Source organism: Calonectris borealis, chromosome W (assembly GCF_964195595.1).
Source record: "Calonectris borealis chromosome W, bCalBor7.hap1.2, whole genome shotgun sequence".
Lineage (NCBI taxonomy): Eukaryota > Metazoa > Chordata > Aves > Procellariiformes > Procellariidae > Calonectris > Calonectris borealis.
This window is the reverse complement of record NC_134351.1, coordinates 51,231,158-51,303,246: the sequence shown is the minus strand read 5'-3', so window position 1 is coordinate 51,303,246 and position 72,089 is coordinate 51,231,158.

Below are 72,089 nucleotides of genomic sequence, written 5' to 3'. Positions count from 1 at the left end.
TGAGCAACCTGATCTAGTGAATGATGTCCCTGCCCATGGCAGGGGGGATGGACTAGATGATCCTTGAAGGTCCCTTCCAACCCAAATCATTTAATGAATTTAAACAAAGACAAGTCATCTATAGTTACTGCAAAACTGACACTGAGTTGGTCATCTTCCCTTTGAAATAAATCAGATCTTGGGGATGGAAACATTTAATAACTTACCTTTACTTAATTTCCTTTTGCAATATGGATGAGAGAACATAAACAAGGCACTTGTCAGCCTTCCAAGCTAAGCCCCAAGCTCCTCTTTTTTCTCAGGTATTTGTGTTAGAAGTAGAGAAGGAAACCAACTGTGAGGCAAATTCATTATTAAGTCTATATTTCAAAGACATGACATGTCTGAGTTTGTGGGTGTTCACCACATTCAGGACAAGTGATCTGAAGAGTATGTAGAATACAGTTCATAAAAATAGTAAGTTCTGTAAGAAGCAAGGGTAATGAAATCCAATTTTTTTTTTTTTTTTTTTTTAAAGGAACTTATGTCTCATGACCAAACTGTCTAATAACCTCAAAGTAACAACAGAAAAGTTTCCTGTGGTTGGGACAGTCATAACATCTTCCCCCTCCTATTAGTGGATCTTTAATTTCCTATTAGGATTCCCAGATATGATGGGGCTCACACTTCTGCCTTGCCTTCAATGGAGCTGTCCCCATAGGATCTCTCACAGGAACACAGCAGATTTAGAACACTAACAAATTTGACAGAAAATGTCCAGTGGATGCCTAAATTAAAGGGAGAAAAGGAAGAAAGACACATACAGAACAACATAATTGCCAAGGCTTCTTTTCCATCAATAATTTTTTTTTATAAAAATAAAAGCTTTTCTTGAGAATTGATTATTTAATAGAACACAATTACAGTAGAGGAGGAAAACAACTGTTTTTACACCTGCTTTATTAAATAAATTGTCACTGGAAATCATTTGTGAATCAAAATTATGGAGAATTACAATAACAATATCCTATGCTTCAAGAACACTTTTCAGATATGGAGACTGCTTGGGCAGAGCTCACTGTAGGATACGAACTTAGCTTGAAAGTAAAAAGAGAGAAGGAAAATATTTTATTTGCACTCGGCCACAATAAAACTGCAGTCCCAATAAAATAGTAGACAGACATTCGACAGCTCATCAGAATCAGAAGTCTTTCTATAGACCTACAAATTTCCATGATAATGTTGAGATACTGTTGTCTAGCTTTAAATGCTGGTACAGGTCTCAAAACCTGTGAGCAAAGCATCTGAAGACAGAAACTAGACAACTGTGAGTAGTCACTCAGTCCATGCCCACAAGAAAAGTATATGCCACATAGAGCAAATGAGCATAGTACAACTTAAACATCTTTAAGAATTCAATCCTGTCTGTTTAATTAAAGCAACAAAGAACGTATTTGCTTTTACTGTGAGCTCCTTTTGTGCTCTAAAAGGGGGGGGTTGGGAGTGATGATGAAGGAATGCAGTATTATGAGTGGCATCAGTGCCTACTTTTAGGACTACAGCCATCAAAAAATAGATTAAGAACTTCCAGAATCTTTTAAATCACTTCTGTAAAAGCTCTGGTCTTTGCCTTCCATGCTCATGTATTTCTTTAAAGGACAATATCCATTCTTATGAACTCGTATACATGTGCTTTTACAGTACAGCATCTAAACATAAACTAAAAATTGTTAAGCCTATTTCTGACAATGTGTATTAAATGTAACAGTGAAACAAAGCACACGTTTGAATCAGCAGACCTTTAAGATTTCTTCAGAGTCATTACAGTCAGTCACATCAAGAATAAGTTGGGGACATTTATATCAAGTGGATTATTTAACTGCCATGCATGAGTGTAGATTCTCAAGTAATTAAAAAAAAATCCATAGGAAGTTTTTGTAGAAGAAAAATTATGGAGTACTTGAATGCAGTGCACAGCTTTTTCCCAACGTAGTAAGATGCTCTGCTTTCCAAATGCTCTGAAAGTGACAACTTTCTGCTCCCAAAACTCACTACATTACTGCTCAGAATTAATTAGGTAAACACTGGTAGGGGAGTGTCCTGGTTTCGGCTGGGATAGAGTTAAATTTCTTCCTAGTGCTGTGCTTTGGATTTAGTATGAGAAGAATGTTGATAACACACTGATGTTTTCAGTTGTTGCTAAGTACCTTGTCAAGGACAGCTTCCATACTACCAAGCTAGACTGGGAGGAGAGAACACAGCCAGGACAGCCAGCCCAGCTGGCCAACGGGGTATTCCATACTATGTGACATCATGCTCAGTATATGAATGGTAGGCGTGATCCAGGAAGTAGCAATTGCTACTTGGTTATCGGTCAGCGTGGGTGGTGAGCAATTGCATTGTGCATCACTCATTTTGTATATTCTATCATTATCATTATTATTTTCCCTTTTCTGTTCTATTAAACTGTCTTTATCTAAACCCACGAGTTTTTCCTCACTCCTACCCTTCCGATTCTCTCCCCCATCCCACTGTGGGGGGTTGGGGGAGTGAGCGAGCGGCTGCGTGGTATTTGGCTGCCTGCCAGGTTAAACCACGACAGGGAGTCATTTGATAAGTATTAAAAACAATTAAATGCTTTTTCTTTATTTTGGAAAGAACAAAATTGAACTTACATTTTCCATTTTCTGCTGTATTATAGACAAAAAAATACTTGTAAGCTAAGGTGTAATGGAACACATTTCAACCACCAAATAAAGAGCTTTATATCTAGAAACAATAGACCCAAACTTTAGTGGCATTAGTAGATCCCAGTAATGTAATTTATTTTGTTAGTATCATGTGATAACATGCACAAACACTACCTCATTAAAATGCCTCCAGTGAGACTTACTGCCAAATAAAGTGTTCTATCTGAAGAGTGTAATTCTTCCTACAAATCAAAAGGAACACCCCCCTCCCCACACCGCTCCTGCTAAAACTGCCTTTTTTCTTTCCTGCACAAACCCTGTGTTTTACATTACATTAAGGTGACCTTAATCTTTCACTACACAGGAAGGGGGGGGATGGCTGCTGGCTTGAACTGCTGTAATTAACAGTGATGTAATTATCTGTAAACTTTACACTATTTCAACACATGGCCATGCTGGCCTGAGTTCTCCTAATTTAGAAATTAAAGGGAGTGAAAGGGAGCAAGCGCATTATCATATGCGGGGTGATAAGTTGCTTTCATTGACCTAAAAATGTGGCCACTCAGATTTTTACATATTTACACATAGACATAGTATTTCCTGTTCTATTAAGTGTTTCTTTAGTCAATTTTGAGGCAGAGTTATCCTAAAAAATAAAGTTCTTCAGAGCTGTACAATTAAAGTTTCCAAACAATACATAAATATGGATATTTTTATGGGGATAGAAAGTTAAATTCTAAAAACATTTAGTTTTAATGGCCTGAAGTTATATTCATATGTATTTGGGGGAAAGTTTTTAAAACTACAAGCTCTATTTCTAAGATGACTTAACGACATTTACTGCAATCCAGCTCTTGTGCATGAGGTGGATACAGTATTTGCCAAATAAATTGTTATCTATAACCAAGGAAAGCCAACTAACACACTTATAGGGATCCTAGGAAGTTCTGCAAGATTAACAAAATTTGGAAAGATAAGGTATCACAAATGACTCCACTGAATACTCTCTGAAGAACTCTTTAGAATTTCTTACCATGTTTCTTTTAGCTGTTAAATGCTATACAGTGTGCAAGTTCAAGAAACATATTTCAGCTTTGGTCCTTGCTTTAATTCTCAGTTTGGTGGACTCGAGTAAAAACATTTATTTTGAAAAAACAAACAATATGTAATAATGAAGGTTTTTAAAGCAACTTTAATGCAATATATGTTCCTATTCCTCTACCTGAATTAGCAAAAGCACACATTGGTGATTCTCTTCTGAGGGAGATGGAGGGCCCAATTTGTCGGCCAGACCCATCCCACAGGGAAGTCTGCTGCCTCCCTGGGGCCCGGGTGAAGGACATTACTAGGAAGCTCCCCAGTCTCGTGCAGGCCTCCGATTACTACCCGCTACTGGTTATACAGGCTGGCAGTGAGGAGGTTGCAGAGAGAAGCCCCGAAGGGATCAAAAGGGACTTCAGGGCCCTGGGGCGACTGGTGGGAGGATCGGGAGCACAGGTAGTGTTTTCCTCGATCCCTTTAGTGGCAGGGCGGAACACTGAAAGGAACAGGACAACTCATCGGATCAACACGTGGCTCAGGGGCTGGTGCCATCGGCAGAATTTTGGCTTCTTTGACCACAGGGAGGTTTACACAGCACCGGGCCTGCTGGCGACGGACGGAGTTCAGCTGTCTCACAGGGGGAAAAGGATTCTCGCATATGAGTTGGCTGGGCTCATCGAGAGGGCTTTAAACTAGGTTCGAAGGGGGAAGGGGATAAAACCAGGCTCACTAGAGAAGAGCCTAGGGACCGCACGCCAATGTCGGGGAAGAAATCGGCAGCCCAGCTCAAGTGCATCTACACCAATGCACGCAGCATGGGCGGCAAACAGGAGGAGCTGGAAGCCATTGTGCAGTGGGGTAGCTATGACTTAGTCGCCATCACGGAAACGTGGTGGGATGAGTCTTACAACTGGAGTGCTGCAATGGATGGCTATAAGCTCTTCAGAAGGGACAGGCGAAGAAGGAGAGGCGGTGGGGTAGCCCTGTATGTTAGGGAGTGCTTCGACTGTCTAGAGCTCAATGGTAGTGATGACGAGGTCGAGTGCTTGTGGGTGAGGATGAGGGGGAAGGCCAACAAGGCAGATATCCTGCTGGGAGTCTGTTATAGACCACCTAGCCAGGATGAGGAGGCAGACAAAATATTCTACCAGAGGCTGGCAGAAATCTCCCAGTCGCTAGCCCTTGTTCTCATGGGGGACTTCAACTTTCCGGACGTCTGCTGGAAATACCACACGGCAGAGAGGAAACAGTCGAGGAGGTTCCTGGAGTGTGTGGAGGATAACTTCCTGACGCAGCTGGTAAGCGAGCCCACCAGGGGAGATGCCTCGCTTGACCTGCTGTTCACGAACAGAGAAGGACTGGTGGGAGATGTGGTGGTCGGAGGCCGGCTTGGGCTCAGCGACCATGAAATGATAGAATTCTCAAGTAAGGAGTGGGGCCAGCAAAACCGCTACCTTGGACTTCTGGAGGGCGGACTTTGGCCTGCTCAGGACACTGGTCGAGAGGGTCCCTTGGGAGACAGTCCTGAAGGGCAAAGGGGTCCAGGAAGGCTGGACGTTCTTCAAGAAGGAAGTCTTAAAGGCGCAGGAGCGGGCTGTCCCCACGTGCCGCAAGAAGAACGGGTGGGGAAGGCGACCGGCCTGGCTGAACGGGGAGCTCTGGCTGGGACTCAGGAAAAAAAGGAGAGTTTATCACTTGTGGAAGAAGGGGCAGGCAACTCAAGAAGAGTACAGGGATCGCGTTAGGTCGTGCAGAGAGGAAATTAGAAAGGCAAAAGCCCGGCTAGAACTCAACCTGGCCACTGTCGTGAGAGACAACAAAAAATGCTTTTATAAGTATGTTAATGACAAAAGGAGAGCCAAGGAGAATCTCCATCCTCTATTGGATGCAGGGGGGTACGTTGCCACCAAGGACGAGGAAAAGGCTGAGGTACTCAATGCCTTCTTTGCCTCAGTCTTTAGTAGTCAGAGTGGTTATCCTCAGGGTACTCAGCCCCCTGAGCTGGAAGACAAGGACGATGAGCAGGATAAACTCCCCATAATTCAAGAGGATGAAGTTAATGACCTGCTACGCCACCTGGACGCTCACAAGTCTATGGGGCCGGATGGGATCCACCCGAGGGTACTGAGGGAGCTGGCGGAGGAGCTTGCCGAGCCGCTCTCCATCATTTACCAGCAGTCCTGGTTAACTGGGGAAGTCCCGGACGACTGGAGGCTCGCCAATGTGACGCCCATCTACAAGAAGGGCCGGAAGGAGGATCCGGGGAACTACAGACCGGTCAGCCTGACCTCGGTGCCGGGGAAGATCATGGAGCGGTTGGTTTTGAGGGTGCTCACGAGCCATGTGCGGGACAACCAGGGGATCAGGCCCAGCCAGCACGGCTTCATGGAAGGCAGGTCCTGCTTGACCAACCTGATCTCCTTCTATGACCAGGTGACCCGCCTAGTGGATGAGGGAAAGGCAGTGGATGTGGTCTACTTGGACTTCAGTAAGGCCTTTGACACTGTCTCCCACAGCATTCTCCTAGAGAAGCTGGCGGCTCACGGCCTAGACAGGTACACTCTTCGCTGGGTAAAAAACTGGCTGGACGGCCGAGCCCAGAGAGTTGTGGTGAACGGAGTTAAATCCAGTTGGCGGCCGGTCACGAGCGGTGTTCCGCAGGGCTCAGTACTGGGGCCGGTCCTGTTCAATATCTTTATCAATGATCTGGACGAGGGGATCGAGTGCTCCCTCAGTAAGTTTGCAGATGACACCAAGTTGGGTGGGAGTGTTGATCTGCTGGAGCGTAGGAAGGCTCTGCACAGGGACCTGGACAGGCTGGATCGATGGGCTGAGGCCAACTGTATGAGGTTCAACAAGGCCAAGCGCCAGGTCCTGCACTTCGACCACAACAACCCCAGGCAACGCTACAGGCTTGGGGAGGAGTGGCTGGAAAGCTGCCCATAGGAAAAGGACCTGGGGGTGCTGGTTGACAGCCGGCTGAACATGAGCCGGCAGTGTGCCCAGGTGGCCAAGAAGGCCAACGGCATCCTGGCCTGTATCAGAAATAGTGTGGCCAGCAGGAGTAGGGAGGTGATCGTGCCCCTGTACTCGGCACTGGTGAGGCCGCACCTCGAATCCTGTGTTCAGTTCTGGGCCCCTCACTACAAGAAGGACATGGAGGTGCTGGAGCGTGTCCAGAGGAGGGCAACGAAGCTGGTGAAGGGCCTGGAGCACAAGCCTTATGAGGAGCGGCTGAGGGAATTGGGACTGTTTAGTCTGGAGAAGAGGAGGCTGAGGGGAGACCTCATCGCGCTCTACAACTACCTGAAGGGAGGTTGTAGCGAGGTGGGTGTTGGTCTCTTCTCCCAAGTAACTAGCGATAGGACGAGAGGAAATGGCCTCAAATTGCACCAAGGGAGGTTTAGATTGGATATTAGGAGAAATTTCTTTACTGAAAAAGTGGTCAGGCCTTGGAACAGGCTGCCCAGGGAAGTGGTAGAGTCACCATCCCTGGAAGTATTTAAAAGATGTGTAGATGAGGCGCTTAGGGACATGGTGTAGTGGGCATGGTGTGTTGGGTTGACGGTTGGACACGATGATCTTAGAGGTCTTTTCCAACCTTAATGATTCTATGATTCTATGATCATTGTGAATAAAAACCCCAGTTAAATGGACCACATCATATTTTCTTTTCCCTACCTTTTTTTGATGAGACTTCAAGAAGTTTTCTACTTAAAATATAACACCACAACTCATTTTAATGAATTACAAGATCCACTTCTTGTCTTTCAGTTACACTGTTCAATTTGTTGTTAAAGGACAGAAGAGCTATAGCATTGAGCATTAGCCATACATATTAGAACTAGGGTGGGTTTTTTGCCCCACCTTTTGTTATTAGGAAATTAACAGCTATTTCAACGAAGTTATTTTTTGCTCAGATTATTATGAGAGCTTAAGTACTGCTGGACAATTGTAACACTCTGGAGAGAGAAGAAAGCAAACAACCACTAGGGAAGAAAAAAAATAATTAAAAAAAATAATCAGACAACCACATTTTTAGTAAACTAGCAGATAAATACATAAAAACAGTATTTCCAAGAAAGCAGCAGAAATTATTCTGGAAAAATTGACTTATTCCTCAAAGTTTCAGTATAGAAACAAACTAAAACTGAAAGCAAACTCACTCGATTTTGATAATTTGCAACAACTGATCTTCCTTACCTATTGTACATATACACATATTTCAGTGCTCTCCCTAATTACTGCACTTTTTCTACTATTCAAATAGTTTCAAAGCAGCTTTCGTGTTTTTTTAACACTGAACTCCAGTCACAGGTGATATAGATGCCAGTATTTGGAATCAATCTGCATGTAAAAAATGAACTAGTCTCCTCATAAAAAGAAATGTTTATCCTCAAATTCTACAGTAGATACAGATGTCACACTACAGTTCCACTAGTCTGATTAAAAGGTTTTCTCCTGCCTAACACTCAGAATTGGGAAGGGTAATGGAATCTTCCCCCCCCCCCCAACAGGCACAGTCCAGTAGAACAACAAAAATAATACTTAGCACTTCTATCATACTCTTCATAATAAAACAACACTACTAATATTAGCCAACTCTTTCTAAGCTTTGTTCTACCCTCTCTATTTTTCTTCACATAAACATTCTGCTGTGCATTTCTGTATTGATACACATATTGATCACTAGATGCGCTGACCAACTAAATGACAAGATGAAGAGACGGCATAAGATTAAATGAGGAATAAAGAAAGCATGAGAATAAGGATGATAAAAGCAGATGCGCAAGGGGTAAGTGCGTATAACACTTGCTTATGTGCACGCACACATATGGGGAGGGGTTCCTAAACAGAGTATCTACAGAGTACTATAAAAAGAAAATAAGGTGAGCAAAAGTGAAGAACGTATAGAATCATAGAATCATACAGGTTGGAAAAGACCTCTAAGATCATCGTGTCCAACCATCAACCCAACACCACCATGCCCACTACACCATGTCCCTAAGCGCCTCATCTACACGTCTTTTAAATACCTCCAGGGATGGTGACTCCACCACTTCCCTGGGCAGCCTGTTCCAAGGCCTGACCACTCTTTCAGTAAAGAAATTTCTCCTAATGTTCAATCTAAACCTCCCTTGGTGCAACTTGAGGCCATTTCCTCTTGTCCTATCACTTGTTACTTGGCAGAAGAGACCAACACCCACCTCGCTACAACCTCCTTTCAGGTAGTTGTAGAGCGCGATGAGGTCTCCCCTCAGCCTCCTCTTCTCCAGGCTAAACAGTCCCAGTTCCCTCAGCCGCTCCTCATAAGGCTTGTGCTCTAGGCCCTTCACCAGCTTCGTTGCCCTCCTCTGGACACGCTCCAGCACCTCCATGTCCTTCTTGTAGTGAGGGGCCCAAAACTGAACACAGTATTCGAGGTGCGGCCTCACCAGTGCCGAGTACAGGGGCACGATCACCTCCCTACTCCTGCTGGCCACACTATTCCTGATACAGGCCAGGATGCCGTTGGCCTTCTTGGCCACCTGAGCACACTGCCGGCTCATGTTCAGCCGGCTGTCAATCAGCACCCCCAGGTCCTTTTCCGCCAGGCAGCTTTCCAGCCACTCTTCCCCAAGCCTGTAGCGTTGCCTGGGGTTGTTGTGGCCGAAGTGCAGGACCCGGCACTTGGCCTTGTTAAACCTCATACAGTTGGCCTCGGCCCATCGATCCAGCCTGTCCAGGTCCCTCTGCAGAGCCTTCCTACCCTCCAGCAGATCAACACTCCCGCCCAACTTGGTGTCGTCTGCAAACTTACTGAGGGAGCACTCGATCCCCTCGTCCAGATCGTTGATAAAGATATTGAACAGGACCGGCCCCAGTACTGAGCCCTGCGGAACACCGCTCGTGACCGGCCGCCAACTGGATTTAATTCCGTTCACCACAACTCTCTGGGCTCGGCCGTCCAGCCAGTTTTTTACCCAGCGAAGAGTGTACCTGTCTAGGCCGTGAGCCGCCAGCTTCTCTAGGAGAATGCTGTGGGAGACAGTGTCAAAGGCTTTACTGAAGTCCAAGTAGACCACATCCACTGCCTTTCCCTCATCCACTAGGCGGGTCACCTGGTCATAGAAGGAGATCAGGTTGGTCAAGCAGGACCTGCCTTCCATGAAGCCGTGCTGGCTGGGCCTGATCCCCTGGTTGTCCCGCACATGGCTCGTGAGCACCCTCAAAACCAACCGCTCCATGATCTTCCCCGGCACCGAGGTCAGGCTGACCGGTCTGTAGTTCCCCGGATCCTCCCTCCGGCCCTTCTTGTAGATGGGAGTCACATTGGCGAGCCTCCGGTCGTCTGGGACCTCCCCAGTTAACCAGGACTGCTGGTAAATGATGGAGAGCGGCTCGGCAAGCTCCTCCGCCAGCTCCCTCAGTACCCTTGGGTGGATCCCATCCGGCCCCATAGACTTGTGAATGTCCAGGTGGCATAGCAGGTCATTAACTTCATCCTCTTGAATTATGGGGGGTTTATCCTGCTCATCGTCCTTGTCTTCCAGCTCAGGGGGCTGAGTACCCTGAGGATAACCACTCTGACTACTAAAGACTGAGGCAAAGAAGGCGTTGAGTACCTCAGCCTTTTCCTCATCCCTGGTGGCAACGTTCCCCCCCGCATCCAATAGAGGATGGAGATTCTCCTTGGCTCTCCTTTTGTCATTAACATACTTATAAAAGCATTTTTTGTTGTCTCTCACGACAGTGGGCAGGTTGAGTTCTAGCCGGGCTTTTGCCTTTCTAATTTCCTCTCTGGATGAAGCAGAAGAGGGGATTGAAAGTAAACAGAAAACAATGAATGGTATTGAAGGTGACTGAAGGAGACAAGGGAAGAGAAAGAAATAAAAAAGGGGGGGAGCAGGGAAGGAGAGACAATACAAGAGTTACTAAGAAAAAATAAAATACTTGAGCAACAAAAAGGTTTGAAAGGGGAAAAAATAAAGCTTAAAAAAAAAAAAGAGAAAAAAAGCAAAAGAAAAAGAACTCTTAGTTACTCATGTAGAAAGTCTCTCACACCTGTGGAATTCGTTACACTGCCGTAATCCATTCTGTGCAGGTCCACAGTGGAGAGCAGCACCACACAAGTGTCGTGGTTTAACCTGGCAAGCAGCCAAATACCACGCAGCCGCTCACTCACTCCCCCCGCCCCCCCAGTGGGACGGGGAGAGAATCGGAAGGGTAAGAGTGAGAAAAACTCGTGGGTTGAGATAAAGACAGTTTAATAGAACAGAAGAGGGAGAATAATAATAATAATTAATGATAGAATATACAAAATGAGTGATACACAATGCAGTTGCTCACCACCCGCGCTGACCGATAACCAAGTAGCGATCGGTACTTCCTGAATCACGCCTACCGTTCATATACTGAGCATGACGTCACATGGTATGGAATACCCCATTAGCTGGCTGGGCTGGCTGTCCTGATTATGTTCCCTCCCATCTTGTGTACCTAGCTCAGTCAGTAGGCACGGAAGCTGTCCTTGGACTAGGAGGGCACTTAGCAACAACTGAAAACATCAGTGTGTTATCAACATTCTCCTCATACTAAATCCAAAACACAGCACTAGGAAGAAATTTAACCCTATCCCAGCCGAAACCGGGACAGTATCCACCCCTTATTCCATACCATTTACGTTATGCTTAGGTCTCACATTTTTCGATACATTTCAATTAATCACCACTATCTTTTATATATATATACATATATAATACATACATATATACATATAATACATATACATACATATATATACATAAATATATATAAATGTCCATTGAGTTCATTTAGTCCACAACTTTGGGCTCCATCTGTCATAACAGTCTTTCAGGGCCAGAAGGATGGTGTGTGGTGTTGGGCTGTTGCATCGTGAAGCCAGTTCTCATTTCGGTACTGCTGCGCTCGTCCAGTTCTATCATCGTTGCACTTTGCTCGGTTTCATCGGAGTCAGCTCATTCTTCATTAATCTGGGTGATTTTCACTGCTACACCATTGATAGCAACCATAGAAATAATGATATAAAATATCATATAACAATTGACGTCATACAATTCAGTTCATTGGCTATTTTCACCCAAAATCAAATCCCCTTGAGGTACACACCGGACTTGCCCATCCTTTCGCATCACCCACCAGGTGCACCCAGGTCCTTGAGCAAAAGCAATCCCACGGATGGGTTTTCCCTTGCCAGAGGCAGGAGTAACCCAGACTGTCTTCCCCAGCATATTTCTTATGTGCACGACAGGGACTTTATCTCCATCTACAGTACGTAAAAGTCTTGATTGGGCAGGGCCAGCTCGATTAACAGACCCCCTAGTGTTGACTAACCAGGTGGCTTTTGCTAAATGTGTATCCCAATGCTTGAATGTCCCACCACCCATTGCCCTCAGTGTTGTCTTTAGCAGCCCGTTGTATCGTTCAATTTTCCCGGAGGCTGGTGCATGGTAGGGGATGTGATAGACCCACTCAATGCCGTGCTCTTTGGCCCAGGTTTCTATGAGGGTGTTTCGGAAATGAGTCCCGTTGTCTGACTCAATTCTTTCTGGGGTGCCATGTCGCCATAGGACTTGCTTTTCAAGGCCCAGGATGGTGTTCCTGGCGGTGGCATGGGGCACAGGGTATGTTTCCAGCCATCCGGTGGTTGCTTCCACCATGGTGAGCACATAGCGCTTGCCGTGCCGGGTTTGTGGGAGTGTGATATAATCAATCTGCCAGGCCTCCCCATATTTGTATTTCAACCATCGTCCTCCATACCAGAGAGGCTTTACTCACTTGGCTTGTTTGATTGCAGCGCACGTTTCACATTCATGGATATCCTGTGCAATAGCGTCCATGGTTAAGTCCACCCCTCGATCACGAGCCCATCTATATGTTGCATCTCTTCCTTGATGGCCTGAGGCATCATGGGCCCACCGAGCTATAAATAATACACCCTTATGTTGCCAGTCCAAATCCACCTGGGCCACTTCAATCTTAGCAGCCTGGTCCACCTGCTGGTTGTTTTGATGTTCCTCAGTGGCCCGACTCTTGGGTACGTGAGCATCTACGTGACGTACTTTGACAACCAGGTTCTCTACTCGGGCAGCAATATCTTGCCACAATGCGGCAGCCCAGATGGGTTTACCTCTGCACTGCCAGTTGTTCTGCTTCCACTGCTGCAACCACCCCCACAGGGCATTTGCCACCATCCATGAGTCAGTATAGAGAGAAAGTACTGGCCATTTTTCTCGTTCAGCAATGTCCAAGGCCAGCTGGATGGCTTTCACCTCTGCAAACTGGCTCGATTCACCTTCTCCTTCAGCAGTTTCTGCAACTTGGCGTATAGGACTCCATACAGCAGCTTTCCACCTCCGATGCTTTCCCACAAGGCGACAGGACCCATCAGTGAACAGGGCATATTGCTTCTCGTTTTCTGGTAGTTTATTATACAGTGGAGCTTCTTCAGCACGTGTCACCTCCTCCTCTGGGGATATTCCAAAATCTTTGCCTTCTGGCCAGTTCGTGATCACCTCCAAGATTCCTGGGCGACTGGGGTTTCCTATTCGGGCCCGTTGTGTGATCAGTGCGACCCACTTACCCCACGTAGCATCGGTTGCATGATGTGTAGAGGGGACCCTCCCTTTGAACATCCAGCCCAGCACCGGCAGTCGGGGTGCCAGGAGGAGCTGTGCTTCAGTGCCAACCACTTCCGAAGCAGCTCGAACCCCTTCATATGCTGCCAATATCTCCTTCTCAGTTGGAGTGTAGCGGGCCTCGGATCCTCTGTATCCCCGACTCCAGAACCCTAAGGGTCGACCTCGAGTCTCCCCTGGTGCTTTCTGCCAGAGGCTCCAGGTAGGGCCATTCTCCCCGGCTGCGGTGTAGAGCACATTCTTTACATCTTGTCCTGCCCGGACTGGCCCAAGGGCTACTGCCTGAACTATCTCCTGTTTAATTTGTTCAAAGGCTTGTTGTTGCTCAGGGCCCCATTTGAAGTCGTTCTTCTTCCGGGTCACATGATAGAGAGGGCTTACGATCTGACTGTAATCTGGAATATGCATTCTCCAAAAGCCCACAACGCCTAAGAAGGCTTGTGTTTCCCTTTTGCTAGTTGGTGGGGACATGGCTGTTATTTTGTTGATCACATCCATTGGGATCTGACGACGTCCGTCTTGCCATTTTATTCCTAAAAACTGGATCTCCTGGGCAGGTCCCTTGACCTTACTTTGTTTTATGGCAAAACCGGCTTTCAGAAGGATTTGAATTATTCTCTCCCCTTTCTCAAAAACTTCTTCTGCTGTGTTGCCCCACACGATGATGTCATCAATGTATTGCAGGTGTTCTGGAGCCTCACCCTGTTCCAGTGCGGTGTGAATTAGTCCATGGCAAATGGTAGGGCTGTGTTTCCACCCCTGGGGCAGTCGGTTCCAGGTGTACTGGACGCCCCTCCAAGTGAAAGCAAACTGTGGCCTGCACTCTGCTGCCAAAGGGATGGAGAAGAAGGCATTAGCAATGTCATTTGTGGCGTACCACTTGGCTGCCTTTGACTCCAGTTCGTATTGAAGTTCTAGCATGTCCGGCACGGCAGCACTCAGTGGCGGCGTGACTTCGTTCAGGCCACGGTAGTCTACTGTTAGTCTCCACTCTCCATTAGACTTTCGCACTGGCCATATGGGACTGTTGAAGGGTGAGCGAGTCTTGCTGATCACTCCTTGGCTCTCCAGTCGACGAATCAGCTCATGGATAGGGATCAGGGAATCTCAGTTGGTGCGGTATTGTCGCCGATGCACTGTTGTGGTAGCGATTGGTACTTGTTGTTCTTGGACCTTCAACAACCCCACAACAGAAGGATCCTCCGAGAGACAGGGCAAGGTGGACAGCTGTTTAATTTCCTCCGTCTCCAGGGCAGCTATACCAAAAGCCCACCGGTACCCTTTTGGGTCCTTGAAATACCCTCTCCTGAGGTAGTCTATGCCAAGGATGCACGGAGCCTCTGGGCCAGTCACAATGGGGTGCTTCTGCCACTCGTTCCCGGTTAGGCTCACTTTGGCCTCCAATACAGTTAACTCTTGGGATCCCCCTGTCACTCCAGAAATACAGATGGGTTCTGCCCCTTTATAGTTTGATGGCATTAGGGTGCACTGTGCACCAGTGTCTACGAGAGCCTTATACTCCTGTGGGTCTGATGTGCCAGGCCATCAAATCCACACAGTCCAGTAAACCCGGTTGTCCCTTTCCTCCACCTGGCCGGAGGCAGGGCCCCTCTAGTTCTGGTCATAGTATCCGCTTCTCACTTCTTGCAAACATGAGTCACGAATTCCTTCATTACAATCCAAAGTAAGATCAGCCCTTCTACTCTGTCTGGGGAACTGTTCACTGGAAACTGGACCGTCGTGAGACAGGGTTTTCCTGAAAACTGGAGCAGCATTTTTCCTGGGAGAACCCCCTTGTGTGATTGTTTTTCCTTGCAACTCACGTACACGTGCCTCTAGGGTCAAGGTAGGTTTTCCATCCCACTGCCTCATGTCCTCTCCGTGGTCACGCAGGTAAAACCACAGGGTGCCCCGTGGTGTGTACTTTCGATATCCTCTCTCTTGAGGAGAAAAACGCTGACTCCTAATGGCTGAGATACTGGTCCGTACAGGTGGAGAATAGGACCTATCGTCTTTGAGTTGCTGGACCTCTCGGGATAGTTTCTCTACAGCCGAGACAAGGGAGGAGGAGATAGTTTCTTCGAAATCCCGAAGTCTGCTAACTAAGACATCCACCGTTGGTGCTTCTTCCTCTTTCCAGCACAGTACTGCCAACGAACTGGCATACAATGCTGGTGCGCTCCGTACCAACTTCCGCCACATGGGTCGGGTGCACTGGACGTCATCTGGATCTTTGGGTGTTCGGATGTCGTCCAGGTCACTATAAACCACCTCCAGCACGCCTAGTTCTCTCAGGTACTGGATACCTCTCTCCATAGTGGTCCATTTGCCTAGGCGATATATAACATCTTCCTTGAAGGGATACCTTTCCTTCACGCCTGACAACAGTCGCCTCCAGAGGCTGAGGACCTGTGTCCCTTTTCCAATTGCTTTGTCAGTGCCTCCTTCCCTAGCAAGGGATCCCAGCTGTTTGGCCTCCTTCCCCTCTAATTCCAGGCTACTGGCCCCATTATCCCAGCATCGGAGCAGCCAGGTAACAATATGCTCGCCTGGACGACGGCTGAAACCTTTCCGCATATCTCGCAGCTCACTCAGGGATAGGGATCGGGTGGTTTCCGTCTCGTTTATGAGTTCTTCCTCTTCCTCCTCCTCTCCTCGTGAGGTCCCTGCTCTTTCATCATGTCTTTCTAAACGACCTGATCTCCGCTTCCAAGATTTCCTCTTCTGTACAGGGGCAACGGATACCAGCAAGGGTTGGTCCTCTGGTTCAGCTGTAGTGCCTGTTGCTGGGGTTTGGGTAGCTGCAGTGCTTGTCATGGGGGTTGGAGTAATTGTAGTGCCTGTTGCCGGAGTTTGAGTGGCTGCAGTGCTTGTCGCAGGGGTTGGAGAAGCTACGGTGACTGTTGCCGGGGTTTGAGTAGCCACAGGGGTTGTCATGGGGGTTGGAGTAGCCGCAGTGCCTGTCGTGGGGTTTTGAGTAGCCACCGTGTCTGTAGCCGCCCCCGAGACTCGCCGCTCCGCCCGCCCCGATGAGGCACCGCTGCTTGCCCTCCCTCTTTTCTTGTTCCTGAGGGTTGATCTCTGGACAGTATTCCTGAATAGTTGTTTAACCCTAAACAAGGCCTGAACCACATTCAGGAGACATAGCAATATGAACATGCTTGTTTGAACATCCCAAGGATATTCAAAATTCTCAGGGAATATTGTGCACATCTTTGTGAAGAGGATAGAAGAAAAAGGAGTTTCTGACGATATGGAAGGGAAGATGAACAAGTGGGAGAGAGTGTCCCATCCCGTCTCCCCCTTAAATTCATTCTCCGAGGAGAAGCAAGTGCAATTACCAATAATTTCTAAGAGGTGGTTCCCGAGGTACAGAAATGACGGCAGTGCCGAGTACAGATACCAGATTAGACTTACGACCAATGATTTTATCACCTCATAAAACAGCAACAAAATGATAATCTTGGCCCAGTTCCGACTGATGATAAACAGCACAAAAGGGAACACATACTGCAAGCAAGGTATTACATGACCCAACATTGAGAGCCAGCCCCACAACTTTGACAGCCAATACATCAACATTGTGACCAATCAATATAATGGATGCTTATAACAATTTTGCCTTAACACACTTTGGTCAGATCTATCGTTATCTCAACCCTTCGAGCCCCACGTTGGGCGCCAAAAAGGACTGTCGTGGTTTAACCTGGCAGGCAGCCAAATACCACGCAGCCGCTCGCTCACTCCCCCCGCCCCCCAGTGGGACGGGGAGAGAATCGGAAGGGTAAGAGTGAGAAAAACTCGTGGGTTGAGATAAAGACAGTTTAATAGAACAGAAGAGGGAGAATAATGATAATAAATAATGATAGAATATACAAAATGAGTGATGCACAATGCAATTGCTCACCACCCACGCTGACCGATAACCAAGTAGCGATCGGTACTTCCTGGATCACGCCTACCGTTCATATACTGAGCATGACATCACATGGTATGGAATACCGCATTAGCCGGCTGGGCTGGCTGTCCTGATTATGTTCCCTCCCATCTTGTGTACCTAGCTCAGTCAGTAGGCACAGGAGCTGTCCTTGGACTAGGAGGGCACTTAGCAACAACTGAAAACATCAGTGTGTTATCAACATTCTCCTCATACTAAATCCAAAACACAGCACTAGGAAGAAATTTAACCCTATCCCTGCCGAAACTAGGACACTTCCCCACTGGTTCACATGCCCTTTGACAACAGTTAACGCTACGAGTTACACAGTTCTTAGCCAGCACACGGTATCATCAAATGTTCTTTAAATACATATGTGCATATGTAAAGCCAGCTCCTAAAAGCTTAACTGTTCAGAATGCAACTTTTTTCAAGAAGCAATTCCCCAGCAGTTGTCAGCAACCTTTCCTCCACAATTCTGTTTCACTTATTCCATATAGAAATAATCTGTCCTAGATTTCATACTTGGATACAGAAGCAGTTGCTTTGATTTGGTAGTGTCTCAGTATAGCAAAGTCATCCATCTTGTATTAGGAATAGGATTTCCTAACATAAACAAAAAATGATAGAGGAAAATCAGACAGCACAGGAACAGAAAAGCTGAGAAGCTACATTTAATAAGTTAGTGCATGTTCTGGAAGGATAAGCAAGATCAACACACAGTTCAGTTTTCTAGTTGTGACAAAATGCATCAGTAGCCATATTTTAATTACTTTTGTGGTATGACCTGGTACCAACTCCCCGACTTTTCCATTTACTTATTGCTCTACTTCTTATGTCCCTCTTCTCACTCCATGATTTTATCTGTACCTCTGCTACCTTTTTCAAGGGCATCTTCCTTTTTCATTATGTAGCGTGGGGTTTTGTTTTGTCTTTTTTTTTTTCCCCCCTTTCTTTTTTATCCCAGAAGTACTTAAACTGTACGATGCCATTCTTGCTACAAGCCAATATGGACACAGCTAAAAATCTGTATGCTAGAGTTCTATTTCATAAACCTTGGAACAGTAGGAGCAGAACAACTTCCCTAATGCAAATGGAATTTTATCAGCACAAAGGGGTTCACGCTAGGGAATTTTTCTCCTATAGAAAGAGATGAAGAAGGTATAACAGTATAAAGTACCTTTAAGCCTACTGTTGAAGATGTAGCAGTGGACCTACTTTGCACAATTTAAAAATACTTCAAACTGTAAGCAAACTAACTTACATGAGGGCTATTTGTACCTTAAATGCATTTTGCTCAAGCAAATTCCCATGATGATACTTTTTTTTCCAAATTAAAAAAATTCTTCATCATCTTAGCATAAAACAATCCTAAAAACAAATGCTAAACATACATGTTTTATATTCACATACAGAAATATAAACAGAAAATGAATTATTTTGGTGCAACAGCTTATTGCTATTTCTGTTTAGATCACATCTTTCTAAAACTATGACAATACAGAACATCTTTTATTTTATAACCAGGATACATCATTTAGGTAAAGAAGTAGTGATTTGCAATTTGGGTTTTGTTTTGATTTTTTTTTTTTTTTTAAACTCACCATGGAGCTGGTAAACCACCCACACACAACAATGCACATTGTAGACATTTGTCAAATACTGCAATTCCCCGTACTAAGGCAACACATCCCAGGAATTGGCAGCCACAGTATCAGCAAGAATTTGGCTACAGAAACAGCAATGATTCATCATACATTCTAGAAGCACTGTCAAAACAGCAAAAGTGCTATTTTGAGCCTTTAAAGGTAAAAATTATTTAAAGAAAAATAAAAACACCTGTTTGTAAAACCAAATGAAGCCAAAAAATAAATTAAAAAAAGAAAAAAAAAAAATCATAGTTCTGGTAATGCATCTTTATTTATTTTTAACAGATGTTAGAGACAATTTTTTTCTTCAGAAGACAGAAAACAGCTATTTAATACAAGTGTCAGTTAGTTACTTAGCTTGCCACATTGTGATTTAAATGGCCAACATTATAGAATGCATGTTTAAGAACAGCTAAATCTAAAATCACTAGTTTGAAAATATTTTGAGTTAATTTAAATTGTATTTAATTTTTAAAATCCTGTTGTCATTTTTAATGGTTTTTAAATGGTTCATCAAGACATATTTTCATGAATTGCCTTACACAGCAAATGGAAGACTTTCACCCTCTGAAGAGTGTTAACAGTATATAGTCAGAACATTTGTTTCTATGTACGTACCTATTGTCGTCCCAACACCCACAAAAAAAATGTTTCTCAATTAACAGTATCTGAAAGATTGCCAATAACGGTGCAGATGTTGTCAAAAGCTCTCAAGTACTACTGCTTTTTCTGATGAAATCACTCTCATCTTTCTTCCTCAGAATGTTCATGTTAAACACAAATGTAGAGAATTTTTCTTTCCTAAGTTACAGGCATCTTAAAAGATTATTTAGTTCTTTCCATAGCAAATATATGGCACATTGAAACTTTATCAGTAACTTTTACTATCACCTTATCAAAGAAGCTAAAAAACATCTTTAGCATTTAAAAGGGCATCATCTAAAAGCATTTAGATTGTGCTGCCCTCTGTTACACAAATGCATATTATCAACCCTTACCTTTCAGAAACCGACTTCATCCCACTTTCTTTTTGCCACTTTTTCTGATCCTCTGGATTGTTGCGACCTGGAGTTCAAAACCATAGCACGCTTTTTTTTTTTTTAAAGGAAGATGATGTGACTTGAGTGCAGCTATTCTGCATTAGTAAAAAGCTATAAACAGACTCAAGACATATTTTTCCATTACTTCATTGGAAATAGGAAAACACTTTTCCTGTCCAGATTGACATGGTCTTCAGTAATCTGGTTAGTCATTTGTGCATGATCAGTGTGAGGTGGTGTTGTTCATTTTATGCAGCATTATTTTCCTTTCTCTTCTTTAGTAAGGCAAGCTTACAAGCTCCCAGCTTAAGATTTTTTTTTTAGCATAAAGAAAACATGTTTGATGTCAGACCACTTTGCTAAATAGAAAGTAGTTTGCAAAAATCCTGGAGAAAAATCTCTGCACTCTATCCCTTACACCTTCTATTTCAAGAAAAAAGTTTATTCCCAGCCACTCACTCAGTTGTTCTTCTTGACTACCAATATCAATTTTAGATAATGGGATAGTTATTATGTAATAAGGTAATAACATTTGGTTGTTTCCCACAAAAAAAATTTATATTCCTAAAATAAAAGCAATTATTATGTTTAAAGCAAAAGCAGGTGAGTCAAATGGAAAACTCAAAGAGAAGATCTGCAAGGGAGGAAGGACAGAAGGATGTGGGGAGAGGGGAATAAACAGTGGGGAGAAAGCATATAACAACTATGAAAAAAAGGTTTTCTCCTCACCTCGCTGCTCACTTGCTGGATGAGCTGACACACCTTCCAAGACTCACCCTCCTGCAGCAAAGGCTACACGAGGAAGAAAGCGCACGTTAAGGCAGGCTCGACCGCAGAGTCACTTCACTTGGTGAGGCAGGACACACTGCGGAGACCCCAACCCAACTGTGCCCCAGCATCACCCAGAAATAAAACCGCACCACACCAAACCCCAACCCACCACAGCCCTCAGTAAGAAACGAAACATTTCCACAAAATCTCCCACACCCATGCTCCGACCCCCTAGCGGAGAGGAGCCTGTCTTAAAGATGTAGGAGCCAGCCCGCCCCCCGTCCTTCTCACACGCAAGTCCCGGGACTGCCTCGCCGGGGTTTCTGCGCTCCTCCCCTCCGCCTTGCGTAAAATAGTGCCAGCGAGGCAACTGCTTGCAACCCTCAGCGGCAAGCCTAGGCCATAAGTACAGTGGAGCACATGGGGCTGTGCCCGGGTTTCCGAGCCCGAACCATGGGGGAACTTCCCTTCCCCGGTGCTGCCCGATGGGAGCTTTCCCCGCAGCTGCTTCCTGTACTGCCGCTGAGCCGAGTTCCTTCCATCCCTGCTAGTCTAAGGGACAGCCCTTTTAATCTCCCCACACAAACAATCGTCACAGGTTTGTAGTCTAATTTTTAGAGATGTACTTTCCTGTGTCTAGTATTAAAGTTCTCACTCACTGCTCTTTATATACAGAGAAATGGCCTAATGAGGTTAGTTCAAAAGAGAAAATAACATCATTGTTAAGTGCTTAAAGATTTTCCCCGGTATGTACTTAACACCCAAGGAATCCAACTGTCAAATCAATTATCTTGGAAATTTTGAAATGCATTTTAAAAGCAAGAACCAAACCAGCTTTTTATTCATATTATCGCACAGCAAGGTCATTACCCAGGCCTCAATTTAAACACTTTATTCAGAGTTTGCAAGCAGGTGATTAAATTTAGGAATGGGATTTCAACAGATGCTTCTCTTTGAACAAGTTATTAAAACTCCGCTATGATGGGAGAGATGCAAGTAATATCAACCATGGAAAATTTGAATACTAGAAATTCTTAAGTTAGGTTTTTATTAAGTGCTTTTACAGTGTTTAGCATTTAATAAAAGACACAATTAAAAAAGCAGATTGCATCCCATCTGGCCTAATTAAAATGATGCTGGTAAGGTATTTTTCAGTTTTTTAAACATAATTTCTGCTCTGTGCTATATATGAAAATTCCCTGAAAGCTTCAAAAGAAAATCTCTGCTCTTGTAAAAGAAAAAGGCTCATCAAAGCATGTGTCTGAGCAAAGCCTCCCCCATATAGAATTAGATGTACTTTGCAAACAGATATAAGTAAATAAAGGTAGGTCCAATTAGTGCCTACTAAATCTTGGTGGTATCCCTTTAACGTTATCACTTAAAAAAAACCTCTCCTAACCTTTTTGTTTTACTGCCACAATATCTTTCTTTCAAGATCAAAAGCTTTAGATCAAAGCCAAGATCAAACTCAATGCTTTAAATAGAAGCAACTTCACTTCTCTTAATAGAGATATCACAATAGAAAATCTTATTAGAGGCCTTTATTTCACACTCACAACAGATCTACTTAAAACAGGTATCAACAATGTATTTTTATTTTGTAAAACTACAACAGATCTCCTGCTAAATGGTAGTTTTGAAAGCTGCTATAAATTGACTCTTGAAACTCTTGAACTCTGTGTGTGTTTGAATGAAGAAAGAATAACAGAGCATAGTTCAAAGAGAATGAACAAGAATATGACCAAAAATTATGTTAATGGCAAACACAAATTAACACAACTACCTAAAAAAAACATGTTCCCTTGAATCAGTTAACAGATTAGAACATGCATTCCCACAGAAGTAGTTATGGGAAGGACTGGGTCATAGAAACAATGAAAGAGATTTTTCCCCAAATACTTCAAAGAATTATGCTTCCTCCCTATCAAATGTTTGGAGAAAACTAGGCAGGGAAAAAGTTATAGGAGACATTGATTTTCAGACCTGCAGACCCTAAGGCTGATTTGGGATGAAAATCCCTGAATAAACAAACACAATGTGTGTTAAAACTCAGAGCTAGCTCCTGTTTTCATATTAATAGCTGCACAGCTGCTAAGGAAACTCAACTGGAATTGTTATCAAATTTTATAATGATAATATACCTCATGGAGCCAACACCTGGTGTTCCCTAGTGCTGGGTATTGTGCACATCATAGAATCATAGAATCATTTAGGTTGGAAAAGACCCTTAAGATCATTGATTCCAACCATAGACCTAACACTGCCAAGTCCACCACTAAACCATGTCCCTAAGTGCCACATCTACACTTCTTTTAAATACCTCCAGGGATGGTGACTCAACCATACTTCCATCCCATAACTTCAACAGTTCTCTACTGCAAGATGATTGCAATGTAACATAAGAGAAGAGCCAACATGTAGATACAGACTGCAGAAGAAAAAAAGCACTGAGAGAAAAAGGGTGGACCTAACAAGCTGTGGTCACAGCACATGGGCTGTGCAGTCAGCCATTAACTCTACTTATTGATGCTTCAATAAGATTTAACTCATGACCAAACTAGGAAAATTCGCTTGGAAATTGAGAGAGACAGAGAAAGAGAAAGAAAAAAAGATTATGTTATTATGAACAGCTGGTCTCCTACTGTATTCTTTCATACCCTGAAAGGAAAGACCTTACATTAGATACAAGGAAGATAGAACAATATTCTCCTGACTTAAAGGGAGAATGACTGCATAACCCTCCATCAACAGTCCTGTTTACTATGCCACATGGCACTGACCTGTCAGACTACTATCCCCTACTTCTTTTCCATGTGGGCACCAATGACACGGTAAAGCATAAGCTGGGCAAGATCAGGCAGGACTTCAGAGCCCTAGGGGCCCAAGTGAAAGGGACAGGTGCCCAAGTGATCTTCTCCTCTGTCTTGTCAGTCAGGGATAGGGGTGCAGGCAGAAGTCGACACATCATGCAGATCAATACCTGGCTTCGTGGCTGGAGTCATCACCAGGGCTTTGGTTTATATGATCATGGGACATTCTTTGATGAATACAGACTATTAGGGAGAGATGGGATCCACCTATCTAGAAGAGGCAGAAGAATCTTCGCTAGCAGATTGGCTGACTTAGTGAATCGTGCTTTAAACTAAGGAACTTGGGGGGTGGGGTCCACAGCTGTGACACCTGTATATCCATAAGCAACAGGTTGGATGAGCGCACCTACCAGAGTAGTGAGGAATGCTCCCCAACCCTCTCCAAAGGCAAGAACCCTACGTCCATCCACCTCAAGTGAATGTATACCAATGTACGTAGTTTGGGCAACAAACAGGAGGAACTGGAGCTCCGTGCCCAGTCTGAGAGTTATGATGTCATAGGAATCACAGAAACTTGGTGGGAAAACTCACACAACGGGAAGACTGCAATGGATGGCTACAAGCTCTTTTGGAAAGATAGGAAGGAAAGAAGAGGAAGTGGAGTTGCACTTTATGTAAAAGAGAAATTTGAGTGTATGGAGGTAAGCTATGGAGACCACAAAAGTTCTATCAAATGCCTTTGGATCAAGATCGGAGGGATCGTCACCAAGGGAGATCTTATAGAATCATCGAATCATAGAGTCATTAAGGTTGGAAAAGACCTCTAAGATCATCGTGTCCAACCGTCAACCCAACACCACCATGCCCACTACACCATGTCCCTAAGCGCCTCATCTACACGTCTTTTAAATACTTCCAGGGATGGTGACTCAACCACTCCCCTGGGCAGCCTGTTCCAAGGCCTGACCACTTTTTCAGTAAAGAAATTTCTCCTAATGTCCAATCTAAACCTCCCTTGGCGCAACTTGAGGCCATTTCCTCTCGTCCTATCGCTAGTTACTTGGGAGAAGAGACCAACCCCCACCTCGCTACAACCTCCTTTCAGGTAGTTGTAGAGGGCGATGAGGTCTCCCCTCAGCCGCCTCTTCTCCAGACTAAACAACCCCAGTTCCCTCAGCCGCTCCTCATAAGACTTGTGCTCCAGGCCCTTCACCAGCTTCGTTGCCCTCCTCTGGACACGCTCCAGCACCTCAATGTCCTTCTTGTAGTGAGGGGCCCAAAACTGAACACAGTATTTGAGGTGCGGCCTCACTAGTGCCGAGTACAGGGGCACGATCACCTCCCTAGTCCTGCTGGCCACACTATTTCTGATACAGGCCAGGATGCCGTTGGCCTTCTTGGCTACCTGGGCACACTGCTAGCTCATGTTCAGCTGGCTGTCAACCAGCACCCCCAGGTCCTTTTCCTCCGGGCAGCTTTCCAGCCACTCTTCCCCAAGCCTGTAGCGTTGCATGGGGTTGTTGTGACCCAAGTGCAGGACCCGGCACTTGGCCTTGTTAAACCTCATACAGTTGGCCTCGGCCCATCGATCCAGCCTGTCCAGGTCCCTCTGCAGAGCCTTCCTACCCTCCAGCAGATCAACACTCCCACCCAACTTGGTGTCGTCTGCAAACTTACTGAGGGAGCACTCGATCCCCTCGTCCAGATCATTGATAAAGATATTGAACAGGACCGGCCCCAGTACTGAGCCCTGGGGAACACCGCTCGTGACCGGCCGCCAACTGGATTGAACTCCATTCACCACAACTCTCTGGGCTCGGCTGTCCAGCCAGTTTTTTACCCAGCGAAGAGTGTACCTGTCTAAGCCGTGAGCCGCCAGCTTCTCTAGGAGAATGCTGTGGGAGACAGTGTCAAAGGCTTTACTGAAGTCCAGATAGACCACATGCACAGCCTTTCCCTCATCCACTAGGCGGGTCACCTGGTCATAGAAGGAGATCAGGTTGGTCAAGCAGGACCTGCCTTTCATGAACCCGTGCTGACTGGTCCTGATCCCCTGGTTGTCCTGCACATGCCTTGTGAGCACGCTCGAGATGAACCACTCCATAATCTTCCTATGGTAGGTATCTGTTACCAACCTCCCAATCAGGGTGATAAGGCCAACAAAACCTTACTTCGGCCACTCAAGGAAGTCTCGGGCCAACAGAACCTGGTCCTCATGGGTGACTTCAATTACCCAGACATTTGTTGGGAAAACAACACAGCAGTGCACAAGTCGTCCATCAGGTTCCTGGAATGCATTGAGGACTGCTTCCTGCTACAGATGCTGGACATGCCGACTGGGAACAGCGCATTGCTAGATTTACTGCTCGCAAACTGAGAAGACTTACTTGACAACATAACTACCAATGGTAGCCTTGGATACAGCAATCACAACATTGTGGAGTTTAAGATCCTGACGAGCACGCTGAAGACCAGTAGTAGGACAAAGACCCTGGATTTTCGAAGAGCCAACTTCAATACATTCAGAGCCCAGCTGCGAGGGATTCCATGGGAAGCATCCATGGAGGGCAAAGGAGCTTGCGAGTGCTGGAAGTTATTCAAGAACAGCCTCCTGGAAGCACAAGAACAGTCCATCCCCTATAAAGGGAAAGGAAGAAGGCAGAACAAGAGACTACCCTGGCTTAACAATGACCTTATGGGTGTGCTTAAAAGCAAAAAAGAAGCATACCGGCTTCGGAAAGGCAGCCAAATAGCCATCGAGGACTACAAGAACCTTGCTAGGGCATGCAGAGATACAGTCAGGAAGGCTAAGGCTCAGCTAGAACTGAAATTGGCCAGAGAACAACTAGAAAGGGTTTTCCAGATATGTGAGCAGTAAGAAGCACAGGGAAGACATAAGCCCATTACTAAACAAGGCAGGGAAACTGGTTACTAATAATGCTGACATGGCAGAGGTTCTCGATAGCTTCTTTGCCTCTGTCTTTAACGGCGTAGCTGGATGAAGTTTAAAAAAGAGAGGTGCAAAGTCCTGCACCTGGGATGACGTAACCAAAGAGCCCAGGACCAGCTAGGAGCAGCTTAGTTGAAAGGGACCTGGGGGTCCTGGTGGACAACAAGCTGAACATGAGTCAGCAGTGCACCCCTGCAGCAACAAAGGCAAATCGGATACCAGGATGCATCTGCAGGGGCATTACTAGCAGAGATAGAGACATGATCATCCCACTCTGCTCAGCGCTTGTCAGGCCGTACCTGGAGTACCGTGTTATCCTGGTTCCGGCTGGGACAGAGTTAACTTTCTTCCCAGTAGCTTGGGGGGTGTGCTGTGTTTTGGGTTTGGTATGAGAGGAGTGTTGATGGCCCACTGATGCTTTGGTTGTTGCCGAGTGGTGCTTGCACCGGGGAGTTTTTGTTTCTCTTTTCAGCCTCCCATGCCCTGCCAAGTGCAGGGGAAGCTGTGGTGGGGGAAGCATAGCCGGGGTGGTTGTCCCAGTTGGCCAATGGGGTATTCTATACCATGTGACATCATGCTCAGTATAAAAACCAGGGGTGGGAGTTGGGGCTCGCCCCCGTTCGTGACACGCAGTCAGCGGTTGGTGAGCAGTTGCATTGTGCATTGCCTGCTTTGTATATTCTATTATTGTTGTTGTTATCATTGTTATTATTACTGTTCTACTTAGTTTTATTTCAATTATTAAACTGTTTTTATCTCAACCCGGGAGTTTTCCTACTTGTGCCCTCCTGATTCTCTCGCCCATCCCACCGGAGTTGGGGGGTGAGTGAGTGGCTGTCTGGGGTTTAGCTGCTGGCTGGGGTTAAACCACGAAAGTCCTTTTTGGCGCCCAACGTGGGGCAGTGAAGGGTTGAGATAACAACAGATTAACTAGAGCATGTTAAGGAATTTATATCTGTTAACATATTAGTTTATCTGATCTGCACCATGCTCTTGTTTTTACTGTACCTGTTAAAGATTGGAGTTGGGTTTTGTAGTCTGCTGTGCTCTGCAGTGATTAATGATGTTTTGCCTGGGAGATTTGTTACTAAAACGCTGGCATTGGGGGTTATTTCGTATTTGGGATTTGTAATGAAGCCGTTACTGTATTTTGGGTACCACCTCATGGAGACCATTAGCAATTATACCTCTTCCTCTGAGAGATTTTTTATGGAGGAAATCGAGAATGGCACCCTCACTACCTTCCTCTATGATGTCATCTCCTTTGTTAAGATAACTTGTCAGTACCTTGAACATCCCTGGGTAGTTAAAATACATCTATTGGTACTCCTTGGGAATATTGTTTTGGTTTTGTCCAAAGTTAGTAAGCAATTTAAGAATGTCATCCAGAGATCTGCCCCAAGGCTGGATAGTTATGAGTGGCAGGGCGAGTGGGATAGCATGGGCAAAAGTCTAGGATGGTGGGCACCCCCAGTGTTCTGGAACTTCACCCCTGAACAAGTGCAGAATCCTGAAAAATTAGTAGAATATTTGGAAGAAGTATGCTGTCACCCTGGCCATTCTAGGGAGACACAAATCACTGCAATGTGCTGGGGCCTGGCCCATGCCTACCGAGCCCTGTTCAACACCACTCAGAACCCCCAAGGGGAAGAGAAGGTCTCTGCATCTGATGACAAAACAACAGGCCCTGTGGCTACCCCAACCCCCTCGGCAGGCACGGCAGCTACTCCGCCCCCTGCGACAGAGAACCAACCCATGCCGGTATCAGTTGCCCCTATACAAAAAAGAAAATACACAAGGAAATCAGCTCGTTTAGTAAGGGATGAAGATGAACCAGGGCCATCACGAGAACAGGAGGAGGAAGAGGCAGAAGCCATAAATGAGATGGTGACCACCCGATCCCTATCTCTGGGTGAGCTGCGAGATATACGAAAAGACTTCAGTCGTCGTCCAGGCGAGCACATTGTCACCTGGCTGCTCCCATGCTGGGATAATGGGGCCAGTAACCTGGAATTAGAGGGTAGGGAAGCCAAGCAGCTTGGATCCCTTTCTAGGGAAGGGGGCATTGACAAAGCGATTGGACAAGGGGCACAAGTCCTCAGCCTCTGGAGGCGACTCCTGTCAGGCGTGAAGGAAAGGTATCCCTTCAAGGAAGGTGTTATATGTCACCCAGGCAAGTGGACCACCATGGAGAGAGGTATCCAGCACCTGAGGGAATTAGCCGTGCTGGAGGTGATTTATGATGACCCTGAACAACGAGCAGTTATCCAAAGACCCAGATGAAGTCAAATGCACCCAACCCATGTGGCGGAAGTTTGTACGGAGCGCACCAGCGTCACATGCAAACTCATTGGCAATAATGACCTGGAAAGATGGAGAGGAACAAACGGTGGATGAATTGGCTGGCCAACTCTGGCAATATGAAGAAAGTCTCTCTTCCTCCCTACGGGCCTGTGTCTCTGCTGTGAAGAAACTGTCTTGGGAGGTCCAGCAACTCAAAGAAGATAGGTTCTATTCTCCACCTCCACGGGCCAGTGTCTCAGCCATTAGGAGTAAGCATCCCTCTGCTCAAGAGAGGAGATATGGTGGGTACACGCCCCGGGGCAACCCATGGTTTTACCTGCGTGGCCACGGAGAGGACATGAGGCAGTGGGATGGAAAACCTACCTCGACCCTAGAGGCACGGGTACGTGAGTTGCAAGGAAAAAGAACCACAAAAGGGGGTTCTTGCAGGAAAACTGCTGCTCCAGTGAGCAGTTCCCCAAACAGAGGAGAAGGGCTGATTCCACTTCTGACCTTAATAAAGGGACTTCTGATTCATACTTACAAGAGGTGGGTAGCGAATAAGATGACCAGGACTAGAGGGGCCCTGTCTCCAGCCAGGTGGAAGAAAGGGACAACCGGGTTTACTGGACTGTGTGGATTCGATGGCCTGGCACATCAGACCCACAGGAGTATAAGGCTCTCGTAGACACTGGTGCACAGTGTACCCTGATGCCATCAAGCTATAAAGGGGCAGAACCCATCTGTATTTCTGGAGTGACAGGGGGATCCCAAGAGTTAACTGTATTGGAGGCCGAAGTGAACCTAACCGGGAATGAGTGGCAGAAGCACCCCATTGTGACTGGCCCAGAGGCTCCGTGCATCCTTGGCATAGACTACCTCAGGAGAGGGTATTTCAAGGACCCAAAAGGGTACCGGTGGGCTTTTGGAATATCTGCCCTGGAGACGGAGGAAATTAAACAGCTGTCCACCTTGCCCGGTCTCCCGGAGGACCCTTCTGTTGTGGGGTTGCTGCAGGTCGAAGAACAGCAGGTACCAATCGCTACCACAACAGTGCACCGGCGACAATATCGCACCAACCGAGACTCCCTGATTCCCATCCATAAGCTGATTCGTCGACTGGAGAGCCAAGGAGTGATCAGCAAGACTCGCTCACCCTTCAACAGTCCCATATGGCCAGTGTGAAAGTCTAATGGAGAGTGGAGACTAACAGTAGACTATCATGGCCTGAACAAAGTCACGCCGCTGCTGAGTGCTGCCGTGCCAGACATGCTAGAACTTCAATACGAACTGGAGTCAAAGGCAGCCAAGTGGTACGCCACAAATGATATCGCTAATGCGTTCTTCTCAATCCCTTTGGCGGCGGAGTGCAGGCCACAGTTTGCTTTCACTTGGAGGGGCGTCCAGTACACCTGGAACCGACTGCCCCAGGGGTGGAAACACAGCCCTACCATTTGCCATGGACTGATCCACACTGCACTGGAACAGGGTGAGGCTCCAGAACACCTGCAATACATTGATGACATCATCGTATGGGGCAGCACAGCAGAAGAAGTTTTTGAGAAAGGGGAGAGAATAGTCCAAATTCTTCTGAAGGCAGGTTTTGCCATAAAACAAAGTAAGGTCAAGGGACCTGCCCAGGAGATCCAGTTTTTAGGAATAAAATGGCAAGATGGACGTCGTCAGATCCCAATGGATGTGATCAAGAAAATAACAGCCATGTCCCCACCAACTAGCAAAAAGGAAACACAAGCCTTCTTAGGCGTTGTGGGCTTTTGGAGAATGCATATTCCAGATTACAGTCAGATCGTAAGCCCTCTCTATCAAGTGACCAGGAAGAAGAACGACTTCAAATGGGGCCCTGAGCAACAACAAGCCTTTGAACAAATTAAACAGGAGATAGTTCAGGCAGTAGCCCTTGGGCCAGTCCGGGCAGGACAAGATGTAAAGAATGTGCTCTACACCGCAGCCGGGGAGAATGGCCCTACCTGGAGCCTCTGGCAGAAAGCACCAGGGGAGACTCGAGGTCGACCCTTAGGGTTCTGGAGTCGGGGATACAGAGGATCCGAGGCCCGCTACACTCCAACTGAGAAGGAGATATTGGCAGCATATGAAGGGGTTCGAGCTGCTTCGGAAGTGGTTGGCACTGAAGCACAGCTCCTCCTGGCACCCCGACTGCCGGTGCTGGGCTGGATGTTCAAAGGGAGGGTCCCCTCTACACATCATGCAACCGATGCTACGTGGAGTAAGTGGGTCGCGCTGATCACACAACGGGCCCCAGTCGCCCAGGAATCTTGGAGGTGATCACGAACTGGCCAGAAGGCAAAGATTTTGGAATATCCCCAGAGGAGGAGGTGACACGTTCTGAAGAGGCCCCACTGTATAAGAAACTACCAGAAAATGAGAAGCAATATGCCCTGTTCACTGATGGGTCCTGTCACCTTGTGGGAAAGCATCGGAGATGGAAGGCTGCTGTATGGAGTCCTATACGCCAAGTTGCAGAAACTGCTGAAGGAGAAGGTGAGTCGAGTCAGTTTGCAGAGGTGAAAGCCATCCAGCTGGCCTTGGACATTGCTGAACGAGAAAAATGGCCAGTACTTTATCTCTATACTGACTCATGGATGGTGGCAAATGCCCTGTGGGGGTGGTTGCAGCAGTGGAAGCAGAACAACTGGCAGCGCAGAGGTAAACCCATCTGGGCTGCCACATTGTGGCAAGATATTGCTGCCCGGGTAGAGAACCTGGTTGTAAAAGTACGTCACGTAGATGCTCACGTACCCAAGAGTCGGGCCCCTGAGGAACACCAAAACAACCAGCAGGTGGACCAGGCTGCTAAGATTGAAGTGGCTCAGGTGGATCTGGACTGGCAACATAAGGGTGAATTATTTATAGCTTGGTGGGCCCATGGTGCCTCAGGCCATCAAGGAAGAGATGCAACATATAGATGGGCTCGTGATCGAGGGGTGGACTTGACCATGGACGCTATTGCACAGGATATCCATGAATGTGAAACATGCGCTGCAATCAAACAAGCCAAGCGAGTAAAGCTTCTTTGGTATGGGGGACGATGGTTGAAATATAAATATGGGGAGGCCTGGCAGATTGAATATATCACACTCCCACAAACCCGGCACGGCAAGTGCTATGTGCTCACCATGGTGCAAGCAACCACCGGATGGCTGGAAACATACCCTGTGCCCCATGCCACCGCCCGGAACACCATCCTGGGCCTTGAAAAGCAAGTCCTATGGCGACATGGCACCCCAGAAAGAATTGCTTCAGACAACGGGACTCATTTCCGAAACACCCTCATAGACACCTGGGCCAAAGAGCATGGCATTGAGTGGGTCTATCACATCCCCTACCATGCACCAGTCTCTGGGAAAATCAAATGATACAATGGACTGCTAAAGACTACGCTGAGAGCAATGGGTGGTGGGACATTCAAGCATTGGGACACACATTTAGCAAAGGCCACCTGGTTAGTCAACACCAGGGGATCTGCCAATCGAGCTGGCCCTGCCCAATCCAAACCCTTACGTACTGTAGAGGGGGATAAAGTCCCTGTCGTGCACATAAGAAATATGCTGGGGAAGACAGTCTGGGTTACTCCTGCCTCTGGCAAGGGAAAACCCATTTGTGGGATTGCTTTTGCTCAAGGACCTGGGTGCACTTGGTGGGTAATGCGAACGGATGGGCAAGTCCGGTGTGTACCTCAAGGGGATTTGATTTTGGGTGAAAATAGCCAATGAACTGAATTTTATGATGTCAATTGATATATAATACTGTATGTCATCACTTCTATGGTTACTATATGTCATATCAACGGTATTGCAGTAAGAATCACCCAGATTAATGAAGAATGAACTCCGATGAAACCAAGCAAAGTGTAACGATGATTGAACTGGACGAGCGCAGCGATATTGGAACCAGAACTGGCCTCAGCATGCAACAGTCCAACACCACACACCATCTCTCCTGCCCTGAAAGACTGTTATGACAGATGGAGCCCAAAGTCGTGGACTAAATGAACTCAACGGACATTTTAGAGGGATGGCCCGTAGACTAAGGGAATGATATCTGTGCGTGTATATATCAAAAGGCAGGAAAAGTGGTGATGATTAATTGGAATGTATTGGAAAATGTGAGACCTGGGCATGACGTAGATGTTATAGAATAAGGGGTGGATACTGTCCTGGTTCCGGCTGGGACAGAGTTAACTTTCTTCCCAGTAGCTTGGGGGGTGTGCTGTGTTTTGGGTTTGGTATGAGAAGAGTGCTGATGGCCCATTGATGCTTTGGTTGTTGCCGAGTGGTGCTTGCACCGGGGAGTTTTTGTTTCTCTTTTCAGTCTCCCATGCCCTGCCAAGTGCAGGGGAAGCTGTGGTGGGGGAAGCATAGCCGGGGTGGTTGTCCCAGTTGGCTAATGGGGTATTCTATACCATGTGACATCATGCTCAGTATAAAAACCAGGGGTGGGAGTTGGGGCTCGCCCCCCATTCGTGACACGCAGTCAGCGGTCGGTGAGCAGTTGCATTGTGCATCGCCTGCTTTGTATATTCTGCTATTATTGTTGTTATCATTGTTATTATTACTGTTCTACTTCGTTTTATTTCAATTATTAAACTGTTTTTATGTCTGCCCGGGAGTTTTCCTACTTGTGCCCTCCCGATTCTCTCACTCATCCTACCGGAGTTGGGGGGTGAGCGAGTGGCTGCGTGGGGTTTAGCTGCTGGCTGGGGTTAAACCACGACACGTGTCCATTTCTGGTCCCCACTATTCAAGAAAGACGCGGACAGACTGGAGAGGGTCCAAAGGAGGGCCACAAAGATGATCAAAGGGCTGGAGAACCTGCCCTATGAGGAAAGACTGGAGGAATTAGGTCTTTTCTCCCTGGAGAAGAAAAAGCTTGTGGGGGACCTCCTCACATCATTCCAGTACTTAAAGGGTGGCTACAAAGAGGATAGAGGCTCTCTCTTCACAAGGAGCCCCATGGAGAAGACAAGGGCCAATGGGTACAAGTTGCACTGGGAGAGGTTTCATCTTGACATAAGAAAGAAATTTTTCACAGTGATAGCAATCAATCACTGGAACAACCTCCCCAGGGACGTGGTAGAGTCCCCATCACTGGAGGTTTTCAAGATGCGGTTGGACAGGGTGCTAGATAATATCGTCTAGGCTCCCTTTCCCATGAAAGTTTGGACCAGATGATCTTTTGAGGTCCCTTCTCTGTTCTATGATTCTATGATTCTTTGATTCAATAATTCTATACTTCAATCCCCTCACAACTGAAATTAAGGGATTAGTCAGTCCTACATGTCTTCCTTCTTTAGTTGGGAGGACATTCTGAGATTCCTAATGGAGCTGTCCTATGTAACAATTCAATTGGGAACAGTTTTTTATACATCTCAAAGCATACCCTTCACTCTTGCAGCAGCAGCAGATGGATTAAATATAACTCAATTTTGAGATGTGTGGGAGGAGATAGCACTTTCTACCAATTGGGTGACAGGCTCAATATTCTGGTACATAACTTAGGCAATGATTTACATCAGCTGTTCTTCAAGTCAGACCAGATCCCAAGCATACAATTAACTTTTAAGACTGTACATAGTTTAGAAAACAATAGGATATTTGTGCAACAGGCAACTGTTTAATTTTAAATGGAAACAGAAACTGGCTTTAAACTGTTCAGACTGTGATTGCTACTAATGATATTTCTTGATTCAATTAAAAACTATCATCATGTACCTTTCCTTTGCATAAACTGTTTATAACTTCTGCTCATCTGTGCTACTCTGATGCAAAAGTATTCATTATTGATAAACTAAGATCATCTTATCTAAGGTGAACACTGAATCAGTACCATTTTGTTGGCTTGCCAGTAGTCCTTAGATACTGGAAGGCAAAAAGAAAAAATTGGAAAGGGAGGAATAAAAATATTTACTGTAAATGAATTTCAGGAGAGCTTCTGCAAAGTGGAGATATTGAAAACTAATGCTGTTGAGTCATATTTTCCAACCTCTCATCTCTAGAGATTTTATTTTCCTCTCAGAGTTTTACACCAGGCATACACACCCCCTTTTATATATTCAGATCTATGTGAACAGCAGCAAGAGCACAGAAAAGTCTAAAGATTTTGCCATCGTGTCATGTTTTTTCCTAGAGGATCTGGCTGGCTTCACCAGTCCACAAACTGCATTTTTGTACCTTCCTATGTCTTCCCATATAACATAAAACAAACAATAAATGAACTCCCACTTAGTTTCATTCTATGGAAATAGAGATACCAACTGTTTTTAAAGGATGATGTTGTCACCTCTGTGAAATCAATAAACTTCCTTTTTATTTTTAGAAAACAGAAAAAAAAACTTTTTGAAGGAACTAGGATAAAATATAAGGTATATAACTGTTTTCCTATCACACAGAAGATTTATAGCCAAAAAGCATGAGAACACTAGTTTAAGGTGGAAAATTAACTTATTTGGAAACAGAGAAGAAGATGTGCCCTCAACAACAGTCTGTGTGATTTGAAAGCTGCTTCAGTGGAAAAGACCAGGTTTCCAACATTTTACAAAAAGGTTCAGAAAATGAAGATACTCCAGCAGCTCACAAGATGATTAATAATTGCTTGAAACATTAGATTGTATTCCCCAGGGCAATGATTTCAAGGGTTTTAAAACACTACCATTACCAGAATTTGGCCGAGAGGCTAATGAAGCAGTGGCTACAACTGAAAATAACAAGATGGCTGGTGCATCCACATTGCAAATGGTATTTGCAAGAAACAGTATATCAGTGGCTGATAAAAACTACTGAAAAAGAAGTCCATCCCAGAATGTGCTCCTCTAAGAACAGCAAGTCCTCCAAGTGACTTTGTGCAGTTTTCATGGGGATGGCTTTATTCACTGAAATGGAAAATCAAGTTGTTCCTGAGATTATCTGTATTTTAGGAAAGATTGTCATTTAGGTTGATACAGTAAAATCTAAATGTTCTAATTCCTCCAAAAGTCTCTGTGGAGGTATAAATATTGTCTTTTGGGATCAGTATGCTGTGTCCAATAGTCTTCAATGACATACCTCTATACAGAGACATTATTTTCAGGTCAAACTTGCCCTTCGTGAAAAATATCTCTACCTCCAAGAGACAAAAAGCTGTTGAAGCAATAACTTTGAGGGTGTACTTTTAGTACCTCTTTGAAAACAAAACAAAACAAAACAAAACAAAACAAAACAAAACAAACTGCTACCACAACATGATTTTCAAATACTGTGGCAGAAATATTTTTTTCAACAGGGTACTGCAAATGCATCCTTTATATCCATATTAGCAACCCTGCCTTGGGGAGAAAGTTCCTAAATAAAGATGAATCGCCATACCCACCTATTCAGTCCAAGATCAGGTTTATGATCTGAAAAAGAAAATATCTGTGAGCACCCAACCACAAGATCTCTAAATAATATACTTTAGAGTATATAATATATTTAATTATATATAACGTATATTGTATTATATAATATATATAATATAATAATAATACTTTTAGAGTATGCTAAAATGCTCATTGTTTTCTCTCCTGATTTCACCAGATGCTCTTACTCCCATACAGGTGCCTCTCTGGAGCAATTGGAAAAGTAGATTATTATTTTTATCTTTAGGTCCTTTTGTTTGAGATGTATTCCCATGTGCTGGGAGCCTTCAGCACAGCCAAGATTGTAAATTACAGCACCTTCCTCTAGAAGAAGCAAGACAATTTGTAAGATATAGTCTCAGATTCATAGAATCACAGAATGGTTTGGGTTGGAAGGGACCTTAAAGATCATCTAGTTCCAATCCCTCTGACATGGGCAGGGATACCTTCCACTAGATCAGGTGGCTCAAAGCCCCATCCAACCTGGCCTTGAACACTTCCAGGGATGGGGCATCCACAACTTCTCTGGGCAACCTGTTCCAGTGTCTCACCACCCTCACAGTAAAGAATTTCTTCCTAATATCTAATCTAAATCTACTCTCTTTCAGCTTAAAACCATTACCCCTTGTCCTATCACTACACTCCTGGATAAAGAGTCCCTCCCCATCTTTCCTGTAGGCCCCCTTTAAGTACTGGAAGGCTGCTATAAGGTCTCCCCGGAGCCTTCTCCTCTTCTCTTCTCTTCTCTTCTCTTCTCTTCTCTTCTCTTCTCTTCTCTTCTCTTCTCTTCTCTTCTCTTCTCTTCTCTTCTCTTCTCTTCTCTTCTCTTCTCTTCTCTTCTCTTCTCTTCTCTTCTCTTTTCTAAACAACTCCAACTTTCTCAGCCTGTCCTCATAGGGGAGGTGCTCCAGCCCCCTGATCATCTTTGTGGCCCTCCTCTGGACCCGCTCGAGTAGGTCCATGTCTTTCTTATGCTGGGGACCCCAGAGCTGAACACAGTACTCCAGGTGGGGTCTCATGAGAGCAGAGTAGAGGGGGAGAATCACCTCCCTCAACCTGCTAGCCACACTTCTTTTGATGCAGCCCAGGATGCGATTGGATTTTTTATAGAATTGTGTATGGAAATGAGACCTCAGATTTCAGGTTGGCTTTGCACTCTTTCAATTTAAAAGTAATTTGAAGCCAGACATTTTGAACCCAGAGGACAAAAACTAGGATTGAGGTATCTTTGACATAAAAGAAACCTCTATAAAATTCTCTTTGGCTCCACCCAACAGCAAGATCTTGGTAGGCAATGGATAGTTGCTGGCTGGCCAAAACTACACAGGACTTTGAAAGCCCTTTGGGTTTTTTTTGGAAATTACAGAGAAAAACAAAGATAAACATGCTTGAACATGGATATTAGGCAAGTCTCAGTTCAACGTATCTGTGTAAAGGACCTGTCCTCCCTCTCTTTGCTATGTTTCCACCTCCCTGCATATGTAGGTGGGAGAGTGGGAGCTTGGGAACGTGAACTAGATCCAGCATTGATCAGACAGGCAGCAAAACCTTATTGTTCTTTAGATACCAAACATAACTCCTTTCCAGTAGGGATAAGCTCAGTCATTCTGCACATAACACAGCTTTTGTGTTCAGCAACGCAATTAACAGGAGAAGGGAACCAGAAAGACTGTTACAGATTTATTAAACGTAAAACAGATTTTAATGAACAAACCTTAGGATCCTGTCCACATTTACTTTAGAAATGGAACATTTATTTCAAATGCACTTCAACTTTTTGAACAAGCTATTACTCATTCAGATTTACTATACTACTACTACTGTACCTCAGAGCTGCATATATATAATGTTGAAAGGTAGCCTAAAGAAAAACAGGCCACACCTGGAGCCCTGTGTCCAGTTCTGGGCTCCCCAGTAAAAGAGAGACATGGACATACTGGAGAGAGTCCAACGAAGGCCTATGAAGATGATTAAGGGAGTGGAGCATCTCTCCTATGAGGAAAGGCTGAGAGAGCTGGGACTGTTTAGCCAGGAGAAGAGAAGGCTCAGGGGGGCATCTCATCAATGTATATAAACACCTGAAGGGAGGGTGCAAAGACAGAGCCAGGCTCTTTTCAGTGGTGCCCAGTGACAGGACAAGAGGCAATGGGCACAAACTGAAACACAGGAGGTTCCATCTGAACATCAGGAAGCACCTTTTTTCCTGTGAGGGTGCCTGAGCACTGGAACAGGTTGCCCATGGAGGTTGTGGAGTCTCCCTCCTTGGAGATATTCAAAAGCCATCTGGACATGGTCCTGGGCAATGGGCTCTAGGTGGCCCTGCTTGAGCAGTGGGATTGGACCAGATGATCTCCAGAGGTCCTTTCCAACCTCAACCGTTTTGTGATTCTGTGATTTTATATATGTGGGGTTTTTTGAATTTTTGAACTATTCAACAAAGAAAAAATATACCAGTGTTGGGTCTTATTTAAGAGTATCTTAAGTACAATCTATAGGAACAGCTAAATAAATTACAAGTTCATTTTACATGAATAACCCTCTTTAGATCAACATAAGACATATTTTTATAATAACATACCTTACAACTTATTTGATAATTTACTACAAAAAATACTTCCTGCACCAAATTCTCCATATAGTTCCCTAATTTTGGTCTTGGCCCTCATATCTGTCTATCTAGAAAGACTTTTAGAAGGATAGTCTTTATCTAAAAAGTATTTCAAAGAGTTAACAGTATAAAGAGAAAGTCTGTTTGTGTAATCTGTCTTGGTTTGTGTGGATGTGGTGGTGCATTCCTCCCCACCCCCCTCTCGTGGGCCACTCTGATCTCAGAAACTCCTGATGAACTTTGGCCTTTGTGTAATGAGTTGGGCGGTGAAGTGTCCCTTGACCGTACCCAGAACTCTTGCATGGCTGAGGTGGGGGAACGGTACTGCCCGTACCAGGAACTGCCTGGCCCCGACACCCTTATCTGAGTTGTAACTCAAGTGGAATGGCACCATTGTTGCTGAAATCTTGAGAATTTTCATGGATGACTAAAGCCAATCATCTTGCGAACCTATAAAAAGTGGTCCTAAGTGAGACCCTTTGAGCTCTCCTGGACTGCAGCGGGCTGCGCCCAGAATCTCCCTCTGAGTGGGACGCCTCTCAGAGTTTGCGATATTCGGAGGACAGTCGGGACCTGGTCTGAAACACTTATTGGCTGAGACACTCCTTGGGGCTCAACCCTTCGCCCATTGAGAAATGCCAAGACATTTAACGTGAGTATTTCACGAGACTCGAGGGGAATTTTTAACAGGTACCTTTATCTAGCTTTGGGCCCCTGTGTGTGTGTGTGTTAATTGATTTAGACAATGAATATTAAGCATAATCTGTAATTAAGTCACTGTAGTGATCGTAGTAGACTCTATTAACTTACTTTGTAAATGTTAAATTAGTCAATGATTAAGTGCTGCTAAAATCTTGTGATTCACTTAAAACTGTGAATGAACCTTAGACTGCTGCTAAACACATAGAATCCCTTAGACATAAACCGTTGACCAAGTCTGAGACTAGGGGTAGATCCAGCCGCACCTGGACTCCTCTCTGAGAAGGAGTTTAGAAAGCAAGGGGGTCTACTCTGAACCTCGTGACTCAACAGGAGGGTTTCCTTACCCTTTTTGTATTAGATATAAACCGTTGTCCAAGTCTGAGACTAAGATTGGATCTAGCTGGGTCTTCTCTGAACCTGGTGACTCGACAGGAGGGTCTCCCTTACCCTTTTCGTCCTCGGTCTCTGTATAAATCATTCCAACTCAATTCTAACATGATTTTCCCTGTGTATACTTCATCCATGTAATAAGTAATAGAGTGAACCTTGCCATTGAATTCTGTTAAGTCGCGCTTTTATAAATTTCTATTAAAATCACTTTTTGCTAATACCTTTGCCAGTGATTCTTTAAGTGGCCTCTAAACCACTCATTTGCGACAGTGGAATCATGAATCTTCATGATTCATCTGACATTATGCACCCTACATTACTATATAGTTTCATTGAATTTTTATACTTTCAAAATCCCATCTTCTCTTCTAAGAAAATGGGAAGCAATGTTGACAGTACAACTGCTAATTTCTGAAGAATCACAGCACCAATGATTCGTATTCATAAAGATTTGTCTTATTGTGCTTGTTATCATTAGAGAGTTCATTAATCAATTTATATTGTTGACCTATGCTAATTTAAATTTAAGAACTTTGGAAGGATCTTTTCACCTTCCAATCTGCAAGCAGTTTAGTATCCAAAGGAAACCATTTTTCTTGAGGGGAAGTGTCTATTTTTCAAAGTATGCTTTCCAAGTACAAGAATAAGTACTTCTCTCGAAGTAGCAATTAAGCTTTCTTCAGATTGATTCTGAAATATCAACTAATTAGAATTTAAATATCAGCTATATTCTCTGCAATGATGTGAGAATGCACACAAAAGTCTCCATGGTCAGATAAAAAATTCAGAGGTGAGCTGAGTAGCAAACTTCAGTATTTAAGCAGCAGTACATTATTCTTGTGACTAATACTTAATACCAAGTTTGAAATTAATCTAACAAGCCACTGTTAAGCCTTATTAAATGAATAAGATAAAATTATACCTCTTCATACCCCCATCCCAATTATTTCCCCAAATTACAAGTTTGAATGAGATTTTCCTACTTAAGAGGTCATTCTCACTGCCAATGTCTACAAATTTACTTTATCTCAATACATAATAAGGATTTCACTTGTTAACTGTCTCAGTGTTGCCATCCACCAATATGCAGTTATTATATACATCCAGACAGAAAATATTATAAGATAAGGCATGACTAGGAATGACAAAAAGTAGCAAGCGTTAAGTTACCCAAGCCTTAAGTTACATTCTGATCCAATAAAAGTGATTTTTCTGCTGAAAGATGCCCTAATACTGTCTGTAAAAGTTGGATAAATAACTGATGAATATAATTCTGAAGTGTAACAAGTGCATTCTTTTAAAAAATATTTGGATTTGGTTGGTTTGTTATTAATTGACTGTAACCACTAACCTATAATGCATTCTCTCATAGAGCTATCCCTTTGTCAGTCATTTTCTCCTAGTAAAAGGAAACAGGAAATCTATAAAATTTATAACCAGGGCAAAAGTGAGGAAACTTCTTAATAACAAACTGCTTTATCAGAAATCATACTAAGTACTTGAGCTGCTGCTGTAACATCCTCCTAAAATTTTTAAAACCACAAAGAGACATTACATGCATTGGTTTGGGACATTTTACAAATTATATTTTAGTTCATTTTTTAACAGTTCTGTGGAGTGTTGCTATGAGTTTCTGTATTTGGTTTACGTGGCAAGGTTTTGGTAGAAGGGGGACTACAGGGGTGGCTTCTGTGAGAAGATGCCAGAAGCCGCCCCCATGTTGGACAGAACCAGTACTAGCTGGCTCAAAGACGGACCTGCCACTGGCCAAAGCTGAGCCAATCAGCAACATTAGTAGTGCCTCTGTGATAACATATTTAAGAAAAGGTTAAAAAAAGCTGCGCAACAGCAGCTGTGAGAGAGGAGTGAGAATATGTGAGAGAAACAACCCTGCAGACACCGAAGTCAGCGAAGAAGGAGGGGGAGGAGGTACTCCAGGCACCAGAGCAGAGATTCCCCTGCAGCCCGTGGTGAAGACCATGGTGAAGCAGGTTGTCCCCCTGCAGCCCGTTGGAGGACCACAGTGGAGCACATATCCACACTGCAGCCCGTGCAGGACCCCACGTTGGAGAAGGTGGATGTGCCCTGAAGGAAGCTGCAGCCCATAGACAGCCCACACAGGAGCAGGCTCCTGGCAGGACCTGTGGCCCATGGAGAGGAGCCCATGCAGGAGCAGGTTTTCTGGCAGGACCTGTGACCCCATGGGGGACCCACGCTGGAGCAGTCTGTTCCTGAAGGACTGCACCCTGTGGAAAGGACCCACATTGGAGAACTTCATGAAGGACTGTCTCCCGTGGGTAGGAGCAGGGGAAGAGCGTGAGGAGGAAGGAGCAGCAGAGACAACATGTGATGAACTGACTGCAACCCCCATTCCCCTGTGCCGCTCAGGGGGAGGAGGTAGAGAAGTTGGGAGTGAAGTTGAGCCTGGGAAGAAGGAAGAGTTGGGGGGAAGGTGTTTTTATATCTGATCTTATTTCTCATTATCCTGCTCTGTTTGATTGGCAATAAATTAAATTAATTTTCCCAAGTTCGAGTCTGTTTTGCCTGTGATGGTAATTGGTGAGTGATCTCCCTGTCCTTATCTCAAGCCACATACTTTTCATAGTATTTGTCTCCCCCTGTCCTGTTGAGGAGGGGGAGTGATAGAGTGGCTTGGTGGGCACCTCGTAGCCAGCCAAGGTCATCCCACAACAGTTTCCTTTAGTTATCCAATCAATTTCTTCCTGAAGTAGGACAATCCAAGAGCCAGTCATATACAAACAAAACCAAAAACACTGTGAATAAATGAATATTCACCAGTGGAACAATTCTTTTGACCATGTATTTCTAGAAATGTAGTTAGTTTACAAATAACATTAGTAAATAGAGATTAAACTACTTCTTCACCACAGAAGACTAAGGAAAAAACCAAACAGTGCAGAGAGGAAAAAATATGAATTCTTTTTAAATGTCAAAATTCTTATTAGTATAACAGGAAGTTGAACTCCAGTGTTCATTTGGAATTAAGAAGCAATAAAGGGGTATTCTCAGGCTCACAATAAGCTGTATATACTCTGAAATACCTGTTGACAGTACCTACTTTAATCAGGAAATACTATTTAAGGCAGAACAGGGGAGAAGAATTAAACTTTAATCGGAGGATGAAGTAGCAAAAGGGATTGGGAGAAGGATACAGCAGTACTATCAACTCTTGCAATTTTTTCATAATTTTGAGGGGGATGCTTGGTGTGTTTCTTCTAGTGCCTGGAGCTATGTGATCACATTAGACTTGTAGATTACATTGAAGTATCCGATGGAAACTGTGTGTCATGAAGGAGTAGGGCAACTACATTTTTATTTCCACTTGAGAGTGAATCTGGAGAAGATCATTTTCATAACATGAGGTGGCAAATCATTGACAAACCCATGGAGCACTCAAGATAGCAAGTTTATCAGTAAATAATAGTATGCTATGAAACAATGCGGTTTCCAAGATGCAAAAGAAAAAGTGGAGAAACTTGAATGACTTCAAAAAGTACACGTGGGAATTTATGAGATGCAGAGAATAATGTTTATTTGTTTATTGCTCAAGTAAACAATGCACAATGGAGTTGAAAGCAGAGAAAGATTTTAAAGTATATTTTAAGGTTAATTATCTAGGATAGAATAAGAAATTCAAGTGAGAGTAACTGAACAGTATATGAACAGTCTATGCAGAACAGAGGAAAAATCTTCCTCAACGAATATGTGGTCTTTTAGTCTTAGGCTCTAGGACAAACCTACCACATAGACTGGAAAATACAATAGAAATTGTAATTTAGAGAACAAATCATCAGTGGCAGGTATAAAGTGGACTTAAGTGATTTCATAGGCATTTTCCAGCTCTAAATGCTGTTTTGTTCTTCTGATTCTATTCCTTGCCAGCTTAACTCATTGATTGAAGTTAGTGGTGTTAAGTCATTACTAGCCTTGCACAGGATGAAAAGTTGCTATAATTCCCTGGTGAGTCACCTGAGACTGAAGTACATGCTGAAGGTTGCCGATACTTGATTTGATAAACTGCATTTTCAACAATGCAACATGCTTCACCTTATTTAACACAGCCACAATATGTTCCCAGAAAAAAAAAAATCTTTCTGAAAGCCTGTATTTCAGAAATGCTTGCTTTTCATCTCTTATGTTCCTTATTGTTTTGTGTGTGAGAAAACCTTATTGCACAGCAAGCTAGAAGAGAACCACTATGCTGTGGCATTCTTCGATGTAGGAAAGTACTGGCCAGGCATTACCAAACACCCTCTTTTATAAGATTAACTATTGGCCAGGCATTACCAAACACCCTCTTTTATAAGATTAACTTTTAATGCATTTTTTTAATGCAAATACAGAATTTGGAAGTGTAACTTGGCACACAGAATTATTTCTTTCAAGGCAATAGGCCAAATTGGTTTTGTTTATCAGTATGACTCCCTTAACTAACGTGGAGTTATTCTTTATTAGTACTGCTATATATGCACCAGGAAACTGGACTAATATTTAGAAAAGACAAAATGCCTTTTCCAAGAGCATACTCCTAATAGAAATTGACTAATATTAAAGTTTTTCTAGTTATAAATTACAAGTATAAAGGGCTATATTTATACAGTTCCCTGCACAGAGTGTGGAGACAGGATTTGAGATGGCAAATGGAACAGGACACAGGTAGAAGAGGTGTGGATCTGCCATTACGCAGATGTCATGACATATGACTGTAGGGAATACAAAATGCTTATTCCTCCACTGAAATGAAGACGTTAAGTAATAGTGCTTCAGCAGCCTGGGGAGTGGAAAGTATTTACCCTCATCCATCATTTGCACAAGTACCCTGCCAATGTCCTTAAGCTAGACACTGTCATGAGGATAATGAACTTGGAGGTGGGCTAACAACTCTGTTTTTTCATGACCATGTTGTTAGCAAATTTTACGGAGTACCAATTGTGTACAGGTCATAGATTTGGATATAACCATAGAAGAAAACTCTGTCATGGTTTAACCCCAGCCGGCAACTAAGCACCACACAGCCGCTCGCTCACTCCCCCCACAGTGGGATGAGGGAGAGAATTGGAAGGGCAAAAGTGAGGAAACTCGTGGGTTGAGATAAAGACAGTTTAATAGGGAAAGCAAAAGCCACACACACAAGCAAAGCAAAACAAGGAATTCCTTCACTACTTCCCATCGGCAGGCAGGGGTTCAGCCATCTCCAGGAAAGCAGGGCTCCATCACGCGTAGCGGTTACTTGGGAAGACAAACGCCATCACTCTGAACATCCCCCCTTCCTTCTTCTTCCCCCAGCTTTATATGCTGAGCATGACGTCATATGGTATGGAATACCCCATTGGCCAGTTGGGTCAGCTGTCCTGGCTGTGCTCCCTCCCAGCTTCTTGTGCACCTGGCAGGGTATGGGAAGCTGAAAAGTCCTTGACTCTGTGTAAGCACTACTTAGCAACAACTAAAACCTCAGTGTGTTATCATCAACATTATTCTCATCCTAAATCCAAAACACAGCACTATACCAGCTACTAGGAAGAAAATTAACTCTATCCCAGTCAAAACCAGGACAACTCTTAAAAACACTTTGGTAGTCAATGCTGTAAATGAGCTGGGAGTAGTGAATTCAATGGCTGACATGAATTTCCTGAGCAGAAACCACCAAAACATAAAAATAAAATATGCCATGGAAACAACCAGATCCATTATAAAACAAAACCTCACATATAGAAGAGATATAAAGGAACTATCTCCTGACCTGATTTTCAGAATGGACAGCATAATGCATATTTCCCTATCCCATTACATAGGATAGTCTCTCCAGTAGGGAAGTTTCCTCTCCAAATGCAATAGTCTTAGATACTATTTGTAAATTTAACATTTAAAAAATGTTGACATTTTCAATCAAATTCTCTCTCATAGATAGCTACTGAAGCACGAACAAATACAGTTTGTCCTGAATGACATCAAACCCTCTAAGGGTACATGCTGCAAGATTAAGAGTGACTAACTACCATGCTACAGGGTTCTATAGTGCTATTGGCAAAATAAGGGTCATAAGCAGATAGTTGCCAAATCCTGGGTAGGGCACAGGACACTGTTGCTCTGTCATTGGGACATCTTGGGAGCAGAGATTCACCAACTGCTTCTCAGTTGCTCCACTACTCAAGAAAGGGAGTCAATTGCAGTGGATACTCTGTACCCTATAAAGCTCACACTGCCTCACTGGCTGGCTCAGTCATATCACGTAGCCCAAAGGAGCAGACAGAAGCCTTCCTCTACTCCCACCCTAGTCCGCTCACCTGGAAACCCATATGAGAGAGGATATATCAGTTTTGTGGCATTCCTGGACTGCTACTTATGATGCAGGTAGTTCACCTGGTGATAAGAAAGTGATTTATATGCCTTTGCCAACCCTGATCCATCATGTTAGCCAAGTTAATAGTTGGCTGAAAAGATGTTCAGCCAAACACCTGAAAAGGGTGTTTCTATATCAGTTCCTGTACAGCACACTAGTAGATTTATAGTTCTGTGGTCAGTAAATACAGTCATATTTACATTATAAAAAGACACTAATGTCTTGAGAGTTACTTAAACAAACAAACTTTACAGTCTTGATTTCAGGAAAAAGGGCTCCCCAAATGATTTAATATCACTAAGTGAACAAGGTTTCGTATTTGATGAATGACAACTCCATTTCGTTCAATAAAGTGGAAACCAGTTCCTGCAAGAGCATGAGAAGTGCTGAAGGCAACAAGGATAAGTCATCAAAAAGGTTGTTGATGGAAGAGAGAGACAGAGGGAAGAGGTCAGCATGCTGAGTCTCAAAGGAAAGCAAAATACTAAATCAGCACCATTTCAGTCAAGACTTGTTTATACGGAACAGCCAAACTCCCAGGGAAACTTCTTTGGTCTTTAAAGAAAATTTACAACAATTTACAAGCCTGCTGGATGTGGAAATATTTTTACTACATGTTTTTCTTGTACACTCAATAGATACTCACAGAGAATAATGAAACTGCTTGCTTGTCATTGTGGACAATTTAAGGTACACACTCAGGTAAATGGAGAGTTTTGTTTTCACACTAAATCAAAACTATTTTCAGTTCTTTAGTCTGCTCCCACCTTCCTTATTTGTGATTTTAGAGTTGAGTGTGGGAAACTAATAACACATCCTCAAAGAGATAGCTACAAGTAATATGTCAGAAAACTGATTTTGGAGAGCCAGTTCGGCATCTTACAACTACAGCTGTACAACGTTAGTTTCTCCCATATACTTGGAGCAACTGTTCTACAATGTATGGAATTTTCTATTAGGAAAGAAATTAGGAACAAAACCTTGATCAAAACATAATATTAAAATCAAGGTCCTTTTTCAAGAAATAACCGAATATCAAGATGCATGATAATATTTACTGTCTTTCCTTTCCCCCCTTCTAATTAATGCTAATTTTCTTTTCAATGATTTTATAGCAAAAACAAACCCCACCTTGATTTTTTAGCATCTTGAAATATTATTCTTTGAACATTTTGATCTCAGGACAAAACTTCCGAAAGAAACCCCTACAGGATACAGGCCAGAGAACAACGGACATACACGACAATTTTGCTAAGTCAGCTGCTCTAGCTGGGGGGAGGAGGTAGAAGAGTTGGGAATGAAGGAGTGAAGTTGAGCTTGGGAAGAAAGGGGATGGGGGAAAGGTGTTTCAGCTTTTGTCTCTATTTTAATTGGCAATAAATTAATTTTCCCTAAATTGAGTCTGTTTTGCTCATCATGGTAATTGGTAAGTGATCTCCCTGTCCTTATCTTGACCCACAAGCTTTTCTATCTTATTTTCTCCCCCTGTCCTGTTGAGGAGGGGCAGTGAGAGAGCAGCTGGAGGGCAGCTGGCCAAGGTCAATCCACTACAATATGTTATTTTATAAAGCAAGATATATATGTTATTTTATTAAGCAAGATATCAACTTTATTACTAATAACCTTTGTGGAGACAAGTTTCATACCCTAATGATGTTCCCCAGTGCAATATGAGTGCAGCCTGATTTCTGCTTGTAGGTACTTGCTCTCTAAGGTCTTGAAGAATGTTTCCTAAAAGGCAGAAAAACTTTTATTTGGGGGAAATAGGGGTTCTGTCACAGCATTCAGCAAAAGATGCTGCTTCTCTGTCTGATGATAATGCATTGTTAGGAAATCAAAGAAAATGATTGCACAACTGAAACTATTGATAACACTGTAAGGAAGTCTTCCTCCTTTAGATTACAACCCAGATCCAGGCTAGGTCACATTGGTGTCCTGGAAAGAGGAAGAAGCACCAACGGTGGATGACGCGTGTCCTAGTTTCGGCAGGGATAGGGTTAAATTTCTTCCTAGTGCTGTGTTTTGGATTTAGTATGAGGAGAATGTTGATAACACACTGATGTTTTCAGTTGTTGCTAAGTGCCCTCCTAGTCCAAGGACAGCTCCCGTGCCTACTGACTGAGCTAGGTACACAAGGTGGGAGGGAACATAATCAGGACAGCCAGCCCAGCTGGCTAATGGGGTATTCCATACCATGTGACGTCATGCTCAGTATATGAACGGTAGGCGTGATCCAGGAAGTGCCGATCGCTACTTGGTTATCGGTCAGCGCGGGTGGTGAGCAATTGCATTGTGCATCACTCATTTTGTATATTCTATCATTATTTATTATCATTATTATCCCTCTTCTGTTCTATTAAACTGTCTTTATCTCAACCCACGAGTTTTTCTCACTCCTACCCTTCCGATTCTCTCCCCGTCCCACTGGGGGGGCGGGGGGAGTGAGTGAGCGCCTGCGTGGTATTTGACTGCCTGCCAGGTTAAACCACGACAGTCCTTTTTTGGCGCCCAACGTAGGGCTCGAAGGGTTGAGATAACGATAGATCTGACCAAAGTGTGTTAAGGCAAAATTGTTATAAGCATCCATTATATTGATTGGTCACAATGTTGATGTATTGGCTGTCAAAGTTGTGGGGCTGGCTCTCAATGTTGGGTCATGTAATACCTTGCTTGCAGTATATGTTCCCGTTTGTGCTGTTTATCATTAGTCGGAACTGGGCCAAGATTATAATTTTGTTGCTGTTTTATGAGGTGATAAAATCATTGGTCGTAAGTCTAATCTGGTATCTGTACTCGGCACTGCCGTCATTTCTGTACCTCGGGAACCACCTCTTAGAAATTATTGGTAATTGCACTTGCTTCTCCTCGGAGAATGAATTTAAGGGGGAGACGGGATGGGACACTCTCTCCCACTTGTTCATCTTCCCTTCCATATCGTCAGAAACTCCTTTTTCTTCTATCCTCTTCACAAAGATGTCCACAATATTCCCTGAGAATTTTGAATATCCTTGGGATGTTCAAACAAGCATGTTCATATTGCTATGTCTCCTGAATGTGGTTCAGGCCTTGTTTAGGGTTAAACAACTATTCAGGAATACTGTCCAGAGATCAACCCTCAGGAACAAGAAAAGAGGGAGGGCAAGTAGCGGTGCCTCATCGGGGCGGACGGAGCGGCGAGTCTCGGGGGCGGCTACAGACACGGTGGCTACTCAAAACCCCACGACAGGCACTGCGGCTACTCCAACCCCCATGACAACCCCTGTGGCTACTCAAACCCCGGCAACAGTCACCGTAGCTTTTCCAACCCCTGCGACAGGCACTGCAGCCACTCAAGCTCCGGCAACAGGCACTACAATTACTCCAACCCCCATGACAAGCACTGCAGCTACCCAAACCCCAGCAACAGGCACTACAGCTGAACCAGAGGACCAACCCTTGCTGGTATCCGTTGCCCCTGTACAGAAGAGGAAATCTTGGAAGCGGAGATCAGGTCGTTTAGAAAGGGATGATGAAAAAGCAGGGACATCACGAGGAGAGGAGGAGGAAGAGGAAGAACTCATAAACGAGACGGAAACCACCCGATCCCTATCCCTGAGTGAGCTGCGAGATATGCGGAAAGATTTCAGCCGTCGTCCAAGCGAGCATATTGTTACCTGGCTGCTCCGATGCTGGGATAATGGGGCCAGTAGCCTGGAATTAGAGGGGAAGGAAGCCAAACAGCTGGGATCCCTTGCTAGGGAAGGAGGCATTGACAAAGCAATTGGAAAAGGGACACAGGTCCTCAGCCTCTGGAGGCGACTGCTGTCAGGCGTGAAGGAAAGGTATCCCTTCAAGGAAGATGTTATATATCGCCTAGGCAAATGGACCACTATGGAGAGAGGTATCCAGTACCTGAGAGAACTAGGCGTGCTGGAGGTGGTTTATAGTGACCTGGACGACATCCGAACACCCAAAGATCCAGATGACGTCCAGTGCACCCGACCCATGTGGCGGAAGTTGGTACGGAGCGCACCAGCATCGTATGCCAGTTCGTTGGCAGTACTGTGCTGGAAAGAGGAAGAAGCACCAACGGTGGATGAGGTGGTTAAAAGACTTCGGGATTTCGAAGAAACTATCTCCTCCTCCCTTGTCTCGGCTGTAGAGAAACTATCCCGAGAGGTCCAGCAACTCAAAGACGATAGGTCCTATTCTCCACCTGTACGGACCAGTATCTCAGCCATTAGGAGTCAGCGTTTTTCTCCTCAAGAGAGAGGATATCGAAAGTACACACCACGGGGCACCCTGTGGTTTTACCTGTGTGACCACGGAGAGGACATGAGGCAGTGGGATGGAAAACCTACCTTGACCCTAGAGGCACGTGTACGTGAGTTGCAAGGAAAAAAAATCACACAAGGGGGTTCTCTCAGGAAAAATGCTGCTCCAGTTTTCAGGAAAAACCTGTCTCACGACGGTCCAGTTTCCAGTGAACAGTTCCCCAGACAGAGTAGAAGGGCTGATCTTACTTTGGACTGTAATGAAGGAATTCTTGACTCACGTTTGCAAGAAGTGAGAAGCGGATACTATGACCAGAACTAGAGGGGCCCTGCCTCCGGCCAGGTGGAGGAAAGGGACAACCGGGTTTACTGGACTGTGTGGATTCGATGGCCTGGCACATCAGACCCACAGGAGTATAAGGCTCTCGTAGACACTGGTGCACAGTGCACCCTAATGCCATCAGGCTATAAAGGGGCAGAACCCATCTGTATTTCTGGAGTGACAGGGGGATCCCAAGAGTTAACTGTATTGGAGGCCAAAGTGAGCCTAACCGGGAACGAGTGGCAGAAGCACCCCATTGTGACTGGCCCAGAGGCTCCGTGCATCCTTGGCATAGACTACCTCAGGAGAGGGTATTTTAAGGACCCAAAAGGGTATCGGTGGGCTTTTGGTATAGCTGCCCTGGAGACGGAGGAAATTAAACAGCTGTCCACCTTGCCTGGTCTCTCAGAGGACCCTTCTGTTGTGGGGTTGTTGAGGGTTGAAGAACAGCAGGTACCAATCGCTACCACAACAGTGCATCGGCGACAATACCGCACCAACCGAGATTCCCTGATCCCTATCCATGAGCTGATTCGTCGATTGGAGTGCCAAGGAGTGATCAGCAAGACTCGCTCACCCTTCAACAGTCCCATATGGCCAGTGCGAAAGTCTAATGGAGAGTAGAGACTAACAGTAGACTATCATGGCCTGAACGAAGTCACACCACCACTGAGTGCTGCCGTGCCGGACATGCTAGAACTGCAATACGAACTGGAGTCAAAGGCAGCCAAGTGGAACGCCACAATTGACATCGCTAATGCGTTCTTCTCCATCCCTTTGGCAGCAGAGTGCAGGCCACAGTTTGCTTTCACTTGGAGGGGCGTCCAGTACACCTGGAACCGACTGCCCCAGGGGTGGAAACACAGCCCTACCATTTGCCATGGACTGATCCACACCGCACTGGAACAGGGTGAGGCTCCCGAACACCTGCAATACATTGATGACATCATCATGTGGGGCAACACAGCAGAAGAAGTTTTTGAGAAAGGGGAGAGAATAATTCAAATCCTTCTGAAAGCCGGCTTTGCCATAAAACAAAGCAAGGTCAAGGGACCTGCACAGGAGATCCAGTTTTTAGGAATAAAATGGCAAGACGGATGTCGTCAGATCCCAATGGATGTGATCAACAAAATAACAGCCATGTCCCCACCAACTAGCAAAAGGGAAACACAAGCTTTCTTAGGCGTTGTGGGCTTTTGGAGAATGCATATTCCAGATTACAGCCTGATTGTAAGCCCTCTCTATCAAGTGACCAGGAAGAAGAACGACTTCAGATGGGGCCCTGAGCAACAACAAGCCTTTGAACAAATTAAACAGGAGATAGTTCAGGCAGTAGCCCTTGGGCCAGTCCGGGCAGGACAAGATGTGAAGAATGTGCTCTACACCGCAGCCGGGGAGAATGGCCCTACCTGGAGCCTCTGGCAGAAAGCACCAGGGGAGACTCGAGGTCGACCCTTAGGGTTCTGGAGTCGGGGATACAGAGGATCCGAGGCCCGCTACACTCCAACTGAGAAGGAGATATTGGCAGCATATGAAGGGGTTCGAGCTGCTTCGGAAGTGGTTGGTACTGAAGCACAGCTCCTCCTGGCTCCCTGACTGCGGGTGCTGGGCTGGATGTTCAAGGGGAGGGTCCCCTCTACACATCATGCAACCAATGCTACGTGGAGTAAGTGGGTCGCACTGATCACACAACGGGCCCGAATAGGAAACCCCAGTCGCCCAGGAATCTTGGAGGTGATCACGAACTGGCCAGAAGGCAAAGATTTTGGAATATCCCCAGAGGAGGAGGTGACACGTGCTGAAGAAGCCCCACTGTATAATAAACTACCAGAAAACGAGAAGCAATATGCCCTGTTCACTGATGGGTCCTGTCGCCTTGTGGGAAAGCATCGGAGGTGGAAAGCTGCTGTATGGAGTCTTATACGCCAAGTTGCAGAAACTACTGAAGGAGAAGGTGAGTCGAGCCAGTTTGCAGGGGTAAAAGCCATCCAGCTGGCCTTGGACATTGCTGAACGAGAAAAATGGCCAGTACTCTATCTCTATACTGACTCATGGATGGTGGCAAATGCCCTGTGGGGGTGGTTGCAGCAGTGGAAGCAGAACAACTGGCAGCGCAGAGGTAAACCCATCTGGGCTGCCGCATTGTGGCAAGATATTGCTGCCCGAGTAGAGAACCTGGTTGTCAAAGTACGTCACGTAGATGCTCACGTACCCAAGAGTCGGGCCACTGAAGAACATCAAAACAACCAGCAGGTGGACCAGGCTGCTAAGATTGAAGTGGCTCAGGTGGATCTGGACTGGCAACATAAGGGTGAATTATTTATAGCTCGGTGGGCCCATGATGCCTCAGGCCATCAAGGAAGAGATGCAACATATAGATGGGCTCGTGATCGAGGGGTGGACTTAACCATGGACGGTATTGCACAAGTTATCCATGAATGTGAAACGTGCGCTGCAATCAAACAAGCCAAGCGAGTAAAGCCTCTTTGGTATGGAGGACGATGGTTGAAATATAAATATGGGGAGGCCTGGCAGATTGATTATATCACACTCCCACAAACCCGGCACGGCAAGCGCTATGTGCTCACCATGGCGGAAGCAACCACCGGATGGCTAGAAACATACCCTGTGCCTCATGCCACTGCCCGGAACACCATCCTGGGCCTTGAAAAGCAAGTCCTATGGCGACATGGCACCCCAGAAAGAATTGCTTCAGACAACGGGACTCATTTCCGAAACACCCTCATAGACACCTGGGCCAAAGAGCACGGCATTGAGTGGGTCTATCACATCCCCTACCACGCACCAGCCTCCGGGAAAATCGAACGATACAACGGGCTGCTAAAGACAACACTGAGGGCAATGGGTGGTGGGACATTCAAGCATTGGGACACACATTTAGCAAAAGCCACCTGGTTAGTCAACACTAGGGGGTCTGTTAATCGAGCTGGCCCTGCCCAATCAAGACTCTTACGTACTGTAGATGGAGATAAAGTCCCTGTCGTGCACATAAGAAATATGCTGGGGAAGACAGTCTGGGTTACTCCTGCCTCTGGCAAGGGAAAACCCATCCATGGGATTGCTTTTGCTCAAGGACCTGGGTGCACTTGGTGGGTGATGCGAAAGGATGGGCAAGTCCGGTGTGTACCTCAAGGGGATTTGATTTTGGGTGAAAATAGCCAATGAACTGAATTTTATGATGTCAATTGTTATATGATATTGTATATCATTATTTCTATGGTTGCTATCAATGGTATAGCAGTGAAAATCACCCAGATTAATGAAGAATGAGCTGACTCCGATGAAACCGAGCAAAGTGCAACGATGATAGAACTGAACGAGCGCAGCAGTACCGAAATGAGAACTGGCTTCAGGATGCAACAGCCCAACACCACACACCTTCTTTCTGGCCCTGAAAGACTGTTATGACAGATGGAGCCCAAAGTTGTGGACTAAAAGAACTCAATGGACATTTATATATATTTATGTATATATATGTATGTACATGTATATATATGTATTATATATGTATATATATAAAAAAGATAGTGGTGATTAATTGAAAGGTATCGAAAAATGTGAGACCTAAGCATAACGTAAATGGTATGGAATAAGGGGTGGATACTGTCCTAGTTTCGGCAGGGATAGGGTTAAATTTCTTCCTAGTGCTGTGTTTTGGATTTAGTATGAGGAGAATGTTGATAACACACTGATGTTTTCAGTTGTTGCTAAGTGCCCTCCTAGTCCAAGGACAGCTCCTATGCCTACTGACTGAGCTAGGTACACAAGGTGGGAGGGAACATAATCAGGACAGCCAGCCCAGCTGGCCAATGGGGTATTCCATATCATGTGACGTCAGGCTCAGTATATGAACGGTAGGCGTGATCCAGGAAGTGCCGATCGCTATTTGGTTATCGGTCAGTGCGGGTGGTGAGCAATTGCATTGTGCATCACTCATTTTGTATATTCTATCATTATTTATTATCATTATTCTCCCTTTTCTGTTCTATTAAACTGTCTTTATCTCAACCCACAAGTTTTTCTCACTCTTACCCTTCCGATTCTCTCCCCGTCCCACTGGGGGGCGGGGGGAGTGAGTGAGCGGCTGCGTGGTATTTGGCTGCCTGCCAGGTTAAACCACGACAACGCGGTTAGCAGACTCCGGGAATACGAAGACAGTGTCTCTTCCTCCCTTGTCTCGGCTGTGGATAAACTGTCCCAGGAGGTCCAGCAACTCAAAGAGGGTATGTCCTATTCTCCACCTGTACGGACCAGTATCTCAGCCATTAGGAGTCAGCGTTTTTCTGCTCAAGAGAGAGGATATAGAAAGTACACACCACGGGGCACCCTGTGGTTTTACCTGCGTGACCACGGAGAGGACATGAGGCAGTGGGATGGAAAACCTACCTTGACCCTAGAGGCATGGGTACGTGAGTTGCAAGGAAAAACAGTCACACAAGGGGGTTCTCCCAGGAAAAATGCTGCTCCAGTTTTCAGGAAAAACCTGTCTCACGACGGTCCAGTTTCCAGTGAACAGTTCCCCAGACAAAGTAGAAGGGCTGATCTTACTTTGGATTGTAATGAAGAAATTCTTGACTCGCATTTGCAAGAAGTGAGAGATGGATACAATGATTTGAACTAGAGGGGCCCTGCCTCCAGCCAGGTGGAGGAAAGGGACAACTGGGTTTACTGGACTGTGTGGATTCGATGGCCTGGCACATCAGACCCACAGGAGTATAAGGCTCTCGTAGACACCGGTGCACAGTGTACCCTGATGCCATCAAGCTATAAAGGGGCAGAACCCATCTGTATTTCTGGAGTGACAGGGGGATCCCAAGAGTTAACTGTATTGGAGGCCGACGTGAGCCTGACTGGGAATGAGTGGCAGAAGCACCCCATTGTGACTGGCCCAGAGTGGCTGTGTGCTGTTTGGCTGCCTGCCGGGTTAAACCACAACAATTGGCTACAAAATCTGCTTACAAAGAAAGGGGAATTACACAGTGCTGAGCTCAGTGTTGCTGTGGCAAGATTGCTATCATTATCTGTGCTAGGGGTGGCTCTAACTACAATGTATTTCTGATGTGATGACACAGTGTGAAATCCCCTTAGTTCATTCTATTACTTGTAGTTCTGTACCATTATTCTGTATGTCAATAGAGAACTACTGTCTCCTTCCACTTGGGAAGCTTTGCTGGAGGCACAGACTAAGCTTACATGGAAATACAGAATATGAAAAATGGAGAAAACATTATCATTAGAGTTGTTTCAAGAATTACGTGTCTAAAAAGCAATATTGAAGTATTCATCCTCGACAATATTTACATGGACTCTCTATACATTAATGCAGTGAAATTCCCTGATCAGATTGCATCAGTGTTTTATAATCTATCCATTATCCACTTGAAGATACCTCTGGTATTAGAGGTGTTTTTACAATCTGTATATTATACTGTGAAATTAAACATCTGCTTAGTGATTAAAGCTGTCTTCATTTTTTCCAAATAGCTATTAAGAATAAAGCATCAACAATAATTTTACATACTTTCTTAAAATTAGGATGAATCTATTTTGTTGTATTTTAACTGGTTCTATTTCAGTGCTCCAAAACAGAATAGTAAAACAAATTATCACTTACCTCATATTGACACGTCTTTTTACATTTGTGTCCTGGTTTCGGCTGGGATGGAGTTGATTTTCTTCCTATTAACTGGTATAGTGCTGTGTTTTGGATGTAGTGTGAGAATAATGCTGACAACACACTGATGTTTTAGTTGTTGCCGAGTAATGTTTACGCTAGTCAAGGACTTTTCATCTTCCCGTGCCCTGCCAGGTGTGCGGGGGACTGGGAGGTAACGTGGCCAGGATGGCTGGCCCAGCTGGCCAATGGGCTATTCCATACCATATGACATCATGCTCAGCATATAAGGCTGGGCAAAGAAGAAGAAGGGGGGGATGTTTGGAGTGATGGCATTTGTCTTCCCAAGTAACCGTTACGTGTGATGGAGCCCTGCTTTCCTGGCAATGGCTGAACACCTGCCTGCGATGGGAAGGAGTGAATGAATTCCTTGTTTTGCTTTGCTTGTGCGTCGGCTTTTGCTTTCCCTATTAAACTGTCTTTATCTCAACCCACGAGTTTTCTCACTTTTACCCTTCTGATTCTCTCCCCCATCCCACCTGTGGGGAGTGAGCGAGCAGCTGTGTGGTGCTTGGTTGCCGGCTGGGGTTAAACCACGACAATTTGCCTATTATCAAGTCTGCCTGACATTCCATTATGGGTCTGAGATTTCAGTTGCTTGCAACTTTGCCAAACTTTAACCATCCAGACTGAAATTTTATCTTCAGGCTGTTTTTTTCTTCCTTCTCAGATAAAACAATTCAGAAGTGTCCAAGAGCAAAGTTTATGGGATAATGTACCTGTTCATAAGTTTTGATGACATTTTCTTTAATAGGTTCTAGTGACCTTACACTTTGAAGCAAAGACTTGTGGTATAGCCAGAGCAGTTACAAATAAATGCTGAATCAGATCGTAAAACAAAATATAGGGGTTTTTTTTGTCTTTGTTACAAGTAGTTCAATGAAGCCAGGAAGAAAATATGAGTTAGTAAACACATGCCACCACAGTGCTGCATTATTAACAAATTAGGTTATATTCATATTGTTAAATAAACTCACTTCCCTACATACTCCTGTTGTAGCAAGTCCTAAATTACACCAGCTATATTCGTAAAAAAGTTTCATCAGAGCCCCAGGTCTTTTACAAATAACATCTTCCTACATGCCTATACTGGGTCTGGCTGGTACGGAGTTAATTTTTTTCATAGCAGTTCATATGGTGATGTGTTTTAAATTTGTGACCAAAACAATGCTGATAACACACCAATGTTTTTGCTTTTGCTGAACAGTGTTTGCTCAGCATCAATAACTTCTCTGTTTCTCACTCTGCCCCCCCAGTGAATAGAATGGGGGTGCACAAGAGGTTGGGAGGGGACACAACCAGGCAGCTGACCCAAATATATCGAAGGGATATTCCATGCCGTATAACATCACGCTCAGCAATAAAACGGAGAGGAGGGGGTTTAGGTAGGTTAGACATCTTTTGCTCAGGAACTGGCTGGGCATCGGTCTACCCATGGGAGGTGGTGAGTGATTGCCTTTTTATCACTTGTTTTGTTATCTCTTTCTCTCTTCTTCCACTTCTCCTTCGCTTATTAAACTATTTTTATCTTGACCCATGAGTTTTCTTGCTTTCACTCTTTCTTTTCTCTTCCCTTGTCCCACTGGGGGTGGGGGGGACTGAGTGAGCAGCTGTGTGGTGCTTAGCTGCCTACCAGAGTTAACCCACAACAATGTCAAAACACCTTAGAACAGGTAAGCCCATTCAAGGAATAGATAAGTTGGGAAAAGTATGTTGACCGTCACTTAATTTACTGAACAAAGTGTTGGCATTCCTTCTTGCCTTATTGATGGAAAGGTTCAAACTAGACCCTAGGCAGGGAAGCAAAGGCATTCAACTTGGACATGCCTTCACCTAATACTTTGTCCCTGGAGCCTATGTTGTCTCAGACTCACCTGAATTGCTTTAATTTCTTCAGAAGTTACACAGATTCTCACTGTCCATTAGAAACACTAAATATACCACTGCCTAAACATTTGAATCAAACACAGATTCCTTCTATTTTATGTGTATAAACATTTAAGAATATATATATATATTAGAAAAAGATGAGGAACTAGGCCTGTTATATACCAGTGCTTCTAGATAGAGCCCTCAATCATTCTTTAGACTTAAGCTTAAAAGTTATCCAGCAGAAAATCATATGGAAGATGCATTTGACTCTGATTATTTAAAATATCCCACTAAATCAAACAAAAACTGGAGCTGTGATTCAGCAGGCACTAATAAAAACCTCACGTTTTGGAAGTGCTCCCTTGTCTGTTTGCTCTGGTCAGCATTTAATTGAAGAATTTATCTTTTTCCTATCAAATGAAACTGCATAACAACCTACCATGTAATTTTAAGCCTGAAGAATGCTAAATGGAAGCTAAGCAAATAGGAAAACTTCAACTCAGCAGAGGAGTGAGAGACTACTATAACAGAAGTGGAAATGCAAAAGAATATTCCACAGTTGAAGACTGAAGCACAAGACTTAGTAAGTTCAGCAACTTTGGGAAGGATTTGTGTACTGTATCAGAAAGGTCCAAGACACATTTTCAGACATGTGGGACACTTCCCTGACAGAAGACAATTATACTTGTAAAACTTACTGCTTCTTTTAAGATCTTTATACTTAAGACAAGGGATACCAAAAGCTACTTGGATTTTTATATACCTATATTGTTGAACATTGAAACGTGTGACACATTAACTGACTTTTTATTAATCATCTGTATTAGATATGATTATAAAACATTTAGGCTCTTCTAAGCTTCATTCAGCAGTGTTAGGTTTACAGTTGGACTCGATGATCTTAAAGGTCTTTTCCAACCTAAATGATTCTATGATTCCTTTCTCTGCTGTCTTCTCCAGTCCCATTTCTAGCCCTACTTCATTCTGTTCTCTCTGACCTTTAAAATACACACTGTTTATCTTATTCATTATTAAAAAGTAGATCAGAAAAAAGAAAAAAGAAGTTTTCTCACAAAGAAAAAATCTGCATCATAAAATATTAATGACCTTTATTAAATCAATCTTACTCATACTTCAATCATAGTACGTCACATATTCCTTCTTTCAAGATATTTGTACCTGAAACAGATAAGACTTAAAGCTAGTCAGATTCTTATATACTAACACAATGGGTTGTTAAAATGTGCAATATAATTAACTGATCTATATATTAATCAATTGCCATATACATAAGTATTTTAAATATAATTAATCTCAGGTTAAAATTTCTGACCTAGTGAGGAAATCTTTTTTATTTCCTTATACTTGTTAAAACTTAAAAAGTTAAACAGAAAGAAAAGCATACTGTCTGGTAAATAAAGTGCTGAGCACTGAACAATGAATGGAGAACAAAATACCGAGCAGCTGCTTCATATGTGAGCAACACCTATTCCACATGAACAAGGCAAAGGTCTTTGGAAAAAAAAAAAAAGACTGGATCATGTAGTAATTAAAGACTGTCTCATAGTGCGTACATATAAGGAAACTGAGTGAAGGCTGCACAGTGCATAGCTAACAAAAAAGTTAGGAATATGCTCATTTATGCAAGAATTGAAACAGGAAACTGACCTGTCTATTTTTGTTTTCCAAGCACACAAGAGTGCAGAAAGCAAAGACCCCTATCCTACAGGCTGCTGTGGATAGAAGAGTGCCAGAATCCATGCCAAACCCCACTGGTGTCAACAGTTGTTCACTCAAGCTCACAGGTCAGCAAGCATAGAAAAGATGAAGCCAAACTGCGCAGATAATTTTTTAGATAAACTGTTATTTGAAGAAAATATTCTAGAGGCTGTGTTGTGGTTTAACCTGGCAGGCAGCCAAACACCACACAGCTGCTCGCTCACACCCCCACCCCCCAGTGGAATGGGGGAGAGAATAGGAAAAAAAAAAAGTTAAATTCGTGGATTGAGATAAAGACAGTTTAATAGAACAGAAAAGGAAGGGAAAATAATAATAATGGTAGAATATACAAAATGAGTGATGCACAATGCAATTGCTCACCACCCGCCAACCAATGCCCAGCCCGTCCCCAAGCAGCGATCACTACTTCCCAGACCACGCCTCCTAGTTTATATACTGAGCATGATGTCATATGGTATGGAATACCCCATTGGCCAGTTGGGGTCAGCTGTCCTGGCTATGCTCCCTCCCAGCTTCTTGTGCACCTGGCAGAGCATGGGAAGCTGAAAAGTCCTTGACTCTGTGTAAGCACTACTTGGCAACAACTAAAACCTCAGTGTGTTATCATCAACATTATCCTCATCCTAAATCCAAAACACAGCATTATACCAGCTACTAGGAAGAAAATTAACTCTATCCCAGCCAAAACCAGGACAGGCGCTGATACATCAAAATATATACACACTGCATGCTTAGACTTCCAATTTTAGTTACAAGAGTTCTACAAGCAAATAGATAGATGAATGATGATTTATATGCGCAGATACCAATTTTTTGTATAAAATCACAATAATGGTACATACCTATGCAAACAGATGTGCAATAACATGTTGACATAGGTAAACACAAAGGGGGTTGTGTCTATAAAACACCTGCTTTTAAAACTTTCAAACACAGCATAAATTATAATTTTTTTGAAGCACTGCCTTCTTAACTGCCATTTTACTATAGCAAATCATAGTTCTATCAGAACAGGTGAATACTACAGACCTTGGGGTTTTATTATAGCAGATGGAACTACATGAAAATGGAAGTCTGCAAACAATTCAGTTCCCAAGGTGTTCTTATTTCAATATCAAACTGAACAACAACTTTAACTGTATTCAGAATATCAGCAACTTGCACTCCTTTCTATTTATTTATAGTCAGTAACACTCCATTCATTATTTTAAAAGTTCATTCAAAGCAGTTACTAAGTGAATTCTCCCACAAAAAGGAAAAAGGGAAAAAAAAAAAAATCTCAAAGGTTGCAGATTTGCCTTCCTCGTCTGTTTCTCACTCAAATAAAGTGAACAAAACCTGCTATTAAAAACATAGTGAGCATGCAATCAAAATGAAGGAAAAAAGCAAACATTAATGTTTCATATATGATGTAATTTCCTTGCACCTGCAGCTCTCATCTAGGAAAATTACTACAAACACCAGTGAAAACAAGACTAGTATTCAGAATGTGAGCAATTATTTTCATTTTTACTTTCCCTCTTCCCCACGATTCCTAAGGCTGGAAATCTTTACAATTATTTTGTACAAGGTGAAAATACAACACCATGATACCAGTTGTACCTCTACTTATTTTAAACCTTTTATTCATTTAAACATTGACAGCATGTTTGTTCAAGAAAGAACTTGAATAATAAACTTTGTACTAACTTTACTTCATTGTTTCTACATTTTCAATTCCTATTGCGATTGCTTATCTACCTATACCAGATAACTACATAAATAGAACCTTTAAGTTCAGATTTCTTACAGAGAAAGTAAACACATTTACAGTTGGATATAGCACTACCCCCTTTACATTTTTTAGCAATGACCAAACAAAAACTCAACAGAACAATGTTAAAATTAAAATATTAAAAATCTTGCCATGTACTTACTAATATACACTTGCCTACACTGTGGATTGACTCTTTCCAGAAACTTCAATGGGAAGCTGGAGTTAGGCTGCAATGAAACAAGGTAAAAGCACAAGAAGCATCACTATAGCCTTGTGACCTATTTATAACTGATTCTCATATACAGCCATCTAGGAACGTGCAAAGCACCCAGCTTATGGTAAGAATGTTTACTGTACACAATCACTTTACTTTTATAGTATGGTACACAATAAAAGCTGTATGGTATACAGCTCTTTCTCCACCAAACCAAATAACTTTGAAGATGGCCAGACATAAGGAGAGCTTTAAACTGGATTTAGCAGGGGAAGGGGATGGAGTTTTGAGCAACAGAGAAGAGCCAGGGGCTGCTGATGTATTAGGAACCAACAGGGAAACACCTGTGAAAGGCCTCAAAGGAATTAGGGTGTGTTCCTCCAAAAAGGTGACACAGTCTACAGCCCAGCTGAAGCGCCTCTATGCCAATGCACGCAGCATGGGTAACAAACAAGAGGAGCTGGAAGCCACTGTGCAGCTAGAAATCTATGGTCTAATCGCTACCACTGAAACATGGTGGGACGAATCACACGACTGGAGTGCTGCAATGGATGGCTATAACCTGTTCAGGAGGGACAGGCAAGGAAGGAGGTGCGGGGGGTGGGGTGGGTGGGTGCCCTCTATGAAGAAGAAGGGATTGACTGCACAGAGCTGTCTTTGAAAAACAGTGATGAACAGGTTGAGAGTTTATGGGTAAAAATTAGGGGCCAATCCTGCTGGGGGACTTCAATCACCCTGACATCAGCTAGAAAAGCAGTGCGACAAGCTGTAAGCAGTCCAGGAGAGTGCCCGACCAGAGGAGAAGCATTACTGGACCTGTTGCTCACCAACACAGGTGAACTACTTGGAGAGGTCAAGATTGGTGGCAGCCTGGGCTGCAGTGATCATGCCCTGGTGGAATTCGCAATCTCAAGGGATACGGGCCAGGTGAAGAGTAGAGTCAGGACCCTGAATTTTAGGAGAGCAAATGTTCAGTTGTTTAAGGAATTAGTGGATGGGACCTCCTGGGAAACTGCCCTCAGGGATAAAGGAGCTGAACAGAGCTGGCAGCTCTTCAAGGACATTTTTCTTAGAGCGCAAGAGCTCTCTATTCCCATATGTAAGAAGTCAGGAAAGGAAGGCAGGAGTCCAGCATGGCTGAGTAAGCACCTCCTGGTCAAACTAAAATGTAAGAAGGAAATGCACAGGCAGTGGAACCAGGGACATGTATCCTGGGAAGAATATAGGGACACTGCCTGGATGTGTAGGGATGGGATCAGGAAAGCTAAGGCACAGCTGGAGCTGAATTTGGCAAGGGATGTGAAGAATAAGAAGGGCTTCTACAGGTACGTTAGCCAGAAAAGGAAGATTAAGGAAAATGCCCCTACCCAATAAATAAGATAGGAGAACTGGTGACAACTGACATGGAGAAGGCTGAGGTACTCAACAATCTTTTTGCCTTGGTTTTCACTGATATCCTCTCTTCCCATATCTCTCAAGCCCTGGAACCTCATATTTGAGAAGTCACAGCAGTCAGGCAAAGTCCCCAGTGACCGGAAAAAGGGAAACATCACGCCTATTTTTTAAAAGGGTATAAAGGAGGACCCTGGGAACTACTGACCAGTTAGTCTCACCTCCATGCCCGGTAAGATCATGGAACATATCCTCCTGGAAGACATGTTGAAACAAATGGAAGACAGGGAGTGATTAGAGACAGCCAATATGGCTTCACCAAGGGCAAATCATGCCTGACTAATCTAGTGGCCTTCTACGATGGAGTGACTGCATCAGTGGACAAGGGAAGAGCTAAGGATGTCATCTACATGGACTTCTGTAAGGCCTTTGATGTGGTTCCTGTATTGGGTTTACGTGGCAAGGTTTTGGTAGTGGGGGGGCTGCAGGGGTGGCTTCTGTGAGAAGACACCAGAAGCTGCCCCCAAGTCGGAAAGAGCCAGTACTAGCCAGCTCAAAGACGGACCCACCGCTGGCCAAAGGTGAGCCAATCAGAAGAGCTGGTGGCACCTCTGTGATAACATATTTAAGTAAGGGTAAAATAAGAGCTGCGTAGCAGCTGTGAGAGAGAGTAGTGAGAAAATTGGAGACAAACAACTATGCAGACACCAAGGTCAGTGAAGAAGGAGGGGGAGGAGGCGCTCCAGGCACCGGAGCAGAGATTCCCCTTCAGCCTGTGGTGAAGACCATGGTGATGCAGGTTGTCCCCCTGCAGCCCATGGAGGGCCACGGTGGAGCAGGCTCCTGGCAGGAACAGTGGCCCTTGGAGAGGAGCCCACGACAGAGCAGGTTTTCTAGAATGTCCTGTGACCCTGTGGAGGACCCACGCTGGAGCAGTCCATTCCTGAAGGACTGTACCCCATGGAAAGGACCCATGCTGGAGCAGTTCTTGAAGAACTGCAGCCTGTGGGAAGGACCCATGTTGGAGAGGTTCCTGAAGGACTGTCTGCTGTGGGTGGGACCCCACGCTGGAGCAGGGGAAGAGTGTGAGGAGGAAGGAGCGTCAGAGAGGAACTGTTATGAACTGACCACAACCCCCACTCCCCACCCACTCTGCACTGCTCTGGGGGAGGAGGTAGAAGAGTTGGGAGTGAAGTTGAGCCTGGGAAGAAGGGAGGGGTGGGGGAAAGGTGGTTTTAGATCTGATCTTATTTCACACTATCCTACTCTGTTATTAATTGGCAATAAATTAAATTTAGTTGAGTCTGTTTTGCCCGTGACGGTAATTGGTTAGTGATCTATTCTATTCTATTCTATCTCCCTGTCCTTACCTCAGCCCATGAGCTTTTCCTCCTATTTTCTCCCCCTGTCCTGTGGAGGAGGGGGAGTGATAGAGCGGCTTGGTGGGCAGCTGGTGGTCAGCCCAGGTCAACCCACCACAGTGTCCCACAACATTCTTACCTCTAAATTGGAGAGATATGGGTTTGATGGCTGGACTATTGGATAAGGAATTGCCTGGATGGCCGTGTCCAAAGAGTTGCAGTCAATAGCTCAATGTCTACATGAAACCAGTAACGAGTGGTGTCCCTCAAGGGTTCATACTGGGAACAATACTATTTAATATCTTCATCAATGACATAGACAGTGGGATCAAGTACACCCTCAGCAAGTTTGCAGATGACACCAAGCTGAGTGGTGCAGCTGATAGGCTTGAGGGAAGGGATGCCTTCCAGAGGGATCTTGACAGGCTTGAAGAGTGGGCCCATGGGAACCTCATGAAGTTCAACAAGGCCAAGTGCAAGGACTTGCACCTGGGTCAGGGCAATCACGGGTATTAATACAGACTGGAGGATGAATGTATTGAGAGCACCCCTGCAGAGAAGGACTTGGGGATATTGGGGGATGAAAAATTGGACATGAGCTGGCAATGTGTGCTTGCAGCCCAGAAAGCAAATTGTATCCTGGGCTGCATCAGAAGCAGCGTGGCCAGCAGGTCGAGGGAGGTGATTCTCCCCCTCAACTCCGCTCTCATGAGACACTCACACCATGAGTGTGTCCAACTCTGGAGCCCCCAGTGCGTGAAAGACATGGACCTGTTGGAGCGGGTCCAGAGGAGGACCACAAAAATGATCAGAGGGCTGGAATGCCTCTCCTATGAAAGAGTTGGGTTTGTTCAGCCTGGAAAAGAGAAGGCTCTGGGGAGACCTTATTGCGGCCTTTCAATTTATAAAGGGGGCTTCTAAGAAAGATGGAGAGAGACTTTTTACCAAGGCCTGTAGTGACAGGACAAGGGGCAGCAGTTTTAAACTGGAAGAGGGTAGATTTAGGCTGGACATAAGGAAGAAATTTTTTACGATGAGGGTGGTGAGACACTGGAACAGGTTGCCCAGAGAAGTTGTAGATGCCCCATCCCTGGAAGTGTTCAAGGTTAGATTGGACGGGGCTCTGAGCAACCTGATCTAGTGAATGATGTCTCTGCCCATAGCAGGGGAGTTGGACTTGATGATCTTTAAAGGCCTGTGCTGGTTTTGGCTGGGATAGAGTTAATTTTCTTCATAGTAGCCTGTATGGGGCTATGTTTTGGATTTGTGCTGGAAACACTGTTGATAACACAGGGATGTTTTCGTTACTGCTGAGCAGTGCTTACACAGAGTCAAGGCCTTTTCTGCTTCTCACACCACCCCACCAGCGAGTAGGCTGGGGGTGCACAAGACGTTGGGAGGGGATACAGCTGGGACAGCTGACCCCAACTGACCAAAGGGATATCCCATACCATATGACGTCATGCTCAGCATATAAAGCTGGGGGAAGAAGAAGGAAGGGGGGACGTTCGGAGTTATGGCATTTTGTCTTCCCAGGTAAACATTGCTCATGATGGAGCCCTGCTTTCCTGGAGATGGCTGAACACCTGCCTGCTGATGGGAAGTAGTGAATGAATTCCTTGTTTTGCTTTGCTTGCATGCGTGGCTTTTGCTTTACCTATTAAACTGTCTTTATTATTATTATTACTACTACTATTTTACTTTATTTTATTTCAATTATTAAACTGTCTTTATCTCAACCCACGAGTTTTCTCACTTTTACCCTTCCGATTCTCTCCCTCATCCCACTCGGTGGGGAGTGAGTGGCTGTGTGGTGCTTAGTTGCTGGCTGGAGTTAAACCACGACAAAGTCCCTTCCAGCCCAAACCATTCTATGATTCTACAGTATTTTGGTGCATCAACAACTTTATTTTTTTTACTTCATTAAAAATTGCTATACAAAAAGAAAAATCAAAGGTTGCCAGTGCATAACAATTATAACAAGGGGCAGTGCAGAACTCTCAAACCACATTTCAGGTTTATAGTCAAACTGAATCTGCTAGAAAGCTTAGCATCTAGAAGCAGGGTTAAAACCTTTTTCTTTTTAAAACCCAACTTTATGGCAACTGGGATAAAACATCTTAGTGTCTGAAGTTAATAATAACATGGTTAACATGGTCCCATCCTCTCCTCCAGAAGAGCCAGGTCTGGAAGCATTTTACAGATCCCCATCTTTGCAGTTCCTCTTTCAACTATGTTACAAGCATCAAATGGGAGCCAGCAGTAAAACACATGACCACAAACAAGCTCTTTACCCTCACTAGCATCCTTAACTACTAGCTGTCTCCTTCAAGATCTTAGTAACCTTGTCATTGCAGTTTAATTGTGCAACATTTACAAGCAGGAACTAATCTTAGACATTGGTAAGCACTGGAGGTGTCTGTGATTGTGTTTATATCTGCAAACACAGAGCTATTATGAGACGGATAAAAATCTTAGAGTTTTCTTGGGACTTTCTTCTGGAGCCTTAAAGCACACCTCAAAAAGACTACAAATTTATTGTCCAATCAACTCTCCTATTTCACTAGAAAATTTTCCAGGCAAAGCGGTTTCAGGAAGATCAGGTGGTATTCTACTACAAAGCAAAGCATACTGTTTAAGTATATATCTACAGGTACAGACACACAGTTCAGGAGCTAGCAACATTATGTTCCTGGATGGCTATAATCTTCCTTCAAATATATTTTCTATCAGGCATCACTGATTCATGTGTGTACCAGAAATCTGGATTTAGGCATGGTAAAAAAAAAGCCCCAATCCATGATGCTGATATATTAACTAATTAATATGCAGTATATACTTTTCATCAAGGAATTCCATACTGTAGTATTATTAAGCTGAAAATTTCCAAGCAAAGGCATGTATCTTCCTTCCTATGTAAAGATCAGGTAGTGATGTGTAGAAAAGTTAAATCAAGCTGCCACTCAAAGAATGCAGCACAAAATGTCAAGAGTCGCTCAGTTTACCAACTCCCAAACTTTATCAGCTTTGTTTATTTGTTTAATAGAAATTTCCCCCAATAAACAAACCAATAAATATATATATGAAAGTAGTCCTTCAGTTACTGTATATATCTGCAGATAAGTCTTTGTCCTGGTTTCGGCTGGGATAGGGTTAAATTTCTTCCTAGTGCTGTGTTTTGGATTTAGTATGAGGAGAATGTTGATAACACACTGATGTTTTCAGTTGTTGCTAAGTGCCCTCCTAGTCCAAGGACAGCTCCCGTGCCTACTGACTGAGCTAGGTACACAAGATGGGAGGGAACATAATCAGGACAGCCAGCCCAGCTGGCTAATGGGGTATTCCATACCATGTGACGTCAGGCTCAGTATATGAACGGTAGGCGTGATCCAGGAAGTACCGATCGCTACTTGGTTATCGGTCAGCGTGGGTGGTGAGCAATTGCATTGTGTATCACTGATATTGTATATTCTATAATTATTATTATTATTATTATTATTATCCCTCTTCTGTTCTATTAAACTGTCTTTATCTCAACCCACGAGTTTTTCTCACTCTTACCCTTCCGATTCTCTCCCCGTCCCACTGGGGGGCGGGGGGAGTGAGCGAGCAGCTGCGTGGTATTTGGCTGCCTGCCAGATTAAACCACGACAGTCCTGAACACACACATTTGACTGGTAAAATGGAAAAATGCCAGCAGCTTTAGAATTGAAAAACAGGAATATTTTAGATTATAAACATGTTACTGCCCAACCTCTAATTTTCCTGGTCAGTGCAGTGCTTTAGCTTTATTCGATAATTTGACATAGTTAGAATAAAATTTAGGCTGGTCATATGTGGTAGGTTAACCTTGGCTGGCTGCCAGGTGTCCACCAAGCCACTCTATCACTCCCTCTCCTCAGTGGGACAAAGGGTAGAAAATAAGATAAAAAACTCATCGTCAAGATAAAGGCAGTTTAATAAAGAAAAGCAAAGGCCGCATGGAAACAAAGGAAAATAATAAAAAAAAAGATTTCTTCTCTACTTCCCATCAGCAGGCGATGTCCAGCCACTTCCCGGGAAGTAGGGCCTCAGTACGCATAGCAGTTGCTTTGTAAGACAAACGTCATAATAACGAATGCCCCTCACTCCTCCTCCTTTTCTTAGCTTTTATTGTTGAGCATGACGTCATATGGTATGGAATATCTCTTTGGTCAATTTGGGTCAGCTGTCCTGGCTGTGTCCCCTTTCAACCTCTTGCCCACCCCCAGCCTACTGGCCTTTGGGGGCAGGGGTTTGGAGAGGCAGCCTTGATGCTGTGGGAGCACTGCTCAGCAGTAGCCAAAACACTGGTGTGTTATCAACACCATTCAAAACTATCAACCATATCAACTACCAATACAAAGCACAGCACTATGAGGGCTGCTATGGGGAAAGTTAACTCCATCCCAGCCAGACCCAGTACAATCTCCACCCCTTATTCCATTACATTTGTGTCATGCTCAGGTCCCACATAATTTATTACATTTATGTATTGTCTAACCATCCCATTGTATCTACTTATCATTCCTGAAAACCCTTCTTACCAACAATTACAACTTATACTACATACTTAAGCCATCTTTATACTCAAGAAACAGATTTATACATTCTCATTAACTACTATCCCCTGTCCCTTAACAGATAGATAGATATTATTTTCCCATTTCATGGGCTTCCGCCACTCCTCCAAATGTTAATTGTGAAGCTCACTCTTCATCGGTTCAGATAGTTCCTGCTACATTACTTCCTAAAACATACAACTCACATCACAGATTATTTTCCCCCAAGGTTAAATCTCCTTGAGGTACACACTGAGTCCCCCCATCCTTCCGCATTATATCTACCAAGTACACCCAGGTCCTTGAGCGAAAGCAATCCCACGAATGGGTTTGCCTTTTCCCAAGGGAGCAGCAACCCACACCGTCTTCCCCATCCACTTCCCTATGTGCACTACGGGGACCTTATCTCCTCCCACAGTATGTAGGGGCTTTGTTTGGGCAGGACCAGGGAGGTTAGCAGATCCTCTGGTGTTAACCAGCCAAGTGGCTTCTGCTAAATTTATATCCCAGTGCTTCCATGTCCCATTGCCCAACGCTCTCAAAATAGTCTTTAACAGTCCATTATATATCTCAATCTTTCAAGAGGCTTGTGGGTGATAGGGGATGTGATACACCCAATGCCATGTTTCTTGGCCCAGGAGTCTATGAGGGTGTTTCGGAAATGAGGCCCATTGTCTGACTCAATTCTTTCTGGGGTGCCATGTTGCCGTAGGACTTGCTTTTCAAGGCCCAGGATAGTGTTCCGGGCCATGGCATGGGGCACAGGATATGTTTCCAGCCATCCGGTGGTTGCTTCCACCATGGTGAGCACATAGCGCTTGCCGTGGTGGGTTTGTGGGAGTGTGATATAATCAATCTGCCAGGCCTCCCCATATTTGTATTTCAACCATCGTCCTCCATACCAAAGAGGCTTTACTCGCTTGGCTTGCTTGATTGCAGCGCATGTTTCACATTCATGGATAACCTGTGCAATAGCGTCCATGGTCAAGTCCACCCCTCGATCACGAGCCCATCTATATGTTGCATCTCTTCCTTGATGGCCTGAGGTGTCATGGGCCCACCAAGCTATAAACAGTCCACCCTTATGTTGCCAGTCCAGATCCACCTGAGCCACTTCAATCTTAGCAGCCTGGTCCACCTGCTGGTTGTTTTGATGTTCTTCAGTGGCCCGACTCTTGGGTACGTGAGCATCTACGTGACGTACTTTTACAACCAGGTTCTCTACCCGGGCAGCAATATCTTGCCACAACGCAGCAGCCCAGAAGGGTTTACCTCTGCGCTGCCAGTTGTTCTGCTTCCACTGCTGCAACCACCCCCACAGGGCATTTGCCACCATCCATGAGTCAGTACAGAGATAAAGTACTGGCCATTTTTCTCGTTCAGCAATGTCCAAAGCCAGCTGGATGGCTTTTACCCCTGCAAACTGGCTCGACTCACCTTCTCCTTCAGCAGTTTCTGCGGCTTGGCGTATAGGACTCCATACCGCAGCTTTCCACCTCCGATGCTTTCCCACAAGGCGACAGGACCCATCAGTGAACAGGGCATATCGCTTCTCGTTTTTTGGTAGTTTGTTATACAGTGGGGCCTCTTCAGCACGCGTCACCTCCTCCTCTGGGGATATTCCGATATCTTTGCCTTCTGGCCAGTTCGTGATCACTTCCAAGATTCCTGGGCAACTGGTGTTTCCTATTCGGGCCCGTTGTGTGATCAGTGCGACCCACTTACTCCACGTAGCATCGGTTGCATGATGTGTAGAGGGGACCCTCCCTTTGAACATCCAGCCCAGCACGGGCAGTCGGGGTGCCAGGAGGAGCTGTGCTTCAGTACCAACCACTTCCGAAGCAGCTCGAACCCCTTCATATGCTGCCAATATCTCCTTCTCAGTTGGAGTGTAGTGACTCCAGAACCCTAAGGGTCGACCTCGAGTCTCCCCTGGTGCTTTCTGCCAGAGGCTCCAGGTAGGGCCATTCTCCTCGGCTGCGGTGTAGAGCACATTCTTTACATCTTGTCCTGCCCGGACTGGCCCAAGGGCTACTGCCTGAACTATCTCCCGTTTAATTTGTTCAAAGGCTTCTTGTTGCTCAGGGCCCCATTTGAAATCGTTCTTCTTCCGAGTCACTTGATAGAGAGGGCTTACGATCAGGCTGTAATCTGGAATATGCATTCTCCAATAACCCACAACGCCTAAGAAAGCTTGTGTTTCCCTTTTGCTAGTTGGTGGGGACATGGCTGTTATTTTGTTGATCACATCCATTGGGATCTGACGACGTCCATCTTGCCATTTTATTCCTAAAAACTGGATCTCCTGGGCAGGTCCCTTGACCTTACTTTGTTTTATGGCAAAACCAGATTTCAGAAGGATTTGAATTATTCTCTCCCCTTTCTGAAAAGCTTCTTCTGCTGTGTTGCCCCACACGATGATGTCATCAATGTATTGCAGGTGTTTGGGAGCCTCACCCTGTTCCAGTGCAGTGTGGATCAGTCCATGGCAAATGGTAGGGCTGTGTTTCCACCCCTGGGGCAGTCGGTTCCAGGTGTACTGGACGCCCCTCCAAGTGAAAGCAAACTGTGGCCTGCACTCTGCTGCCAAAGGAAACCAGGACAATTGCCTTCACAAATAAGT